The sequence below is a fragment of the Rhyacophila brunnea genome, unplaced genomic scaffold (genome assembly GCF_057557595.1).
Source record: "Rhyacophila brunnea isolate RB1 unplaced genomic scaffold, BYU_Rbru_1.0 scaffold_9, whole genome shotgun sequence".
Lineage (NCBI taxonomy): Eukaryota > Metazoa > Arthropoda > Insecta > Trichoptera > Rhyacophilidae > Rhyacophila > Rhyacophila brunnea.
Genome location: NW_028233361.1, coordinates 40,475,731 through 40,547,819, shown reverse-complemented (window position 1 = coordinate 40,547,819; position 72,089 = coordinate 40,475,731). Strand labels below are relative to the sequence as shown.

Sequence of the window (72,089 nt, the reverse complement as noted above, 5' to 3'; positions counted from 1 at the left end):
CTATTAATTAAATTGTTTTGTACCTATACCCCACCAAATATATCTATTTGAATGGTCATGCCTTATGTTATAGGCCTCTCTGATATTTCTTTGTTTTGTTATGCTTTGAGTAATAAAATACATATATATTTTTAAGATATTACTAAGTATATTTTAATAATTGTGTGACTATTTTAACTGTTTCGAGGTACTCTTTTATATCTTTTGACTAATCGATAGCAACATGTGCGTCAACGAATAATTTCAATGAAAATATGTCACATGAGATTGCTCCTGTTAATTGCCAGCAATAAACTGAAATGCGTTGCATTGTTATGCCCCAGAATACACCGTGCAATAAACGTATGAAACTATATTGGGAATATTGTGAGTATCTTTTTTGTATCTCCTTGAGACGTATATGATGAAAAAAGTACGTATATGAAAAGGCGTTTTCATGAGGATTTCCGATGTTTGCTTTTCTGACAAAATGTCAACAGAGAGTTTACCAAAAAGTTAACAAACACTGAAACGAGACACCGTTTAAACGGCGCCCGTATTTAAATTTCAAATAAAAAAGACAAACTACAGGATAATTGGCGCGAAGTTTGCGCGGGAAATCGGAAACGTAACATAACCTCAAACAAACAGCGAAAACACGATTCAGCCATTTGCGAATGATTTCGGCGAGCAAATAATATATCTCCCCGTCTCTTTCTGCCCGGAAATGCAAAAACGAATTGACGTAAAGGCAAATTATCTGTGACTTAGCACGTACAAAATAAAAATACTGTCACCATATTATTAAAAATATATTTCGGGATAAATTATTATTAAGTTTTTTTTTCTCTTTCCATCATGACTCATCTCGTGTACCTATAAATATCAGAGTGGCGACGACACCTTGCGAAGTAATTACTTAGGCAGGGGCGGCTCTATCTTAAGGGTTCGTAGAGATCATCCCCATATCCATAACATGTCAAAAATTCACGACAGATATTTTTATTATTGGACATAATATACCTACTTCATTACATGATTAAATGAACTACTTGTGTAATTATTTATTTTATCCATCTAAACCCATCGCTATTTTATATAGAGATTTTTTTTTTTCCTTTTATTTTGTTAACTGTCAATTTATGGTGGAACTGCATTGTATTGTTTGATTTAATAAAACGCATTTTTTTAGTACTTATTAATAAATAAATTTGGACCGGTTTCGTCCGCCTCAGTTGAAAATGTCCCTCTGAGGCGGATGAAACCGGTCCAAATTTATTTATTAAAGTGGAATAAGTACTACAAAAAAATGCCTCTTATTAAATCAAACAACAATGTATATCATTCAAAATGGCTGACACGTGGTCTTTTAAACATCATAATTCAGAACTGCCCAAAATCGATATACAGTGTTGTTACAGGGAAGGTATCAATATTTTTTCGTCTCTGAAGTAAATACGCCGTTGACGTCACAAATAATATACCATTTGTATGGGCTAAAGGGAAGCGTTCCTCGAAAAGCCTTTTGCCTGTGTTTGTTTAGTTTATATTTTATTTTTACCGCGTTTTGCAAGGTGTGTGGTAGTTCAGTGGATAAAAAGACAGTCCAAGGAGTTCAGGTTCAATCCCACATTATTTGTTTAGTTTATATTTTATTTTTACCGCGTTTTGCAAGGTGTGTGGTAGTTCAGTGGATAAAAAGACAGTCCAAGGAGTTCAGGTTCAATCCCACATTATTTGTTTTGTAAAATATAATATTTTTATCATCCACATCCGGGGCGATCCACTGCTGGATGATGGTCTCCCCTATACTCCTCCACTATTTTCAATCCCTAGTGCCACGTACATCCACCGAATTTTATAAGTTCATCTATTCAGCGGGTTTTAGGACGTCCCTGTGGGATTTTAGTGCCCGGTATCACAGAGATTATCAATATAATTTTTATCTTAACTATTTCACTATAATAATGTCGATATAAATTATACTGATGGTTTTATAAATGCGTTTAAATTTATGTACTGAAATATGACTATATTCTAAAACGTTAGAGCGAGAGGTTTAAAAGAATACTATTTTATGGAATAAAAATACTTTATGCAGTCAACAAATGTTTAAAATAAATATAAAGGATAATAAAGCTTCAAAATTATTAGATTATCTACAACTGTTAAATGAAAAATAACATCCGACCATCATTTAACACTGTTATCCAAGCTATGTGGATAACAGGCACCGCTAGCTCAGGGTACTGGGTTTCCACACTATCTCTCTGATGAATTCCAATCCTGTTACGGAAAGGACCATCGAAATCAATTGGTATTCGATGGATAATGTCTACCATACCGCTGCAGCGGTTAATTGCGAGCACTGAAAACTTGACTATTGGACGCCAAAGCCTTTTCTATGAAAGAAAAGAACATAAAAGAACATAATATTACGGGATACAATTAAATTAAATGAAACACCGTGATAATTTTAACCTCACTGTATTTAAAGAAAATGCAATTAAAAGTCAATGGTACATAAATGGCGACATGACGCCATAGAAAAATCACCACCGTTCACAAACGACGAGGTTATAATACATAAATATTTACGTTATACAAAAGACACAATATCAGCGTCTGCAAACTAAAATTTTAACACAATAAGTTCTCAGCAACTAACTTAAACTTAAACCAAAATATCCACATGTGAGTGAGGTTATAATTAAAACAAATACTTAAGATTAATTAATAATAAAAATGAAATGTATTTACAGCCGCATAGCGATTCCGCTATGCGGGATATGCTCCTCCCACGTCCACTCGTGTCAAGGGTCAACCAGAAAAGGCGGAAATCCAAACAAAATTCGATCGCCTGACATCGATCCCCCCACCACTCATCCAACCCGGAATGCCAACCGCTGGATTTTAGTGTTGCCCGCGAGAGAAAAACCTCTCCACTAATTATGATTGTTAATTAGCCCAATGGTGACGTCTGCAACGTCACACAACGTTTAAGGTATGTCCAGGATCATGCCTTGAAAATAGAACAAAAGCTCCATTTTGACCTACGCTGAGCATGCCCCCCCTTATGTTCTTGCTTTTTCATACAAGTTGGTTGATAGCAATTTTGAACAATCACAAACACCCAGGCTTGGAGAAAAACACATAAATATTATATCCTCACCGGGAATCGAACCCAGAACTCTCGGCTGGAAGGACAGAGCCTTACGCACTACACCACGAGAGCCGCTCGCCAAAACAAAAATTGGTATGACAAACATTTACCGGAGCTTAACCAAAATCTAAAGGGTGAGATGTTTATGTTTTTTTTTCATACAAACATGCCATTTACGTCAAAGTGTGACGTCCTTAAGTTATTTTTATACGAAAAACATAGACAGTTCCAACTAAAAAGAAATTCTATATATTTGAAATAAATATAATTATTATGAATGTTCCATTAAATATTCACAGAATTAGTGTCATCATACAAATAATGTAGCACAGTACTAACCAAAAAGCTCTGAAAATAATTCCTTTTGAAATCGGAATACTGTCCGTACAGTATCGTCTCATATGACACCGCACTAGTTTTTAAAAGCTTTATGATTTTTTTAATTCGATTTTTAAATTAGTGAGATTTATATTTGCGAGGACATATTGGCAAAGGAAAATTCATTTGATTTGAGTTGAGTGGGTGTCAAAAAAACCACCAAATAGACGTTCAATTTTAGTACTGATGGTAGTTATATATTTAGATGCTTTAAAATAACGTTTTGTCCTTAAAATAAGTATCAAACTCATTTAAAAAAAATGCAATTAACGTTTTACTATAAAAGGTACGCCAAGTGGACAATGACTAATTAATTTTAAGTACATTTTAAATGTTTTATTTTAATAGCAATTGTCAGAATTAGTATACAAAATTGTATAATTATTATTTATTTTGTACTTTATCTTCTTCATCGTGTCGAATGTTTAATTCTTACGAAATATCGCTTCAGAAGTGAACAAATACTACACCATTTTTCTCAGCTTCTAAGATCGCATTGAAAATACATTTCAGTCAGTATGCCTTAGATGAAAATTGTGTGAGGACCAAGTGCTTAATACATGTGCTCCTATGATACATGGCTTCTTTACCAGGGTCTAAAGATCTCGACTTTTGTGCTTTAATAATCAATATCTTTGGCGAATATTAAAGGTACACTGATGCGATTACTTTCCAAACTCTCGAGGTCGTGAGGTGATAATAATGTCAGTCCTCGCTATGACGTTTGGACATTTATTCTGGAAACCGCTACTCCATACCCTTATGACACAACTTCAACGATTCTGTCGCCGTGGCCGATCCTCCCTCGCCCTGCAGTGGTTCCAAACAATCAATCTACGCGCTACACGACGGGAGGCGCGAGACGTGACGATGGACCGAAAAAAGTGGTGCGACGTTTTGCTTGTCTTATTCTCCAATGCTGGAGCGTAATAAGATAAAGTTAGTAAGTTTTCATAAATATGAGTGTTCCATGCATTGCGTTTTGCCGCATTTGCAGGCTTGATCATCAGAGAACCCCTTTTTCACCACATTTACTCGGTTATGCCGTACACTAAATAATTCTCAATTTATTGAGAGCTTTCTATATTCAGTAGTCGAGACTGGTTCCGGACAGAAGATTTTTTGCTAGCTGAGACCCTCAGAGGTGAAGGACCTCTGAGGGACAGTCTGTCCTCTTGGGGTAAAACGGTCATAGGTATGGGGTCACCATAAAACTTCTTTTGGTTTTAAACCTTATTTTGCACATTATTTGATGCCCATGCACGATGTGTCATGTATCCCTTTGAGGAATCGATATCTTCGCCGAAACTTAAGAGTACATTGGCATGACTGCATCATCAATATTACAGTTCGTGAGCTATTGACACATATGATAACGTGGCTGGGACATGCACTACAGACGCCGCAAGAGGGTGCGAGTGTGATGACCTGCGCCTTTGTAGAAAAACTCTACAGATTTAGATTATTTAATTTATTTATTTAAGAATTCAAAACATTGTGGACATAACAAATCTAAATTCAAGACGTACACAACATGAGATTTACATAATTACAAATATCACAATATAGAATATAATAATAATAATAACAGAAAAATAAATTAAATCAAAACATACTTAAGTACAATTTAATACAGAAAAATAAAGTTTCAAAAACAAAACGCAAAGTACATCACTGAAAATGTCTATGTCTTTAGGGAGCGCATTTACTAATCTTGCACCCCTCGCTAATGGTGCCTGATATGCTTGACACGAGGACACGGTTCCGATCCAGAATAAATCATGGCTGCGACCACGTAGGTAATTGGCAGGCGCATGTAAATTCAAATTTATTAAGACACCAGGATTGGAAACCATCCCTCGCGCTAACAAGCAAAAGTGTTTCAAGAGAAGAAGAGACCGACGAGATTCAAGAGAGTGAAAAGTAAGCATGCCTTGTACAAAGGGAGTCGGAAAATAAAACTAACTAAAAATAAAAATAATTTACCTGTTGCACATCTAATGTGGCAAGAGGCAAGGAACGTGGTGCGGATTCGAGGGAATTGGAGTGACCTAATGCATTCTTTATGCTCTGATGCAGGAAGGTGATGAAATAAGTATTTTACATTACATGTTTTAATAATAATCTTATGTAACTACGTCATTGTCTTAGTATAAAATAACATATCTGTCAAGGCCAATTTCACACATTGAGTCTATTCATAACAGAAACCCGAAACACTTAAAACAATAAAGCAGTACAAACATACATAACATTAAGGGCATGAAATATCTTAAATTTCGTTTTCCCGAAAGTGTTTTTTGACATAAGGTAGTCTGGCTCTCTGTTACAGATATAATATATTATAATATAATTATTTTCCTCGTTGTTATATGTATCTCTGTAAATAAAAGAAATTTACCACATTCTTATTTTCATTAACCATGTGGTGAAAACCAGTTTTTTTATATATTATAATAGGTACTTTTATCATGTAATTATTGCAAAAGTCACGTAGTATATTACACGTATCTCCTATTACATAATACAAACGACACACGGGTAAAAGAGATAACATGAAGAATTACAAATTGGAAAAGAATATCTTTTAAAAATGTTGAAACTACACTTTGGCTACAAAGAAAATTGCAAAATTTTACAAATTTAATTTAATCGTTCTTAAATTGTATACGTTTGTATTATTAATCATATTCATTACAAGGTATCGATCTACTACTGTATGAAGGCTTCCCTTATCTCATTCTACTTTTCTTGGTACTCAGTTGTTCACTGCCGCATACATCAATCGAGTCGTGAGATTGTCAATTCATCTGGTTCTAGGGCGACCTTGTAGTCATATAATATCCGTTGTGGACATAATAGTTGAATCTATGCATGCGCCTCTCTTCAAGTTCCTAACCACGACATTCTACGGCTACTATATATACTAGAACCATCATATCTTGGTTAAGATTTTATAGCGCTGTTTGTAGTGTTACGGGCTATAGCGGGGTTCGGGGCATACATTTATACCTAAAGATGCGGGGGGTTTGTAGTTGACGTACATAGTCAAGATATAATGGTAAGGCTATATCTCATAATTTTACATACTTGTGGTAAATTGTTGCAAGTGCGTTATCAAAATGAAAATTTTCTATTTGATATCAACTCTGTATTTTACAAGCTGCACACGGTTCATCAGTGGGTTTTTTTTAATTATATCGGAACAGACAAATAAAATTTAAAAATAAAAAAAAAACTATATTTATAAACAAACTTAACGTGCTTAACTACTGTACGTTGATTAAAATGCAATAATATCTAATAATAAAATCACAGACAGAAACTTATTAATTTTATTATTAATTAAATAAATGATCGTAACAATGGCATTATTCATAAATAATTGTTGAAATTGACCATGTACAAAGAAAATAATTATATTATATTGTGATACTTTTTTATCGTATACTAGCGAGGGGTGCAATACTAGTAAATGCGCTCCCTAAAGACATAAAGATGTACTTTGCATTTTGTTTTTGAAACTTTATTTTATTGTATAAAATTGTTGATGTTTTTTTTATTATTATTATTATTATTTTCTTCTTCTCTCTTGTGAGAGTAATATTTGTTATAATGTAAATCTCATGTTATGAACGTCCTGAAATTTGATTTGTTATGACGATTATTTGGTGCTTATTTGACAATGTTTTTTTTTTCTTAAATAAATAAAAATCAATATCTATCATTGGTAAATGTGCATAGAGTCTGAAAATTATTTAAGCTGAAACTAGGGTCGCAAAAGAACAATTAAAATAGAAAAACAAAACTGAAAAGACTTTATAAGAAGAAAACAATATATTGTGTATATAAAAAGTTATCAATTCAAAACATTTACAACATAATGTTTATATTTAAAAAAAATATATATTAATTAGGTTGTAACAAAAATACAAAACATGGATAAACAACAAAAACATAAAAATTTAACTACCTACCTAGTATAGAAATATGAACTGCTATGTACTAGAGAAAGATTATAACACATTGAATTAGAAACACCCTATGATTTCTTATAAACTTTAAAGACCTTTAATCCTTGTATTAACGGCTGAATAGTTCGAATTTCAAAGTAACGGTTAACATTTAGCTTCCAATCGAATTCTTCATCTATCTTACGGGCTTTCATTTATATAATAAGCTTTTAGCGGTCATTCATTTTATTAAAAAATATTCTCATTTATATATTATATTATATAAAAAAATATTTATAATTACATATTTAACCGTTCACTGATATTAAATTTAATTTTAATTGATTAAGGTTTTGTACTTTTCCCGTTTGAATCATTTTCGTAATCCATTCTTCGCTTTTCGGCATTTTAGGAGCTATTTAACTAACATGAAATACAATTATCTATAGTTTATATACCAAATTATTACGTATAAAGGTCGTAAAATAAATTATTCATAAAGAAATAATTTAGGCGGGCGTTGGAAAGTTTCTACATTAAAATACTCACTGTTAAAACCGAATATATGCTAATTTCATGCGCGCAAGGCCGACCATAGAAAATTAGCGTGTATTCACGCTGCACTTTACACACACTACCAGCTCTTAAAACTATGGTGAAATACTTAACCGAAATACAGGTCTTTTTGATATATCTACTTTTAAAAAGATATGTTCATAAAATTTATTTTTTTGCTAGAAATTTGCGGCCTGCCATAACCGACAGTTAATGCGTACATTGAACAAACATATTAAAATTTGATTAAAGTAAAAAAGAATCAGGACCAGGATCAAATATTAGTTCTGGAAAATACACATATTGTTTTTCAATTTGTGTTTGGAGTCATAGTATGGACCTAATAGGTTGAGCAAGTGGCTAACACCTATTTCTCGTAAAAAACAAAATCTGTCAATACAAACCTCTACTCTGTGGAGGCCCATATTATGATCCTATTAGGATCGGACATGGTCGAAAGAAAGAAAGAAGAAAAATTTTAATCAATAATAATTTTAATTTTAATTACATGGAGGAGTTTCAGCCAATAATATTAGTTTTCTAAATTAAAATTAAACTCTGTAGGTATACAATAAAATAAATCTTGATAATGCTATCAACCAATATAACCGCACGATGGAAATCATCGTATTATATCACTAAGTATGTTTACAATGAGCACATACAATATAATAAGAATTGCTATTATAGAATGATTGTAAATGTTATATTTTGTAATTCATCGATTTAAAAAATAGTAATTTTATTTCGATGTTTCAGTATCTTTGTGGCACTCGTAGTCTAATGCATAAAGCACTGGCTTTTAATCCGAGGGCTCCGTGTTCAATTCTACGTCTACGTCTGCATTATTTTTGCAAAACCTATGATATAATATTAGTTATAATTGTTTCGCTACTATTACTACTACACTACTGCCATTATTAATCATTTTTAAGTAGTATAAAGAAAAATAGAAAAAACTAACCTTATTTCAGATTATCGACAATAATATTCAGAATGGTGTTACAATTAAATTCGCAAAAATAACGTTGACTGATTCAATAATTTCCAATAATGTTACAGAAACCAGCTTACAATTCCATGGAATAGTTTAATTTATTTTATACTACTACCAGAGTCGAAAACAGTGAGTTATATCCTTGAGGGTAAGATAAAATTAACCCCTAATACCTTTTAAATACCTATATCAAATGCAAATAACAACAAAGGTGCTAACTTTTAATAATACCCCAGATCTACATTAACGCATTTACAAATCTTGTAAAATAGGTTTATAAAATTATAAATATTGTGTTGATTTTCTTTATATATGGAAGGAAAGGGGAAAATAAGATACGTGGTTTAATAAAAAAAACATTTAACATCTACACTGAAACGCAACATATTAAATTTGACGTAGCTACGGTCTACGAAAATGGCGTAGCATCTGCGTAGAGGTTTACTAACATTAGCTCGTGCAAGATCATGCATGATTAACGTTTACTGATATTATGTTGAAATTTTCACTTTTAGGCAGAACATATAAATTCAATAACTACTACTAGTATCTTTAAAGTGTTAATGTTTTTACAACTACAAATAAAAGGGTGTAATATCACAAACAGCTGAGACGTAGATCAAGTTTAGTCCCAACTATGCTTCTATTTTTTAAGAGGTCTGCCACGAGGACAATGGCCAGAGAGTTGTAGCAATCATACTATTCAGCATTACATGAATGACACACTTTAATATTATGTAGGTTTTGTTGTTAAAACTAAACATTAGTAAACATACATAATTTTGAAAAACACTTTCTGAGAGAATATATTATAACCAATAGAAAAAATATTTTTTGAAGTAAGCCACCCCGGCAGAGAATCGAACCCTGCATCTCCCGGGTTTACGCCCTATCCGCGCATTACCTCTATGCTACGCGACAAATTTTAACTATTGGCCACTTTTAATACCCACTCATCAGCCCTCTTCCAAATCAAGCTAACCAAATCAAGACTATAATGCCGTGGGTCTCAGGTTCGAATCCTGGGTCTGTCAAGTACACATATTGTTTTTCAATTTGTGTGTGAGTCAGGGTATGGACCTAATAGGTTGAGCAAGTGGCTGACATCCATTTCTCGTAAAATAAAAAATCTGTTAATACAAACCTCTACTCTGTGGAGGCCCATATGATCCTATTAGGATCGGACATCGTCGGAAAAAAAAATAATATTAATAAAACACAATATATTGTATACTTTCATATGTTTTATTCATACACGTATTACAACAATATCAATATAAACACACCTGTCAAACTAGCAAACCAAGCAATGTGTCAGAGACTTTATATACCATTAGAAGATGGCTCAACTTTTGCGATTTATATTTGCAAGTTTGAACTTTTCGTACTCTTGGTGTTTACATTTGAGCCATAGAAGTGAGGCAAGCGTCTGACACATACGATATAAGTGGTAGATACTAGTGTAACTAGAGTTTACATTAGTTGAATTTGGTGTCAGACATAAATATGACGATATAAGTATCCAGGTATAAACGTACCATAACATTAAAAAATATTGTGTATTTAATATTGAATAATTAAAAAATAATATATGAATACAATTACTTTAAATTTGTGATTTTTCGGCACTATTTAAAATGAATTCTCTTATTCCGTTATCAGGTGGTTTTACCGGGTGTTTTAAACAGCCTCTTGTATGTTATAATATAAATTTTCCAAATTAAGTCAACCAAATTAACCCTCTCTCATAACCATTACTAATTGCTATACTGCGTCGCTTGCTATTAATATTCCACGATACAATAGAATCAAGTATCATGAATAATTTACTATCAGATTCATAATTCAAGATTATTATCATAACCCAACATAATAATTCAGTTCTGTGCAGGTAATTATAGACATCGCAATGAAAGGAATAATATCACTCTTGTAATTGAGTTTATTTATTATTTTTGTTTTTCTTATAATATAAACACCAGCGTCTCCTAAAATCCGTATTACTTGTCAGCATTCCGCGCCTTTCCCGAATATACCAGCGTTGTGTAGCTCCACAACATTGGATGGTATTTCGCGGTCTTCCATGATGCCAAATTCGATTAACTTAAAGTAGGACAAGCTTAGACTATCTTGTTGAGAGTACGCAGGCAATCTAGGTTCAACGTCGCAGCATCACCTTGAATTTGATGCAAGAGTCTGCTTTGTATACTCTCTTGTCTTCTCGTTACTGTCAATTATACCATCACAGTCATCACACACCCAGTATCTGCTGTAAGCATTAAATGTCAGCTGAATGCAGAACTATTCTAATTCACATTTGAAATATTTTGCAGAAGAGTTTTTGAAACAGCCTACTTCAGTTATTTATTATTTATATAGACAAGTGTGTGCACCTTTTTTCATCAATAATCCTACTAAAATATGCTGCGTACATTTATCCATAAAGAAAATAAATAATTTCAGTAAGCTGTTTCAAAAAACTCTCTTCTCAAAGCTCAGCTCAGTTTGTCTGAGTAAAGCTCTATAACTCGCTAACGTAAGATTGTCAGAATACATTTAATTATCTCAGAACTCATGAAAATTAAATTTTTAAAAAAAAGGTAACAATTACAGTAGGTGAGAAGTTACGTGTTTGTTTATCTAATTTAGAGTCGCGTTTTGAGATATTTACTTCTTCCTCAATATCAATTCCATCTTTCTCATGAATAAAATTGTATCATTTTATTATGACCTATGACCAATACTATGTTTTTTATTACTTGCTGTATCATGGCACATTCCTCTTCCCCAATGTGCCGTCAAGTTAAAACTTTGGGAGAGACTCCAAGTCATTGGGACCTCACAAGCGGGGGGGACTAACAGGGCTCTAGCCTATGTGGCCCGGCGTGGCGTGTCGACAAGATAAGTGAGATAAGCATACATCAAAAATTTGCTTTAATAGTAAATAAAGTCACCTGCGGTGCTATTTCACTTCAGGAATATTAACGTTTTTAAATTATTTTGTGTTGGTACTTGATATCTCAATCACTAATATTCTGAGGTCAAGAAGGCTCAGATGGGCGGGCCACGTTGTACGATCTGAAAGATCTAGAACTCTCTATAGGATTTACAAAGGCACACCAGCTGGCACTCGACCTCTTGGCCGCCCTCGACGGAGATGGGCGGACAACACTCAAAGGGATGCGGAAAGGCTGGGGATAGTCAACTGGGAAGAGAGAGCGCTGGACAGAGATGCCTGGAGAAACGTTGTGCAGTCGGCCATGGACATGAACGGCCCCTAGCGCCAGTTTAATAATAATAACTTGATATCTCCACAATTCAAGTTGATGTATTAAAAAATACAACTCGTAAATATACACTGAATACGTCATTTTACCTCGAAGACCATTTGGGAAATGCTACTATAGAGAATCACACTGCCTTTAACCTTAGTAATAGGTAGGAGAGCCTGCCAAAGTTCTTGGCCTGGGGACCCGTTTCAAGGTGTATGAGCAAGGGGGGGTATGATCTAGCTAGGACATCTAGGTACTCAAAAAATATTTTAGCACATATTTTTTTACAACGTTTTTCTTAGTTCGTATTCTTATTTGTCCGGTGGTTCTTTGTCCGGTACAAATCTTGCAATCGATTTTTAACTAACTTCCCGACTAGCTACACATTTGAAACTTTTAGAAGTATATCAGAACACGATGCCAATGCATTTTTTTAATAATTTTAGCCATCTTTAAGTAGAATTTAATTAATTATTAGTCAATTCTGTTTTGTATGAAAAGTTATTTCGATACCATTACTGGTTGCGTTGCTTTATCTTTATTTTTATAACAACGTTTTTCTTAGCTCGTATTCTTATTTGCCCGCTGGTTCTTTATCTGGTACAAATCTTGCGATCGATTTTTAACTAACTTCCCGACTAGCTACACATTTGAAACTTTTAGAAGTATATCAGAACACGATGCCAATGCATTTTGTAATACTCTTAGCCATCTTTAAGTATAATTGAATTCATTTTCAGTTAATTCTGTTTTGTATGAAAAGTTATTTCGACACCATTATTGGTTGCTAGGGGTTTGGGGTCCTAGCAACTAAATTATTAATATATACGTGCGTTACTATGGAAATCAATATGACATGTCAAGTACAATTTTTTTTGATCGTCAAGTCAAGTTTATATGGTTCAACAGAAAATTTAAAAACGTTGTATATGAAAAGTTCTTTTTATCTTGTAATTATTTATATAAAATTTACTGCTTAGATTAGTTTACGATGACGAAAAACTATTGTGAACATTGCTTAAAGACGTATAATAGCACGGGTAAAACGTATGCAGCAATTAGTCGTTGTCTCCATTAAAAATATAAGAAGGCGTTGATAATAGAGTTTTTCAATAGGCATTGGAATCACTTAGGAAATTCTACAAATATCCAGAAAAGTGTAAGAATAAAACCCACCAGATTTTTGAGATCTCATATTATAAGTTAGGTATATTGACAAAGCCAAAAATAGATATCTCAGTATTTTTCTCTCGAACGTTTACAAGTGCCTGCTCATATATCTTATGTGTATGTACTATTTTTGTATTAATAATACAGGCAGTGTGTCAATAATGGGATCTGAAATATGAAGCCATTTTTCTAAATATAGCTCCACCATTGTGATTGTTGTGGAAATTACTGTTGTTTTGGAACGATTTGGATATCGTTTATAAAAAAATATTATTAATAAAATATAGGTAGATATTTAACAAATATGTGGGTATATCACAAATCCACGTTGAGGGGATTTATATATCTACGTAAGTCTTCACCAGTGATGTCTTATGGGGTAAGGTAGAATGTGCGTTGCTTAGGAACAGCATAGTCTAAGGCATAAAGCCCATTGACGCAGCGAGTGCGGCGCTCGCGCAAAATTTCTACAAGTGGCGCGTAAATCATCAAAAATACAACGTAATCAAATATGCCAGCGCCCACTGGACTTCATGATGCCTTGCGCCCCGCGTGCCGTATGAGTCACCGTTTTTCGCTTCTCGGCGATACGATTTAATGAAAATACAAAGAAGTCCATTCATTGAGCACGGCTACCAAAATTACGCTGCTTGAGGCCTCGTCGATCGACGGGCGAAAAGCAAATATTTAATTACAGAGAAGTCATTGTTTAATTTTATTGCGTGTTCAGTTTATCGCTGGTTGAATAATGTCGTCGTAAATATTAATGACAAGCCCCGAAATAATATAATATTTTTATTGCTTTGTTATGAGAGGCGCTGTAATAAAAATTATTTTGTGCTGCTTGGGCCGCTTATTACATAGGTGAAGGGTAATGCGCGGGAAGAGACGTGTGATTATGGTTATGAATAAACACTGCATACGCGGACTTCGCCCGCTCGTCGCGTTCTATGGGCACCATCGCTAAGAGGCGGAAAATTAAGGAAGACGTTAATATAAATAAAAAGTTTAACAATATTTTAAGATTTCCACTACATTTTCTATTTAATCTACATAGCTGAGAAAGAATAATACAAATAATACAATGGAATTTCTAATAAATTTAAATAAAATTTGAGATCAACTCTGATCCAGGATGGAATTTTCAATTTGAATTAGGGCGGCATTCAGTCTGGGGATATCACTGGTCTTTACCATGAGTCGTCTGTATTCTTCTCGAAGTAGTTCTCTACAACTCAAAGCAGCAGCAGGAAATGGGGTGGTTAGGGGTGTAAAATACCCAGGCGGTAAGATTCTGGGGATGGCAAAAGTCCGACAATTTTTTTTTAATGAAGTCCAACCAGCTGTTGTGCCCATCCGGCCGTCCACCCTGGTCGTCACAAAGACCAATTTTATTGTATTAAAATGTGGTGTCTTCCTGCGAGCATGAAAATCTCTTAACGTAACATGTTCGTCAGTTTTGAATTATTTTTGTTTACTATTACTTTTTTATATTTTTTTATTTTTGTAAGTTCTCTATAATTTTCTCCCTCAGCCAAGCCAGCAGAGTTTGGCGTTTGGCGAGGCTCATATTTCTTTAAATATCTTGTATTCTTCTGAAATGGCCTGGCTACCCTGTGAAATTATCTTTTATTTGCGAGGTGATAAAGCTAGCATTCTACAACGTACAATATTAATGTGTTACCATCCTTTCGAGGATTAACCAGCTTCGGGTGATCTTATGCTAGTAGTTGGCTTAATTTTATATATTAACAATTGCTTGCGTCAATCCGTACCAATAATTATTTCAAATATGTTTCCTCGGCATTTTTAATCAGTATTTCCAAGACGCCGATATGGTTTATTCAAATTCAATTCTCAAAGATAATCACTAAAATACAAGATAGTTTGAGAACATTAATGCGGTGTGCAAGTGAATCGTATAAAACTGTAAATAAACTGTGCGTACGTATGTGACTTCCTCTGTATACCAAATACAACAATTTAAAATATTAGTCAATGGGGTAGGTGAAATAAGTGAATAGATTTAATACTTTTAGGTTAATTCATTCGCTTCTTGTTCTGAATCAATCACACATAGAAAAAAACATAACTTAAAATAAAATTTATTTTTATATATGTATATAATATATAATTAAAATATATATTGATTTCTGGTGACAAGACTACCAACTGAAAAGTGTAGTAGATATTAATAATAATTGTTAATAGTAGAAACCGTTTTAATAACTTTGTTAGTATGTAAAATGAAACATATTTTCTAAAAATTAATATATTATCATATTATCGTCGCAAAATTTTCTGAATGTAGAACAAATACAACTTAATTACACACTCTTTCTATGGAATGGCCTAGAAATATCATACGAATATATTCTTTAAAAATATTTTTATATAAACTAAAATATTTTATCCATTAATACATTTATTTAATTAAAATGTTGTCATATTTTAGGCCCAAAGATTACGTGAGAGGTTTTATAAACAATACTTTTGATATTTATACAAAATTTCCAACAAATTAGTTTACCAATTGAATGTCAATGAGTTATAAATTCTTCGATTCAAATAAATAAAAAAAGATCCATAATTAGAATTTAAATTCAAAATTTGTCAAGAAAAGATAGTTTTTCTATAATTATTATTTTTGTAGTTTATTACCACTAATTTTCTCTAACATCGCAGTGAATAAATATTATGTCATAACATTTTGAAATAGTTGCTCCAGAACAACAATTTGGTGAAAATGCTTTTCATTCTCACCTTTTCATACTTCTTCATTGTTTATTTATTTCACTGAGCTGTCGAGAATTATTCACCCATAATATAGTACAGAAGATCAGTGACGTTTCTAGACAAAATGCCGCCCCTAGGCAGTGCCAAAATGTAGCCACATTTTTTTTATACTTATATCTGTGCTTCAATAAACAATAATGCGAGTCTACGGCTTCAGATAGGAATATTTAAAAATACACATGACAACTTCCAAAACTCGCAAGTGACTGGCAAACATATTTGGAAAAAAATTAAATTAGGTAAATATGAACGTGTCATTGCTGTTCACCAAGAACGTGCCGTCCAACGACAACGGAAGTAAACTAGACATCGCGAACCCAACAAAAAAAATGAGTTCTGTTAAAACTTTTATAGTAAATAGGTACCTACCTAATTAATATATTTTGTTTCCAACCAGTGGAATGGAAAGTATAATGGAAAGATATTTCCGTTATTACGAAGTTTATGTAGCTTTCTATGTATATCTAATGATTCTCCTCGATTTGCCGCCTTTTGAGTAACTGCCGCCCCCAAGCCACGCTCAATCTGCCTACCCCCACGGGACGTCACTGCAGAAGATTGAGGAACGTGAGCTTTTTATTATTGAGTATACACAAATTTTAAAAGCCTCCAAAAACGTATCTACCTATTTAAAAAAAAAATCCTTGAAAAAAATCGGACCGAATAGAATTTGAACGCACATCTTTATCTGGCCTAGTGAGTGCTTTCATCCTTTAAACTACCAATCAATATATGAGGCATGCTAATTAATTCTAACAACTACGTTATTCAATGTTTATCAAATTCCACTAATAAACTGTAACCAAACGTTATTAATAAATTTGTTGAATAAACGTGACGCTATCGATAATCATGGTCGTAATAACAATACCTTGATTGGCCTGTATTGGCGGAATTTGAAACACCTCTGACAACGTAGTTAAAAAAATCAATTCGCATTAACCATAATAAAAATGCGAATCGATAGCTTTAAAGATAAGAACACTCATCCGAATAGTAAAAGATGTGAGTTTGAATCCCACTCAGTCCAACATTGATTCGAAATTTTCTAATATAAAGTATGTTTCCGAGTCCTTTCAAAATAATTATGTAGGTACCTACATACTCGTACATAATTTTAAAACACCTACTATATTTTTTTAATGCGACACCTATGTCCACTGGATTCGTGCCAATGTGCTTTTGACATGTCGTCCTATCTTATTACGACGAAATTAACTGGTAATTTACTGATAGTACTTACATCTTGAAGCGCTTAACAACAATCTCTATATCGAAGGTGACGCCGACGATGGCCGAGCATCCACGCTTATGATGTCATGGATCTGGCAAAAATTCGTATATTGTTTTCCTTGATCCACATAGGATTGTCGAGCCAATTTAAATGTATATAATATATCTAATGTGTTTTCAAATTATTTATTTTCAATAAAGAATTCTCAAATCTTGTTTCGTCGGATTAAAAAAATAATTTATTAAACATACATGATTTGAAAACACTTATGAGAAAATATATTACCAAAAATACGTCTCTCAGGATTCGCGCCCATCCACATCGACCACAATGCTATAGTCATCTTATCTAATTACGACAAATTTTAACTAATGGCTCTTACAATATCCTCTGAAGCGCTTTCTAAATTAAGTTACTATTGGTATTCGGCTTTTGTATTTGTATTTTAAATCAAAGTAGGTATTAATTACCTTAATTACTAACCGACATCATGGATCACTCCAAGATTTTTTGTTTTAACGTACTTGAACTTGCTAATAATTTAATTAACATTTTTTTATTCAACGAATAATTCACAAGATTTAAGAATGTAACATTCTTTTTATTTTTATGTATGTTCAGAATTATTCGTTGAATAAAAGAAATAGTTACCTAATTAAAATTATTAGCAAGTTCAAGTAAGTTTCAACATAAAATATTGGAGAGATCCGTGACTTCGATTAGTAATTAAAGTAGGTAGTAAATACTTAATTAAATAATTTATTATGTAATAGCTACACCTTTACTAGATTTAGGCCACCCTGCATATAATATTTTCAAGGCATCATACGGATTATATTAACTTTTAATTACATAATGGCAGCCACTAGTAAAGTACTAGCATGCTATGTTGTCTCATACATTATCGTAATTAATTGAATGAAGCCAAATTGGTTTGGCTCAAGCCAGGTCTATACAAGTAGGAATTGCGTCCCTAAAGAAACTCTTCAAACCGACAAAATTACATATTATGTACGCATAAACTAATCAAAACTATTCTTCGATCTATAGCGTCGTGGGGTTCGAATCGGTTCCCACGTTCAAATCCTGGGTCTGACAGGTACACATAATATTGTTTTTCAATTTGTGTATTTGAGTCAGAGTATGAACCTAATATAATATATACATTTTAAGTCCCGCTTACTATCTCGCCGAACTAAAAGCACTCTTTACAAGACACTTGTAAAGCCAGTGCTCACCTACGCATCGGAAACCTGGACATTAACTCTGCGAAATGAACGAGCCCTGAACATCTTTAAAAGAAAAATTCTCCGCCGTATATATGGACCAATCAGGGATGGCACCAATTGTAGGAGAAGATATAATGCTGAGCTCTACGGGCTGTACGAAGATTGCAGCGCAGTTCAATCAATTAAGATTGGGAGACTGCGATGGCTAGGTCGTGTGCACCGTATGAATGACAATGAACCGGCAAAGAGAGTGATGTCCAGCAATCCAATAGGACGTAGAAGAAGAGGGAGGCCAAAGACTCGCTGGTTAGATGGAGCTGCCAGTGACTGCCGTATTCTAGGGGTACCAAATTGGAAAGCGGCCACACTGGATAGGGACAGGTGGAGAGAACTGTTGGAGGAGGCCAGGACCCACACCGGGTTGTCGCGCCCCTGATGATGATGATGATGAACCTAATAGGTTGAGCAAGTGGCTGACATCCGAAATGAAATCCGTTAATACAAACCTTCACTCTGTGGAGGCCCATATGATCTTATTAGGGTCGGAAATTGTCAGAAAAATAATAATACATAAGGTTTAAATGTTATAGGTAGGTATAAGTACTACAGCAGTCTGTGATGACCAAATATCGTTTGTTGAACGCGTGCGTGCTACCTATGCTCCTGCATGGCTGTGAGACATGACATCTTACTAAGCTTCAAAGGTCTCGGCTTTTGAGTCTTGAAAATCGATGTCTCCGCCGAATCTGAGGGGTACATTGTTACGACCGCGTTACAAACACCCGAGATCGAGAGCAGACACCGCAGCCTTCGGTGATTCAGGTAAGACACTTCGTACCCTTGTGGCACAGCCTCGAGGGTTCCGTCATCGTGGCCGGCCCTCCCTCACCCTGCCGCGGTGCTACAAAACGGATCTACGCGCTGCAGATCTGGAATAGCGGGAGGCGCAAGAGTTGGCGATGAATCGAGGAAACTTGTGCTTGCCCTATGCTCCAATGCTAGGTCGCGAGAGTGTGAAATAAAAAGAAGAAGGTACTAGTGACATGAGGTGACTTTTGCTTGTGGGAATTCTGTTGAGAAAATACATACATAATTATTACATAGACACGAATCGTTACAATATTAAGGTTACTAACAATTTCAGTGTCTGTATGCGGGAAATGTATTATTAATGGGGCGAGGTGTGGACGTAGGCCGTTAAGATCCAACATATATAGTGCACACTCATTTTTTAAGTCATACGTATTTGTTTTCATTGAACTCTAAGACTACAAATAATTGCAGATAGTGTTGATTAGTTTTTAAAGCGTTTAGAACCTCTTGGGTACGACTGTATAACGGCATTTGTCCAGCGGTTGTCCACTCGCGCGACAAGTCCAGCCCATTGCCGTGTGTCATATTGTGTTTCATACTTGCATTCGCCGTTTATAAATTAAAAAAATAATCGGCTTACTCTTGTCTGCTTCCTTAGTGATATAAAAAATATATATTGAATACGTACGCTTTGCACAAGTAAACCATTGTTAAAACAAATTTGACAAGACCTGCGCCCACATTTTTCCTTTTAAAAACATACTGCCAACATACTAAAACGAGTTTTGTAAATTTTCAAATTTGATTACTCCGCCATGCCCGTCTCGGGTAATTTTAAAATCCCAATATTAATTATTATCCTTAAAACTTTACGAAGTGTTCTATCCAACCATCCTTTGTATTTTCTTTGAAGAAAAAGTGAAATTCGAGCTTTGAGTGAGTGTGCTGGATTGCTTGCTTTGAGAAAGTTTTTCATTTAATATTTACATTTTAAAGAGTTAAAAATTGTTGAGAAGCTTACAAGTTATTATACTGTTAAACAGATGTTCGACGCAAAAAATCCATGATCTCTCTGAAAAAATAGAAAACTCACTAACTACTAACTGCCTATCAGACATCTTATCGGATTATTTTTAAATGAGTCTAATCTCCTACGCCTATGTAGACAAAATGTTCGTTAAAATAATATTACGATCAGTGACGTCGTATATCTTAATTTACTTATACATGATTTTATTTTAAATCTAAATGTCATGTTGTGGATCCCTTGAATTAATAATTTGTCACAATATGTATGAAGTAAATAAACATGATTTCTATATGATTTGTCGAAGATTTTGGGAATGAGGTTTTTGTAAAACTTAATAAACTTAAACGTAATTTTTTTTTTAAGAAATAGTATGGTTTGATAATAAAAAAAATATTCACTAGTTATTACGCTTTTTATTTACATATTTTTTTATTAATTAACGTATTAAATTGCACAAAATTGCACGTCTATAAATACCTGGTTAATGTTCGAAGGACACACACAAATTCAAAACCCTGCATCAAAATGTAGTGTATTGGGCATAGCCTATCGGAAGTATATTTATTAATCTGTTCTGTGATCATAGCTAAACATTTTGAAGTGTTTATTTTTTTCTAACAATTATATGCGTCCCATTTTCCGCAAAATGCCTTTCGGGAATTAGTAAGTACCTAGGGTGATTTTTATTATTATTATTTTTATAATAAAATATCTCAACAATTTTTGTTTTAAATAGCAAAGGTTGTCTGTATACGAATTTATGAAATTGTAGAGCGATTTTTATTTTTGATGAAACAATATGTTATTAAAGATAACAAATACTTCATAATGTTTGTTTATAATATTATCGTATTAGTATTTATCCCATAACTATTATATTAAACCCATAATCTATTTTATTCGCACGGATATTTCCAATTGGCTATTTTTAGCCATTGACTGATAATTGAAAATATCTGTCGGGATGAAACCTGCCTTGGGCGTATAATAATAATATATGTGGAATAAGTACCAACCTAATAATAATATTTAAATAAACATTTTGAAGTGTTTGTTATTTTTAATAATGGTAGACCTGTTTAAATATAAATACTAGGTATACTGCGTAGGTATCGAGAAGTGGATAATATAGCCTATCGTCACATCCAGGGAATCCAATCCCGAGCCAAAATTTTGATCCCGGGATTTCGGGATTACAATTTGGTGATCCCGGGATCCCAGGACTGGTAGCGGGATTGGCATTTTTTCGATAATTAATATTATTTTTTTATATATACAAATAGCATTGATAAAATTGGTCTAAAATGTGTAGTCTAATTTATACTATTTAAGGAATTTATTGTTAATATTGTGTACGTTCAATCTTGGAAATACACAAGTGTAATGGAGTAAATAATATTAATAAATAATATTGTGGCAGTTAAATGGTTTGGTTATTTATGTAAGTAAAGATAACAAATCACCATCATCATCAGGAGCGCGTCAACCCGGTGTGGGTCCTGGCCTCCTCCAACAGCTCCCTCCGCCTGTCCCTATCCAGTGTGGCCACTTTCCAATTTGGTACCCCCAGAATACGGCAGTCACTGGTAGCTCCATCCAACCAGCGAATCTTTGGCCTCCCTCTTCTTCTACGTCCTATTGGATTTCTGGACATCACTCTTTTTGCCGGTTCATTGTCATTCGTACGGTGCACATGACCTAGCCATCGTAGTCTCCCAATCTTAATTGATTGAACTGCGTTGCAATCTTCGTACAGTCCGTAGAGCTCAGCATTATATCTTCTCCTCCAATTGGTCCCATCCCTGATCGGTCCATATTTACGGCGGAGAATTTTTCTTTCAAAGATGTTCAGGGCTCATTCATTTTGCAGAGTTAATGTCCAGGTTTCCGATGCGTAGGTGAGCACTGGCTTTACAAGTGTCTTGTAAAGAGTGCTTTTAGTTCGGCGAGATAGTATGCGGGATTTAAAATGTCTTAACAGGTCAAAGTTGCATTTATTCGCAGACATGATTCTCTTGTTGATTTCTTCTGTAAAAGATAACAAATACAAATACAAATTCAATTAAAATAAAAAATAACATATTGTGTTGACAATAAATACAATATAATAAAATTCACAAACATTCCGAGATTCTAACAATTGCTATTCATTTGTGGATGTATTTGTATTAAATTCAATATGAAAATTAAAACATACACAATTCGGCGTTGAAATAATTAGCGTGCCAGTATGGTTAACTGGTTAAATAAAAGGATTTATTACTTTTCTGTCTATTACGATTGCGTATGGCAGGAAAACATGACCCCCCCCTGAGACATGTGCAGGTACATACACGACACCAATATAATGATTTTGTAAACATACCAATTGATTGTGATCGCTAAAAAAATGAATCCCTAATGATTCGGGACTATGTTCACTAATCCCGGGATGCATAGATAATGAAAATTGTCCGGGATCCCGGAATTGGATTCCCTAGTCACATTCAATTTGAAAATGCATCGTCGGAGATAATTCAACTACATGCTACGGATGCCAACCGGACTCTGACGTCCTGCAAGGTCCCTAAATACCATACACAGGGTATATATAGCTAGTATAACTTGCGAAAGTGCTAGAAAACGTGTTAGGGACATGGATTCTTATAGGCACCACATGTGGTTTTGAATAATGTGCCATATAGACTTATGATTTCTGTTCATGGAAATATTTTTTTACTAATAATTGTGTAAGCGTCTGGCCGTATACATAATAATATGCAGTGGCGAAGGGTGGGGGTAGGCTGTTAAAATCCGGCATAAATACTTTACACTAAACTTTGTCAGTCAAACGCATTTGCTTTCATTAATAGATAGATACAATGTGTTAATAGTGTTTATTAGTTTTTAAAATTTAATTAAAAATTAAGCCCTGGCTAATCCAAGCCATAGTAGATACAAGTCGAAAAATATTCGTTTGTCTAAAATTATGCCATTAAAACATACACAATCTTAGATATTTTATTTATAGAAGAATAGTTTTTATCTATCATGGTTTGGTAAGGCAGGGTTTAATGAATTTCAAAAAACTAACCAACACCAACTGTACCCAATACCTACGTATTCTTAATTCAACGAAAACAAATAAGTATGAATGAAAAAGTGTGCACTATTTTTTGTCGGATTACCCATAGCATATCTAAACTATTATTGTTTGGTTTAGGCAGGATTTAATTAGTGAATTTTAAAAACTAACCAGCACCGTCTTCAAATTGTATTCTTAATTAAATTAAAATAAATAAATATGACTGACAAAGTTTATTGTCTACTATTAACGGCGGCTTAAGCGTTGGACTATCACACCGTGTGTCTCAGGTTCGAATCCTGGGTCTGGCAAGTACACATATTGTTTTTTTTTAATTTGTGTGTGAGTCAGGGTATGGAGCTAATAGGTTAAGCAAGTGGCTAACATCCATTTCTCGTAAAAAGCAAAATCTGTTAATACATACCTCTACTCAGTGGAGACCCATATGATCCTATTAGGATCGGACATGGTCGAAAAAAAAAATCATGTAATATCTTAACAGCCTACCTCTCACCACTGTATAATATCGTCACCCCAAAAGCAAAAGGGCACTTGTGCATAAATCGAGTTTTGAGAAAAACGCATTTAAGTGTTTTTGGAGTGAAAAAAAATCGTGGAGAGGTTATTACTTAATATTTTGAAATGAAATTTGGAACACATGTGACCTAATTACTCAAGATTGAAATGCAATTTTTATTTTTTTTATATTTTTTTATTTTTAAGAGGTTTTAAATCACATGTTACCTTTTTCCTATATGCATTTATGAATAGCTTTATCTTCATCTTTTGATTTGCGACCGTCCACTTTACGCTTATTGTGATCTTCCAAAATAATTATTTGGGCCTCTTTGTCCGCTGCCATCATGTTTTTAAATTTTTCACAAATTTCACAGGTGCCCTTTTTCTGCAACGTAATTATTTTTGTTTTGTACAAAGGCCCTTACTCACTTTTAAATAATTACACTTGTTACCTTTTTCCTATATTATTTTTGTAAACATTGCACATAGTTCCTAAAATTGTGTACATGTCACCTTTTTCCTATACATTAAATGAAGATCAGTTTACAAATACACAAATAACCTTTATTTTCTTTGGGTTTTCTTTTCTTTTCCTTCACAAATGCTGTTTTTTCCACAATGTAGAGAAAAAAATTACGAAGAAAACTGCATTCATAACTCAAAACCGTCAAAATTGCACATATGCCCTTTTGCTTTTGGGCCGACGATATGTGCCTATGATACTGAAAATATATTTCGATCAACAAAAAACATAAGTTTATGACACACGGTTCAAAACTATATGCGATCTCAATCTATCTATGGATGACCTCTAAGCCGCGAATATGGATACAGTAAAAATAAAAGAATTTAAAAAAGAAAAGATTACACATTTTATTACTAGAGAATTTAGTCACTTGTCATTTTACCATAAATAGGTATATTGTTATATTCTGGTTGATTTTAAAATGGAAACATACGAGAAAATTTAATTTTTGTTGGGAGACTTTTTATGGTAGTAGGTACCTACCTAGTATAAAAAATAATGTAAATTGTAACTTGACCTACGACAGGCTTGAAAGATCTGGAATCAAATTATGGTAATATCACAAGCACCGCCATTTTTTGTGACACTGTTTTACCGACAGTACCTGTGGCGACATCTGTTGTTTTTTTTTTGTTGAATTATCGATTGTCATATTTTGACGTTTTGTATTTTCATTCTCGTCTGCCAAATATTTTTATAGTATAAGCAACCATTTTAGATCTCGGTTTATATGATATACCAAAATATATGTCGTATGATATTAGATTTTTTTTAAAATCAATTACAGACATTCTCAAATCAATGAACTTATACATAGTCACAGGGGTAGATTCGTATGCTTCGGTGACCTTTTTCCTGCGATAAAAACATTTTAACGAAGCATACTGCTCTTTTCTTATTGCAGACGTTACGCAGGCAGATTTAATCAGATATAATTTCACTTCCAAATATAAACCGTTCACCACATCAAAGCAGAAAACAGTATTTTCCATGGCCTGAACAAAAACTAACCATAAGTGTGAATGAGGAAGTATTCGGCACACGTATAATATCTACAACGTTCGAGTATTTCCCCATAGATACCATTGTATGCTGGCATTTGTCGAGCGGTTGCCCACTCGCCGAGCGTCATGTCTAGCCCATTGCTATTTCATCAGCATAATATCAGTTTATTTTTCAATTATTATAAATCAATAGTAAGTAATTGTTGATTATGTCATTTTAATTATTATTATGCAAAATTGAAAGTAGGTAGGATTCTACATCTTAACGAACGAAGTCCTTGTCATAATAAAAAAAATTCCAACCATTTTTTTATTTGTTCCAAATAGTTATGAATTTTGAAAGTGAGGCTCTAAAATTGCTTACCTCAGCTTTACCAACGAAGATTTTCTTGCCTGATCTAGTATTTTTGAGTAGACAATTAGCTTTCGAAATACGTATCTGGAGTACTGCGTTAAATCTAACGTTTTTCGACGACTCAAACAGTTAAAAATATCTCACAAAAAAAGCTGGAATTTACGCCAATTTGCATTAAAATCAAAATGCTGTCCTCTTCTACATATTGTACCTTACTATTAAATAATGTTATATACGATATTGTTAAGTGAAGACCTAATTTTGATTTTGTACATATATAATGTTTATTAGTTACGAAACAATTAGTTCTCCTTCAATAATTACAAGAAAATCTATCGTTGTCTTTTGTAAATTAGCTTCTTCTTATCTCATCTGGCATATTTTTGTCAATGACATCTAGGAATTGCAATACCGAATGAAAATACTAATATCGGTATTTTCTATTGAATACTGGTATTCGTGAAATATATGGAAACACAGAAGTATCTACCAATAAACATATATATATATTATTATCAGGGCTCGAAATGGAACGGAACGCACCGGAGCGCTGTTCCGGCTCGTGAAATTTGTAAAATTATCGCTCCGTCTCGTGGAAAAAATATGTTGAGCGTCTGAGCTAGATAGGTCATAGAATATAAAATCTGACACACTTATTTTCATAAAATACACATACGATTTGATGACTATGTAAATATCTTCCGAAAATTTGTCGAGCGCTCCGGTTCGTAAACTTTTCCATTTCGAGCGCTGATTATTATATTAGTATTTTATAGCACGTACCATTGCTGGTCTCCAAGGGCGTTTAAGGGCAATGTAAGTAAACCAGACATCGCGTAAGCCGACAAAAATACAGTCATATTAAAACTTTTAAGTTAATTAACCTAATCACTGCCAGCCAATTTTTACTAGGTGGACACTTGTAGGCCAGCTATTTTTGGAATAAAATAAATCCTTTAAAAAATATGAAATAGGAACGGAATGATAAATATTTGTGAAAACTTAGCAACACAACTTGTTATATCAAGTTTATCGTGGATATTTTCACACTAATTGTAATAATATTGTTTAGAAAGTATACACAGAATGTTTATTCAGAAGTTATGACGTTTACAAGAACCCGCGAATATATTCGTCCGTCGCCTGACCCGACATACATGCTTTGGCGAGTTAATTCGTCCGTGGCACGGATCAGGCTAATACATTTTGATTCCACTTTCAATATCGAATATATCGGTATTATCTGATTTTTAAAACCGGTATTTCGGTATGGAAAATACTGGAATACCGGTATTGCAATCCCTAATGGCAACACAATAAAATGGCGAAACAATAAATTCTTGTTCAATTTATGTTCACGTGTAAACAATGTTTAAATAAAACTTCTTCGGCGATCTAGCTTTTCCTTAAATACCGTGTTGTAAGATATTTTAAGTCAACAACAGTAAGTTGGTAACATTAATCTACTAAATAAAAGCAATATACTATTCTGAACTCTTAAAATACCAACCTTAAATATATACTTGTAATAACCAGGGCTCGAAATGGAACGGAACGCACCGGAGCGCCGTTCCGGCTCGTGAATTTTGTAAAATTATCGCTCCGTCTCGTGGAAAAAATATGTTGACCGTCTGAGCTAGATAGGCCATAGAATAGAAAATCTGACACACTTATTTTTATAAAATACACATACGATTTGATGACTATGTAAATATCTTCAGAAAATTTGTCGAGTGCTCCGGTTCGTAAACTTTTCCATTTCGAGCGCTGGTAATAACGTAATGTAATAAAAAATAAGATACACATAATTAATTGAATTGCCCTCTGTAAATAATATATCTATACCACGTAATAGAAAATCTCTTTTGATATATTATGTGTACAATAATATCATTAATACAATATTTTTATAATACAAAAAATTGAAATACATAAAATTGGAATAGTATTATAATACTATTGGTGTTACCATGTTACATAATATTAGGATTCATTAAGCATTAAAAAATATGTGATTTTTAATAATACTGTTAGTGAGTTTACATTTGATTATTTTTAATTATTTCATCGTCAAAAAATCTGGACACTAATATTATTTTTCGCTATAGTTTTTGCTGATACTGCCACAAATTCTAAACACCATACACAGTGTATAATATACGGCGGAGCTAGTGTAACCTGCGAAGATGCTAGAAGATGACGTGTTAGCGACATGGATTCTTATAGACACCACATGTGGTTTTAAACCGTGTGCCATATGTAAACTTATGATTTATATTCATGGAAGTATATTATACTAATTATATAAGTTTTTGACCATATACGTTTATATACTGTATACAAATATTAGCAATGGCGAATGGTGTAAATAGGCTGATTGGACACTAAACGTAGTCAGTCAAACGAATTTGTTTTAATTGAACTAAGAAATTTTTTAAAATTCAATTAAACCCTGACTATTCAAAAATATTCATTTATTTATGAAGCCGTGTCTAAAAGTATGCCATTAAACTATACATTGTATAGACATAAGAATTGTTTTAATCTATTATGGGATGGTTGAGGAAGGGCATAATGAATCGCTTTTAATTCCTTAAGACTGAGCAAATTAATTTATCGCAAAAATGACATGTAATAAGCCACTGTACCAACGTCAAAAAAATCCCCATATTTGGGGGAAAAATATTTATAAACTTAATTTTGTATGTTCAATAGTATATATTTTGTAAGTAATGTATCCATACAACACATTTCTTAAATATTGGAGTCATGAAAGGATGATAAAAAATACTGTATAAAAATGGGGCGGCATTTTGGCGCTGTCGGGGCGTGTCCGGAAACTTGTACGTATGCACCTCGCCGTATCGCACTTCACCGTGAAATATTGTATCGGAAATATACGGCCGTATACTAAAGACCGTTCAACCTCTTTGGGTGGTATAGTACTGACATAAAATTCATGTCTAACTAAATAAAACACGGTTCTTGTCATTTTACACTTTACAGGAAGCCAGCAGCAAACAATTTTTCAAAATAACCGATATACTTACTGAATTATTTGTTAGGTTAGGTTAAGTTTTTATTCTTGAATTCATGAATTTTGCCAAAATCAGCTATGACAATTGAATTAATGTTCATATTGAATATAATAAAATTGGAGAATGTATAGTATACGTTCATCTCTTTCATGCCGCAATTTACGTAAATTGTACGTAAAACATTTCACCGTGGCACAGTTCGCCGTGAGCTTTCTTATCGAAGAGATGACCGTATAATATACGTTCTCCAATTTTATTATATTCAATATCCATAGCTGATTTTGGCAAAATTCTTGAATTCAAGAATAAAAACCTAACCTCACAAATAATCCAGTATGTATATCGGTTATTTTCAAAATTTGTTTGCTACTGGTTTCCTGTAAAGTGTAAACTGTCAAGAACCGTATTTTATTTAGACATGAATTTTGATGACCCAAAGAGGTTGGACGGTTTTTAATATACGGCCATAAATTTCCGAGACATCATTTCATGGTGAAGTGTGATACGGTAGACTGCATACGTACAAGTTTCCTGACACGTAATAATACAGGCCCAGCTTGCTCTACGAAAAAATTCACCAAACATGCCCAATCTATAGACACATTTGTAGGCTGTAGTCCAAAACATAATACAAATGAGATTAAAATCTTTTCATCAATCATTTCCATAGACACAGATAATCGTTCTTTCACCCACGACGTCGCTTTCCCGCGTAAAAGAACATCGTGTCTGTGGCCTGTTATTATAAACCGATATATTATTATTATCTTGGTCGCTAGGTACACTGTCAAATAGAAATCCAATCACGCAAATTGATTTAGCTTGCATTCGGATCTTATATGGATGAAGACTCTACATAAAATCTAGTCTGTTCCGTCTCATTTGCGCTCGTTAGCAGACTCTGAATGCGGTCGTTAACAAACGGTACGGGAGCGTTTTTTGTCCACTTTTACACACTTTCACTGAAACAAAAAGTATTGCCATATATAACGGATATAACAATTCTGGAACATTACCATTGATATACTACTGGATGAATCATATGCTTCTAAAATGACGCCCGATTTTCAGCGACTCGGCCAGTGTTAAAGCTTACTGTTTTAATATCAGCGGACTTAACTCGATATAAGCTCACTTAATATTTGTCTCGTAAACGACCTGGCAATAATTATGAGTAAGCCCGATCTAGCTTGCATCTTACTCTAACTAATAGTCAGCGCATGACGACTTGCTCCGTCCGCTCAGACATGAATTTTTGATAGCTTGCAAGCTTTGGGTTGCAGACACCCTTAGGGTCACTATTCCAAGAACGCAAATTTAGTTTTACAGCCAGGGTAATACGGGTGAAATTCGGGAATCCATGTTAACGGTCTTAACGCATTATACCTACAAGGAAATATTATAAGACGATATTCGTAATATCTTCTTTTGTGGTACATTTTTAAAATGACACTTGTATGGGAACTCCTCATCTAGTAGTATATCAATGGACATTACTCACAGCACTAATTTCGCATAAAAAATACATAGTTATTGTAAGAGTGGTCGATATGAGGGTCTGTGGTGTTGTAGATGAAAGACGATCGTGGTTATTTATTTAAGAATACAAAACATTGAGGACATAACAAATCTAAATTCAAGACGTACACAACATGAGATTTACATTATAAGTCAAATATTACCCTCGCAACAGAGAAGATGAGAATATAGAAAAATATAATAACAATAATAATAATAATAACAAAAAATAAAATAAAATCAAAACATACTTAAGTACAATGTAATACAGAAAAATATTTTAAAAACAAAAAACATACAATTTTATACAGAAAAATAAAGTTTCAAAAACAAAATGCAAATTACATCATTGAAAATGTCTATGTCTTTGGGGAGCGCATTTACTAATCTTGCACCGCTCGCTAATGGTGCCTGATAGGCTTGACACGAGGAAACGGTTCCGATCCAGAATAAATCTTGGCAGCGACCACGTAGGTAATTTATTGACAGGCGCATGTAAATTCAAATTCATTAGGACACCAGTGGGTCTATTCTATGCTTATCGACCGCTAAAGTCATAAAGTGATAAATATTATCAAACTTAGGGTAGGTTTGTATCAAAATATTAGCACTTATTGTAACAATTACACGAAGCTGGTTTTTATTGTTGCAATAAGTGCGATACTTTAACAGCAGCAAGATAGGTGCTGTTAAAATATAGCACTTATTGCAACAATAAAAACCAGCTTCGTGTAATTGTTACAATAAGTGCTAATATTTTGATACAAACCTACCCTAAGTTTGATAATATTTATCACTTTATGACTTTAGCGGTCGATAAGCATAGAATAGACCCACAGGATTGGAAATCATCCCTCGCAATAACAGGCAAAAGTTCGTCATGGTGGAGAAATGAGAGTTTACTTATGAGTATATACAAGGGTACAATCGGTACAATAATATAAATAAACTGACAGTACATAATATACTGAGATAGTAACGGGCCAGGTACTTAGGTTCGATTGACATTTTTGATGAATTATTATTCGCTATTTATACATCAAAATAATATCTAAACATTATAATTTAGTAAATAATTTATATTGATCGAGTCAGCGACTAAATGACATTTGCGTCAATGGACATACGAGTAGCTAGGAATTTATTATTGCGATCATATAATTTGATACTATGGAAATGGACATTAAAATAACTTGTCATTGCGATACAGTATTATCGCCGATCAATCTGCTGACACAGGTAATGAGTTGTTTATCGCCATATTAATTATATTTAAACATAATTTAAATTAACCTCAAAATGGCGAAAAACTCTCATTTCATAATTAGTCTTAAATTGAAATGAACATTTCTTAAAAACGACGCAATCAATAAAATTATTAATCAAATACTTTGAGTACGTTCTCGTTTATTTTCATTTTCAATGGTCTCATTTTTCTTCGCCTCGTCAACATTTAATTTTAACAATGAATGACTAAAAATAGCTCCAGTATTGATTTAATTAATTATTTTCTCTTCTCCAAATTCACACTAAAGTCACACAGGTGAAGGCTCTTTGTAGAGAGCTTTATTACAGATTGTATTAATTGTTTCCGCGTACGTTTTCGTTTTATTTTCATAATGGTTTGGTATTGCTAGTTTATGTTATCAATAGTGTTTTTTTGATTATCTAATAAATATCTCTCGTAATAATCGAAAAATCATTTTATAATTCGACAATATTATGTGTTGAGATATAGAGATAATCTATTATTATATAGCTACTAATGCTGATTTGACTTCAATAATTATTTACTTACAGCGATTGTTTCCTGAAATAAACGTTTCCATATTTTTTTAATTACAGCATTTTAAGGTTTTTTAATTAATTGCCAGTAATTTTGGTATTTTTTCTTAACCCAATGCTTACGGGCCGCACAAAATTGTGTTTTTGCTAATTGCTTTTCAAATGCAAATTAACACGTTAATTAAAAAATAATTAAAAGGGCCCGTAAGCATTGGGTTAATATATTTTGAATTGGGATCCTCTGGTCAGTACCTATTCCTGCAAGCCCTCGTAAATTCGCCTTTATCTATTGCTGCAGTTCAGTGCAAGATTCGAATGTGAAAACACATCACAGCCGATATGAGTTTTTGGAACAAGAGCAAATCTTGCTTTATCCTACCAACCTACCTGGTATTTATGTAAAACTTGATTATCTACTTTTCCCCGATTTTCCCTCGCCCAGCTGTCCTGACCTCCATTCAGTGATGCCGAATCGTCCTAGGCCAGTCAGCATAGTATTCCTACGGCAGAAAGCTGTTCAATTGGCGCTTGTAATTCCTATATAAATTGCGGGTATTTGATATCATTGCATCATCGGTGTTGCTACATTTTGAACGGGTCGATTAGGCTTCAAATAAAATATGTTACTGCTAAATTTAAATATGCTTACAAATAAATGTCAATCTCCATTATTTTTAGAATGTAATAAATACATTATATTTGGTGGTTAATAAAAAAATATCGTATTTAAATTATTTATTTACAAGTTAAGTTAATGTTACATAATCGTTTAATATTGAGTGCTTGTCATTTGTATTTTTAAGATAAGCAGTTAATAATCGCTTAAAAAGGACACAAGGAGTCTTCACTGCTTACGATTATATTTTAAAAATTGCTCGTCAAATCCTTTCGATATACCTACATACGCTATAATATTCAGCTGAATGCAGAACTATTCTAACTTACATTTGAAATTTGTGAGGAGAGAGTTTTTTGAAACAACTTACTGAAATTATTTATTATCTTTATGGATAAATGGATGCATCATATGTTAGTAGGATTATTGATGAAAAAAATGGTGCATACACTTGTCCATATAAATACTAAATAACTGAAGTAGGCTGTTTCAAAAAACTCTTCTGCAAAATATTTCAAATCTGAGTTAGAATAGTTCTGCATTCAGCTGACGAATTAATGCAACAATACATTCTCGCGTTTACGCAATGCTAAAGGTACTTAGGTACATCAGAATAAATTGTGTTTTATTCATCAATGTACCGATTAAATACAGTCGGTTTCGAGTATGTACTTACTGTTGCATTCCTGGCAGAACTTTCTGCCACCGAACAACTACTGATGAACAAACTTGATTGAGGCTTTGTCTAAGCGTCTACAATGGGAATTAGTTATACAATTTTCCGGTCGCACTTGTAAAGGGTTGTTAAATTGTTACTATAGATTTTAAAACGTCATAGCAGCCATTTTTTCTCATTCCCACCAAAATTGACATTTGTGTTTATTATTGTTTGGTAAATCATCATGGAAAAAAACACATTTAGTTGTCTAGCGTATACAAATCTATTCGTATTCTATTCTATACGTTTCGAGAAACATTAGATACGTGAAATTGATGATCAAAATAATCGACCAACAGAGCTTACTATTCTTAATTTATTTGGAAAATTCGATTGAAATAATAATTTTTGTGATGTTGAGAACCCAACTCGTCAAAAACGTAAACGTACTGCTGAAAATATCGATGTTGTGAATCAAAGTGTTGATAAAAATCGAGAAGAATCAATTACACGTCGTTTTCAAGAATTTTCTTATGGCACAACATTGAGTATTCTTCATAAAAATTTGTTTTTGAAGGCGTAGGTATAAAAATACAGTTAACGCAAGACCTTAAACTGAATGACCATTTGGCGCATCGAAATTGTGCTAACAAATATATTATAATATTATGTATATCTTATTTGACAACCCTATTTTGTTTCTATACGTACCTAGGTATTATTATTTAATACGCGTGCCGACATACTAGTGTATAAATGCAGCTAACCTCGATAGAATCCTCAGTATTTTCACGGATAATGGTTAGTAGCCATTCACTCACCAGCTTGTGTCTTTGCTCTGGATCAAACACAATATGTTTAAAACAACATGTGTGTCATCTGCAACCTCGCAGATATTGCTTTAAAAACGGGCGCTCTATCACCTATGCCGTATAGTGGGACTAACTCTGAATGCTTTATAATCATGGCCTCCACATCCTGAAGCGGGCCCCCGACCTATCGCTAAGGTTAAACAGTGTGACGCACTACATTAACGTTTTTCAAATTGTGATTCTGGTCAAATTAAGGGTACGTATTCAGTGTACTATTAGCGATTTTTTCTACTTTTAATACATCTACCTTAATCGTGGAGTTGTCGATTATCGACACACAATAATAAAAAATTATATCGCACAATCATATAATTTAAAATGTTAATGGCAAAGATGTATAACAGAGCCGCAAACGACTTTTTTTACTATTAAAGCAAATTTGTGACGTGTGTTTATCTCACTTATCTGGTCAAACCGCCACGCCAGGCCTCCAGGCTAGAGCCCATTCAGTCCCCCCTCCCCCTTATGGGGCCATGTTTATAATATTATAAATAAATATGTGATATATAATAATGTTATGCTAGACTCAGTTGGTATAAATAGTTTTCAGCAGCTGACTAATTTAATATAGCAACTCTACACGAGCAGATCTCAAGAGAGTTATAATTATTGTTATCTCTCTTACCGCAAAACCCCATCGGGACGATTAGACGCCGTTTTATCGCTCGATTTTATCACCACTCCGATACTGGTTGTCTATACTTCAATCTATTCACCCACGCCCGATTTTTTAGATGTCTGTCCACGCACTCTCTTTAGTTTGACTGATCATGTTGATCACACTATTACAATGGCGAAGACTTGTTACTGAACGATTTATTGTTTAAGTACATTAAAAAAATCGGTTTGTGTCAGTGCAGATTGAGCGTCGCTTAGGGGCGGCAGTTACTCGAAGGGCGGCAAATCGAAGAAAATCATTTGGAATATATAGAAATAGCTACCTAAACTTAGTAATAACGAAAATATCTTTCCATTAAAAAAATAGTTCGCTAGTTTTGTCGGGTTCACGATATCTAGTTTACTTCCGTTGCCCTTCGACGTCCTTGGTGACGAGAAACGACCCGTGCAGATTTGCGAATAATTAGTCTGATATTTTGTTAGTAATGTATCCTTAGTCCTTACAACACATTTAATAGATATTGGACTCATGCAAGGATGATAAAAAATGAGGCGGCATTTTGACGTAGCCTAGGGGCGGCATTTTATCTAAGAACGTCACTGGTGTGTGTACTTATGTACGCGCGTTAAAAGTTATAGTTCTTTGGCGTAACAAAACAAAAACAAAACTTGTGATAACCTAGATTCTTCGACTAGCTCTTAATTATTTGTTAAATTACACACTCATGAAAAAGGACCGCTTATTGGAATGCCGTTGGTTTATTTCTATATACTTTAACTTATATTACTAAATTATATAATTATTTATCGTTGTTTTTATTTTTAAAGTAACAACTGGCACTATGACGTTTAATATCTAGTTTGTTTACGTAAGGAATTGCAAATGGCCGACTAGCTCTTAATTATCTTGTTAAATTACACACTCATGAAAAAGGACCGCTTATTGGAATGCCGTTGGTTTATTTCTATACACTTTAACTTATATTACTAAATTATATAATTATTTATCGTTGTTTTTATTTTTAAAGTAACTACTGCCACTATGACGTTTAATATCTAGTTTGTTTCCGTAAGGAATTGCAAATGGCCGACAATAATAAATTCGCTGCCTATGCAACGGAACAATTCTAAACTATAATATTATACTGTATAATCGTCACGATTGGAGTATCATTTTGTGGCGTAATGGTAGTGCGTTCGGCTGATAACCGAACAATCGGTGGTTCGAATCCAATCGAGTGCGTTTATTTTTGTGTGAAAAATAAATTATGTGTTACATGTCACACGCCAAAAATACACTCTGATCTGATTTTCCAAACGCGCCTAAAGAAGTATAACTTCAAAAATATATTTTAATTAATAGAAACCAGAATAATACGGACAATTGAGACTTTGGGGATGTGGCTGTATAGGGAATACGTTTTACAAAGTCATTGTTGTACGGCAAAAGTGGTTCGCATCTGCATTGGTATTGTTTGAGTGTATGCATTGACACTTGTCATAAAACCCTCATTAAACCCCCTGCAAATAATATTACCTAATCACCAATTGATTAGACGTGCAGTAGAAGGGCGTAAAGGGCGGATTTTCTACTGTTATTGAGATTCGATGGTAATAAACCACCGCCATCTTTAGATTAATAAAGCCTGAGCATAACTTTTCGCACAAGCAGCGAGTGGTCCGCTTTTCAGCTGTCAAAATCAGGTCCCTAATTGCTTGACATATTGATTCGCCCTTTCTCGTTTCAAATTGAATTATAAAAAAATCTGAAATCAAATATATTAATAAATAATATACATTCCTGTTATTCATCAGCTATCAAAGTCAGACTAGTCCTTCACACAAAAACCGGTGGTAATATCGATGTCCAAAAAATATGTAACATTCATATATGCCAGGGGGGGGGGGCAAACTGCGGCCCGCCATCATTAATTATTGTACTTCTGATTACGAATAACTTTTTTATAATTTTTTAAAAAAATATTGACAATAGATTAAAATTTGAAGAATTTGTTGTTTCGTAAATGTATTATCTCAGTACGCCTTCCTTGCGTCTCGTCTCAGACTATGTAACCACTATTTTCTAGGTTGAACATCGTGACACATTTAAATACCTTTAACTCCGCGTTGCAAGGAAAAAAATATATGCCCATGATATGGTAAACAGTTTGAATGGATTTCAATTAAAACTCAAGTTATTCCTTCGACAAATATCGAATAACAACGTAGACGTCTTTCCAACTTTGAAGTTGCTGAATATACCAGAATATAAATTTGAAGAATATGGTAAAATTATTATAGCTCTGAATGACGATTTTTCACAAAGATTTGGTGACCGAAAAATTGAGACAAGTTTAGCAATAGTACGCGATCCATTTCAATAGATATTGATAGTGTACCGACAGAGCTACTACAACTTGAGATTATTGATCTGCATCGTCGTGAAGAAATCTCCAAATTTTACAATGCCCTTAATTCAGACAAATTCGACCATCTTAAGGATTATGCAAGAAAAGAGTTCGTTATTTTTGGATCAACCTATATTATGTGAACAAACATTTACGATCATGAACCTCAATAAAAATTCTTCACGATCAAATATCTCCGATGACCATTTACAAGCAGTTTTGAGAATATCAACAACAAAATTATCACCTGAATTTAAAAAAATGTTAAAAAATGTACAACAGTATCATTCTTCTCATTAACTTTTTGTAATGTTTATTTTTCGTTATAATAAATAGTGTATATCTAAAAATGGTATTTTACTTGCGGCCCGCCGCTCATTTTGAAATTCTTGAATTGGGCCCTTCATCCAAAAAGTTTGCCCCCCCCCCCCCCCCCTGATCTATGCATTACATTTTATTTATCATGTAACTTATCTATTCAAATCAAACCACTCCCTGTGTGAACACGACAGACGCGTCAGTATGGGCACTCTATAGAACAATGACAGGCAATGACAGTTCATACATAGACAATAACGGGGGGGCGGGAAAAGTAGGACCAGTCGTTGTTAATGTATTGGCTTTCTACTTGAAATAAACCCGTTATTTGCAGTAACTTTTCATCGTCTACAGTGTGTCCATAATATTACTTATTATTATGGAAACGATGTTGCGTATTGAATTATAATGTCCCGTTTAATTAATCATAATATTACTTAATGCTCAAACGACGGAAGTTATGTATAGTAGGTATATCGCCGTACTAGAACCAGACTGTAGTATCTCGAAAAAATGCAGTTTTTAGTTGATTATACAATATTATTTATAACTATTCAATTCTCTAACCAACGGTAAAACGTTCGTATCTACATTTAACACTATTTTTGAGTCATTCATAAAAATAAGGTCGTATTGCTAGTGAAATTTTTCATCGATATTAGTGTGTAGCATTCTTTAATATGGGTCGATTATCTGGTGTCCTTATGAGGTTTCCTATAAGCTTTTAGAACGCGTCCAGAAGAAATTTATTCGATGTCTTTATTTTAAGACATAATATAACTATTTTCCTTTCGATAATTCATCAAATAATTATTTTCCAACTGCCTCTCTACAAGACATGCTTACTTTTCACTCTCTTAAATCTCGTAGGTCATTAATTTCTGCTCTTGAAACACTTTTGCCTGTTATCGCGAGGGATGGTTTCCAATCCCGGTGTCGCAATGAATTTGAATTTACATGCGCCTGTCAATTATTACCTACGTGGTCGCAGCCATGATTTATTCTGGATCGGAACCGTTTCCTCGTGTCAAGCCTATCACGCACCATTAGCGAGGGGTGCAAGACTAGTCAATGCGCTCCCCAAAAATGTAGATATTTTCAGTGACGTGCTATGTATTTTGTATTCGAAATTTTATTTTCCTGTAAGTATAAAATTGTACTTAAGTATGTTTTTATTTATTATTTTTATATAAACCTATTCTATTCCCTCTCTTGTGAGGGTAATATTTATTTTGTTATACTGTAAATCCAGTCTTGAATTTCGATTTATTATGTCAACAATGTTTTGTTTTCTTAAATGAATAAAATAAAATTATACAATAGTTTTGAAATACCTACTACAGTTTAGTTTGGGCTTTTAAAACTTATTACTTTTAAATTTGATATTTCCATTTTTTTATTTTATTTTATTAACTGTCAATTCATGGTGGAACTCCATTATATTGTTGTTTGATTTAATAAAACGCATTTTTTTTGTAGTACTTATTCCACTTTGACGGCAGACGAAACCGGTCCTAATGTGGAATAAGTACTACAAAAAAAAAGCATTTTATTGATTTTCCTACACAAATATCAAACAGTTCTATCAGTTTCCAGTTTAAGTAAATAATAATGTATTAATCGCCAGACCTTACACTATTGACTTTTTATTATTCTCCTTTATTTAGTTATAATATTGTACCTACCTATTATGACTATTAAAAAATATTCGTAGATCATAGATTTGATTAGGAAGTATTCCGTATGATAAAGTATTCCATAATTATTTATTTTATTGGTAAAAGCTGGCAACACTAACATCGATCTGTCAAAAACTGCAAGTGTCAAAATACTCAAAATTATTTGTCAAATCGAAATACAAGGAATTAAGAATACTGAGATTTTTCTTTATATATTACATAAATAACACGGTCGTATTGAATTCTCAATATGGACTTATCTCGTGTTCCAAACGACCAAAAACTATCTCTGTGCAGAACCTATTTCAGAGGTGAGTCATGTATAATTTACGCAGAGGTTACGCTTACATACAATACCTTCTTTAGAAGCTAATAGGTATTTATTTGAAATAACAAGTTATATGTATATTTTTATTGTTAAAACAATTACTTTAGTATCTACCAAACAAGTATTATTTACAATTGAATCACATGATTAATTCAGTCTGAGGTCTAATCATTATTAAAATATATTTCAGTTGGATTTCTCTTATTACCTTTTGTATGGGCAGTCAACACGGTTTGGTTTTTCGGCGAAGCATTCCGTAAACCTCCATATGATGAACAAAAGCAGATTAAAAAATGTAAGTAAAAAGAATTACAGGGTTTAATTGCTGCTTCTTGATGAGTTCTCTGAACTTAGCAGGTTACTGAGGTTTCACTGCTAAGCAATCCGGTTTTACCTAATAAAATCCCATAAAAAGATGTTGAAAACCTTCTATAGAGATGAAGCCTTAGGCCTGAAAAGATAAGACTGAAACTAAATTTCCAGCCAGTATCTGGCTAATGTATTTCGATGGCGGCTCGCTCACGGCAAGACTGGAATCTCTGTTTCAAAACGTTCACGACTAAACTGAAGAGACACGACATGCTAGTCTCTCAGTTTCCAGTCCCCCATAACACAGTGGTGCCAATATCAGTAGATTCGATGAAAAATCATATTTTCTTAGCAAAATTGGTAGCACTGATCTGAACTTAACAAGTCAAAAACACAAAAGTTAAAGATAGTGAGATCCCCGGGGTTCCAGCGGCTAGCTCAGGAGTCCATCGAACCCCGGATTCACGAAAAAAAGAAAAATATAAACGGTTAGAGTTGAAATAAAACACGGTCTTTCGTGCTCGTAACGTGGTCTTCATATATTTTACATTTTCTTTAAACGTTTACATATTTTGTTTTAACAATAAGTTTCGCAGGTCCTTAGGGCAGGAAAGGGGACGCTTACTAATTTTTTTTTTCTTTTTCAAACTTCGCGTACCCACGCCATTCCACAAAAAGGACTCTCGTGATTGGCCAAATTTTATCGCGTGATGTTTTTTTTGATTTCACGAATCACGAGGACCACCCTGGCGCAGGCGCGTCGAAATTTGGACGTTGCCGACAAGCGCGGCAAAATTTATTATTTTGAATCCTTATATTTAGTCTTAAAATTATCTCTTTCATCCATCATCATTTACACTTTTTAAATTAAAAAAAAATACTTACGTGGTTGAGCAAGGAATCAGATTAGATGTTTTATGAAGCCGTTTCTAGAGGTCAGGGTTACGTTTCGACTTGAGCTACTAAATGATTATTTTACACCGGGAGAAGCCCGCCTGTAACAGGGGTGTATCAATAGGCGAACCGACTTTTAATTTTAAATTTGGGACAGAAGTTGAGAAATAACTAGCTGCCAGAATATTCTCGTAAAGAAAAAGCTTGGAATGAATGAAAGGGTTTGACATGATGTTATGAGATTATTATTTCAAGTGGGTCTCAGTAGCGCCATGTGCGAAGCATCAGTCATTGGCCAGTTTATGAGATCCCATCAGCAACCAGTTCGTCGGATTTTAGTTTCTCCATGAGCGAAAGGCCTGAATGTATGAAATTGAAGGAAAAAAACAACACCATATAATAAACATTAAATAAGAATGCTAACTTTGCGACCTTAATATATTTTGTTGAGATTACTAACTTAATCATACTTCCACGCGCTTGCAAAATAACTTTAAATGTTATAACAGAAATAACACATAATATAAGACTCCTTTTATTTATAGTTCAAATTCTTTTATCCCATATATGCTTGTGTAGAGTTTCCACAATTCTTCGTTCAACTCTGAACACTCAGCCAGCTTGAAAGGTGTCTGTTAAAATTGAAAATAAAAGCCCACTTACGTCTAAAGCGTCAATGACATTGAGCTACTTTACAAACTGTTTGTTGGCGATTCAGCTACTGCGATTGTGATGATGACACACAAAACTTTCTATTCGCTGAGAAGCCACAAGTCAGTGACTATTGGTAAATGTCAAAATGAGTAGTTCGTTTTTTTACCGGGAGGTCGCTACCATCGCTCTACTGCGCAAACGCAGTAGGCCCATACGCGCCAGCGTGTAAGCGTGTAAAGTTAACCGGCTGTCAACTTTTTTCGGTAGATTGTTTATAATCTGCTTGTTAGCTTGTTCGATGATGACACTGGGCGAGTTTACGAGTAGATTGTGAATTCGCCAACAAGCAGCGTGTAAAGTAGCTCAATGTCATCGAGCCTTAAGTTATGGTTTTTCATAATGGGCACTCAAGGAACTTGGGGACATTCCTCCTATTAGTGACGTTGAGGAGGAAGTGCGCAATAAGACATGTAGACCCAATATAGACAAATTGGTAGAACAACACCTTCTCATTCGAAAGTTATTATTTTAAATTTTACTACTTAATGGTGTGTTTGTGTAATTTCATCTTTATGTTATTTTAATAAATGATTTTAAGTATAACATACCCAATCCTCTTTTTGCATGGTTTCGAAATAACACAGTTTAAAAAAAGTACCTATTATTTTTTATTTACATTGATATTTTTGCTTTACCACAGCCTAAAAAACTAAAAAGAATAAAAATACGTATGTATGTACATATTTATCAAAAAATTGCGTTGCAATGGACTGCACGCCACTGGTGCATACATATTATGTTGTCACCGGATGCCGCCCAGACATACATACGTACATACATGGCGTCACTATTGAGTCACTTCGGGTTCTATACGAGACGCGGCGCGTGCTTCGGCGTCAGCGACATTAAATATTTCCAGCGATGAGAGTATTGATCTTTCGCCAGCGAAAAACAGCAGTAAACGGGCACGTTTATTGTCTTAGCAACACTGAATGAATATATTTCTCTATGCTAAATTTAATTTAAATCGAAAATGTATTTTTATGTATAAATAATAAATAAATTCGATTTATTTTTGAGTTCAAAAATTTCGTATTCGGAGTTGATTTTAAGTAATGAAACCTATCTACCATTTTTGTATGGGCACCTTACCTTTTTTTACACAGTTTTGTTTTGTACGATAGTCTTTGGTACGTATCCTCATGCAAAAAGAGAATCAGGTGTATACAATTTCAATTCCAAATTACTTGAAAATTGTGCCATTTGGGACAAATTCACCCTCGATAGACGATTTAGCTCCAATGTACATCTATGATGAACGCTTTAAAATGTAACTTATCAGTATATTATATTAAATTGCATGCTTCATATTCTGTCGTCAGATGTCCCTAGTAGCACTACACTCACTCTTTAGATTATAAAAACTATTTTTTTATTTTTATTATTACTTATTAAGATGTTCATTATTTGTAGAATTTTAATTCAGAAAAACTGATTTAATAACATTCTTTATATTTCCAGATGTGATATGGTCCGGAGTCGGTACAATTATATGGACAGCTATTATTGTATCATGGGTCACCGTATTCCAACTGAACAGAGCTCAGTGGGGCAGTATGGGTGATATTATAACTTTTATAATACCCATAGGAAGACCATAGATACTAAAATACCTAGATTCCTATATTTTATACCTAATTTATTTATAAGAACAATAATTCCGTTTGTATCGTCCCCAATTTATTAATTGATTACCTATTGCCAATAAGTATTTTGATAAAAAAACATGAATAAAGTGTTACATATTATTAACAATACTCGTTTGTTGTTGTTCTTTGGCTATGAGATTGCAATCTAAATACACCTAACTCCCGTTTTATGGAAATTTTTGTTCCTCGGAAATGTGGTCATTCCTGTTGATGCATACCGAGATCATATTGGCTGAGAAAAGGCTCAAGAATGGAAAGAGAGATCCTGAATTCCTCAAATACAGTGTGAGCAATCCTGTACCAAATGATTCTGAAAAGTAATCCGTAAATCGAAATTTCTTTTAACGAATTGTAAACAGATTCGCCATTGTCTCGCCAACTACCTAATCTTTATATTAAAACAAACCTTTCTTTTACTGTGCTAATAAATTCTGTTCCATCCTGTGCTGTCACATTATGTAACTATATTAGTTTCACATTGTGACCGTATTTGAAAATGGAAATACCGGTTTTGGCAACATTTTATATAGAATTACATATATGGATTTCTTCATTGTTATTTGACATTTATTTTGTCAATGATTCTTGGAATAACAATAGCATGAGTTAGGGCAAATGCTTAATAACTGAAAAATGAAAAACTTAGGAACCCGTGTAACAGGACTTGACATCACAAATTAGGCATGGTTAAACACAGATTAAAAACAGCATATGAATTGAGGCGAATACCCGCCACTACTCCACCTTGGGTAATATGGTAAAATGAGTATGAATAGAGTAATAATATGACTTCTGGATGAAAAATGTAACTAGTCTTCAAAATTGTAACACATTTCCTCAATCGTACAATATTAACATAACTATAATATAAAAGTGACAATATTCTTAAAAATCAATACATTATGATTTAAATTATACATGTTTCAGATTACAGGGCACAGTAATTGAATAAATGACATCATTTTTAAATCACAGGTTACAATAATTGATAATACAATGCATTTCCACCATGAATTGACAGTTAACACTCGTTAATTCTCCATGCTTCTCTCTCCCATGGGCACTTTGATTAAATTATGTCTCAGTAAACTCGGTCGAAGCACACTTGAGTGCGTGGAGACCTCATTCTTGGGCATCTGCTCCTGAGATATTCCCAGGCATAAACAACTGCCTCACATCCAAATATAGGGGCTTATGATAAGCTCGATTAAGACCAAGTGTGGTGCGGGGCGGGTTGGTTTGGAGGGAAATATTAGGTAGTTAACCATAAAAAAAATTAATTAACATAATAATTAGACATTTTTATTCCTAACATTGTGATTGATATCTACAGAAATTATTTGAATAGGTATCTACATCAGTGTTTCATAAACTTAAAACATTCTAGTATGCCTTCAAGGTAAAGCGCCCTACACTACTATTATAGTAGTATGCAGTATGTAATTATTTAAATAAGTCAGCTTATGCACTAGTCAACTGATTTTCAGATACATAAGCCGGCTTGCACATCTAAACTCATCTCGTCTGCAATATGTCGAATACGTCGACGTAACATAATCGTTATTCAAAAAACACACTTTATCTTAAGAACCTTCGCACACTGCTGGAATGAAACATTTTAGTTTGAAAAGAACATTGGTTATCCATGCGCACACGCTACGAGTTGACAAATAGGACCATTCGTATGCAGACATCAACCTCAGCGTATCTCATACATATCCACATCCAAAATGGCAGATGAGCACAACAACATTTATTTCGTTCAAGAAAATGAGAAGTATCCACGTATATATGACTATACTAGGAGATGTGCCTAATCGACAGATGAACCCAATATTTTCGACTACTACTTTAATTTCTGCGGTACCAATACATAATAATCTCTGTGTCGGCGTTTGATACTCTGATGGCATTTGACTACTTTGACATTTCGAGAGGTTACGCGTGTCGCTGTCGCTAGACTCCTATGTGTGCGGTCAAACATGCAACATGCTTGTGACATTCCTACAAGCTTTGATTTATGACTGTGCCGCAGACAAGACGAGTTTAGATGTGCGAGCCGGCTAATTACAAACTACATAATATGAACATAATGTAACTTAATTTCAGTAAAACTTAGACATCTGTGCATTAACCCATCGACATATATTAACAATATTTTCAACTAAGCGTTTCATTTCTGGTGAACAACTTTACGAAACATAAACGTCACATTGTCAACTGCTTTCGTAAGACCCAAATCCTGAAAAACAATATATACATATTATATTAGTACAAGAAAAAAAGTTCTTGGATCTATTTTTAACTTCATGAGAAAAGGGATAGTATTCTTGCGTTTAGCATTTAATTAATTCATTCATTGCAGCAAACAGTAAACAAAGTAATATCCACTGAAACAAAAACGACATTCGCCGACACAAAATTACACTGTTACAAGATAGTTATCATTACGAAGACAATCCATACCATTGCATTTCCATCAGCTTGGTGGATAGCAGAAATGCCCCCAGGGAAAGCATACAAGACACAGTTCTCGACAACATGCTCTCTACTTTGGATTTCTCTGCACTCACAAAAATAGGAATTTACTCTCCACTTATACAAACTATATGCACATCGGATATGTTCGTAGCGTGTGCAATTTAGATTACAATTTATTTTACGGGGAGTCCACCGTTTGTGACCTCTACTATAGAGTCTATCACCAATAGAAGTTTCTCATCATGCCTGTCATTCACTTAAGACTGTACTTCGGTGAAACGGCAAACAATTTTCAACTATATGTGGGATGAAATTTCGGACTGGCTGGCAATCGGAGAGCGAAAGTCGAGCTGTGAACACGTCAATTTGTTTTGTGATGGCGACGGGGGAATTAATTCTTAAATCGTGTAAAGATGACTAAAAAACGTTACCCATTGACTTGAAAAAGAAAACATGTCAACGAATATATTATTATTATTACTAATAGAACAATAAACATACCATTAAATGGATGCATGTTGACTTTTTATGACAAATTATGTTTTGTTCTGCACGCGTCATTTGCACAATCTTCGCATCGCTTAGTCACGATCGTTTTAGACCGTGCCCCAGCTGAAGTATAGCCTTAGCAATTCCATTAAATAATAAATATGTATGTACATACCTCTATTAAATGTGTATTTAACGATGGCTTTAGATGCTCCCACGACATTAACTGATTGATGCTGAAGGCAAGTTGCGAGGAGTCGGAAGCTTTCCCCAGTTGACCAAACACCTCATCTGTGTTTTCTTCCTGCGGAGTCACCATGTCCTGTAGAAAATTAATAATGAATATAAAAAAAAAGATCTGGATAGGGAAGACAAATTTGCAAAAATGTCCGAACCCTGGAGACCAATTAAACAAGACCATGCATATAATATAATGATTTAAATATCAAAACACTTGATAGTGATTCCAGAATGATTTTATAAATGTACAACGTTGAATGGTGAAGGCTGTTAATATGAAAGAACGAGAGGTAGGTGGGAATTACACAAACTGATTTTAGAGACGCGATATAAACACTGTCAGTAACAGCGACCACAGGCAATACACTACTTGCGCACAGGAAAAATGATTTCTGTGTACATTCAGTGTTACCAACTGTCATTCACAAATTTATGTCAAATAGGGTAAGAAAATAAGCCAAGCGGTAGTCAAAGATTGAATTAAAAACAGTTTTAAAACATAACTTAAGTGTTGATTTTAGCTTGGATAGATTAGTTACCTTTAATAAATTACTGTGGACAATAGATTCAGATGGAATACTAAGTTTTAAGTTAACCTTTTATCGGTTTCATTTTCACATTAAAGGCTGCCATCTCAATGGAAGAAGGTTTTTCTGCAATATCTTTGCTTCAGCTACCTAATAAAAATACTTACTGGAATCACTCCATCTCCGGGGCAATCACATAGAAGAAGGTCATGTGTACTGCTTTCTGAGTCCATGTTGGCCGTGAATAAGTCTTTGAGCTCCTCGGATGAAAACTTTAATGTGGATTTCACTTTTTTAGGATCGGAGACTGCGTCAGACAGACCGGTCTTGTACATTTGCCGCTGGTATATTTTTTCTTCGATGGTTCCTGAAAATAAAATATTATATGTAGTCCATAGTTTCCCAAGCTTTTTGGCCCACTGTCCACACATTTCAATGATATATTTTTTCGTTTGTATCCCTGCCAAAGTCACTGTGTTGAAATGTAGCAGGCATCTGCAATACTAACCGCTGAACATTAAAACATATAGTACAGTGGAACCCCGATCTACCGTTCTCACATAAATCGTTTTCCCGCACGGATCGCATTTTTGAAATTCCCGCCAAACACCCATAAGAACAATGTTAAATAATCCCGCATTAACCGTTTCTCGATCGATCGTCTAATTATTATGGTCCCGTCACAAATATTATCCCGATTGACCGTTTCTCTTGAATATTTTTGATTTCGCTTTCGTAGAATTGTTTATTTTATTTACCTACATACAGACAGACCTTTCAGTCGCGTCGCTTTGTTTGCACAGGTCGGTCGGCGCTCAGGCTTGCCTCGCATCTCGTCTCATGAATTTTTATAAGTCGCAACTAAAATACCCCCCATGAAGAAAACTAGAACTCTAGCTGAGATTAAAGAATTAAAGACTTCGAAAAAAATCCAGAAGTCTTTTTTAAAAATATTAATTTATGTCCGCATTTATCGTATTTTTCAGGGTCCCTTGAAACCCGTAGAATCAGGGTTTCACTATAGCACATGCATTCAATGCTGGGAGAGCTGAGCTTTCCATCATTTTACCATTATTCTGTCCGAGGTAAAGTATCATACCACTGTGTTATAGACAAATTGTTAGGCATTCACTCAGTCATCTTTCCGGCAGCCAGTAATGGTAAAAACTGTCAGTTATATAACAATGAATAATCAATCCACGTTAAAATAAATCACAAATACAATTCGTTTCTGAACTTCAATAAAATTGGATAGAAAGATTTTAAGCAGGGACATCTATTACGATACATCTAAATCCAGGTCCATGCGATGTGAACACTATTGTGGACATTCACAGGAAATCCAGAGGTGACAAGCATTATCATGGTAGCCAAAATTACATTTGGATCATTTATGTAGGTATTCAAACAACAATCCATTGTTATACATATATACCTTGTCTTTATTTTTTTTAAGTGTAAATACCAACCTGTCGTTAAAAGACGATAAATGTAAACAGGTCTTTTTTGTCCATCCCTCCAAACTCTCGCCATGGCCTGCATGTCTACAGCCGGATTCCAATCGGCATCATGCAGAATCAAACGAGATGCAGATGGAATGGAAAGACCTGCTCCGCCAGCCCGGGAACTCAGTAGAAGAACAGAGGAAATTCCACCTCTGTCCATAGACGCCACTGCTGATTGGCGCTGAGGGATTGGAGTGCTGCCATCTAGTCTTTAAATAGAGAAATACATAAAAATTAATAATTTTAGAATTAGAGAGAGTCTTATGAGTTTTTAGAATTGTAAGACTAGTATAGTAGTCTATAAATGCACAAAATGTGTTGATTTAAGAGTCTGAAAAAAGGTATGTAAAATTCTATTCAGTGTGCTGCGAAAAATTTATACAGTACTCTCTCACTAATCCGCCGCTCGATTATCGGGACAACTACTATAATCAGCCGTTATTTTTACTACATAGTTGAAAGCACAAAATCAAGCTCTATAATTCATCGGTATTCGTATGTCAAATTCAGTAGTCCGCCGCGTGCCATGTCAGCTGGAATTTTGATGGATAAGTAGAGAAGGGGACATTTCCAAAACTTTAAAGGAAATTAACATAAAAAAGGTCGTATTTAACGTAGTTGAGGCCTGAAACAACCTACCGGGACTTTGCTAGTACAAAATTCCCAATAAACATTATTTTTACGAAATACCTGTTTTAATTTTGACTATATTTTGTATGTATGCACTATAATCCGCTGCTTTTACTAATTGGACACTTGTCTGGTTTTTGGGGTGGCGGATTACTGAGAGAGTACTGTAATTGAAATAATGTACCATAACGCTGAAAAGGTTGGAAAGCACTGTTCTAGACTGCCTTCAAATTGTTTAATCATAACAGTAAAATATTTCATTAATACCTGGAAAATTTGATACCGATCTTATTGCAAACGTCCCCTAAGACATCCAGCATCTGCGTAGAGCAGGACACAACCACCATCTTTTCCTTCTTCTCCAAAACTACATCCTTCAAGAGAGCCACGGTCACCAGGAGCTTGCCAGAATGAAGCTCCACCACTTCATCAGTATTCGGTAGCATCTGACACAGCGTATTAACCAATGAGAGATTATCATCCGAACATTCCTCGCTCTTATTTTTAACCAGGTGCGGAAAGTTACAAATCTTTTTCAATAGAACGATCAGACCTAGAGGTGAAGAACGGGCGAATTCTGTGCTCCACCAATCGTCTAACGCTGCCATGTACATTTTCTCTTGAAGCTGCGACATCTTGCAGCAGATAACGCATTCAGTTTTCGACGGTAGAAACTCTTCTAATAATTGTTGCGTTCGTCGAAGAATGAAACTGGAAGTCATCAATTGGAGACGGGCAGAGCTGTCTTCTCCTAATCGACGGTGAACATTTGAACAGTTTGGTTTCTGCGATATTAAAATAGGGTCTTCGAATTCTTGCTTGAAATCATTATAATTGCCCAATATTCCCGGATTTGCCAAATCAACCAAAACGAAATACTCCTGCAAATCATTTTGTATGGGAGTGCCTGTTAGAAGTATTCTTTTATTGCAAGCTATCTTCTGCAGGATTTGAGCAGGCTTAATGTTAGCATTTTTTAGTCTATGTGCCTCGTCACAAACGATAATATCAAAATCGATTCCTTCAATTTCTTCTGAATGCTTCACTAGGCGTTCGTACGATATGATCATGACCGTGTTTTTAGAATCCATAAGAAAGTTTTTAGGCTTGTTATTATTGTCTATGAGATATGGTAATAGTCTCTCTCTACCGAGCCATTTTAAGAATTCATTCTTCCACGTTACTGATAGTGTGGTAGGTGTTACTACGAGTGCTTTCCGTATAACTGGCGATCCATACGGGCCTTGTTTCAACAAAGTCCTGAAATTAGAAACACAACAAAATATATAAACATTAGTAATTTTCCAAACCAACAGAAAAATAATAACGATCAGGCCATTCGATATAATTAGCATGCTATTTTTAAATGTGGTAATTAATTAGTAATTATCTAGTCAGCAGTCAATGTGAAAGACAATCGACAAGTTGCATGTTTTATGCAACAGCACCTGTCCTGATCCAGATTTCTCTGATTAGCGAGGGGCAAAACATCAAGAGCATCAACAGCTTCAAATACCTGGGGTACACATCACGGGAGATGGCATTTTGCAGAGAGAGCTCGCTATCCGAATGAGAATGGCTGGAGAAACATTCAACACAATGCGGAGTGTCTGAGACTCATGATTGTACTCTACTATTTTTACTAACTAGCATGGACGCAAACAAAAATATTTGTAATAAAAGTAAAAACGTATTCTACCCATGTTTACATGAAAATTTTTTTTTTTTAATTATTATGTGACTTAACGGATTATGTGCGCCACGCCACGTAGGTCAAAATGGAGGTTTTATGGTATTTTCAGAGCATAAGCCTGGACATTCCTTAAACGTTGTAGATCCACTGCGATTGTAGATAATCTATTTATATAATTTTGAAGTCTTATTATCCTTTATATTTATTTTAAACATTAAATTTGATGACTGCATAAAGGACGTATATTTATTACATAAAATGGTATTCTTTTAAACCTCTCGATCTAATATTTTAGAATATAGTCATATTTCAGTACATCCATGTGCAGTGGATCTACAACGTTTAAGTAATGTCCAGGCTTATGCTCTGAAAATACCATAAAACTCCATTTTGACCTACGTGGCGCATGTGGGCCCTTAATCCCCATTTCATAATACATAAAACGTAATATTAATCAAATACAAACCAGATCAAGGCAATGCACTGGAGTGTCTTCCCAAGGCCCATCTCATCAGCCAATATGGCCCCCGTGTGGCTGTGAGTGTATCCCATGACGCAGCGGTAGAGGAAGATGATTCCCTCTCGTTGATGTGGCCTCAGTCGGATGTTGAGGAAGGGATCCACCGCCACGCTCGTCACAGGCCGCTTGTTTGTATTAAACTTCCACTAATGAAGAAGAAGCAATTCAAACAAGTGTACTATGCGGAATGAAATAAGTCATAGAGTTAGGAAGCCTAGTCTTTGTATAAATATGAAGCCATGGGTCGCGGGTCAAAACCTGTTGTCTTTTCAATGTGTATTTGATCCAGTGCAAGAACCCAATGGCTGGGCGAATGGCAAACAACTATTCCTAGTAACAAAGGTCTGTTAACACAACCTTCACTGTGTGGAGGCCCGTATGCTCCGATTAGGATCGAACATGATAATGGCTAGTTGTATCTAGTTCAATTTCAAGATTCAAGATATTTGAGAAGAGCATGTTTACCCATTCCGCTAATTGTTATCTTTAGGACACTGTGACGATACACAGGCCACCGCAACATGAATAAAAATGCCACTATATTAAGTACGGCATAGGAGAAGAGTGATGAATCTTTTCGATACTATATATCGTCACCGTTCAGGCAAAAGTCACCAACCCTAAAAACATAGTTTTGAGATATCGCAATTTGAAAGTTTGAAAATGCAGGAAAAATCAGATTTAAATGTTTTTAAGATTTTATCTACATTACATTATTTTCTCATGTGTTCTTAATAATTTCTTTAAGGTACTTTTACTTTTTGATGCTAATTAAAACATCTAGAAGATTTTGAAGGAGGTAAGGTAGCTCAATTATGGTTTGGTGACTTTTGCTTGTTAATAATCTGACCAAAGCGATCTTATTATAACAAGCTTAGGTAAACTATTCCTGTTTGGTTATTTTTGCGTATTTCAGACAAGTGTTAGAAGTTTTCAAATGACAAATCAGTAAAACTCACCATCCATAGTATAGTGACTTTTGCTTGTATATTTATAACGAAGGATTTATTTTTTTAGAGTCAATAATGTCTATTCACCTATAATGACTTTTGCTTGTTAAGATTTTATCGAAAGTTATTTAGTGGAAAACAAATAATTCGGATTTAAGCAATATTTTACTAACTAATGTACCGTGGTGACTTTTGCATCTTAAAGAACATAATTTTACGCTTCGTGTGACATACTCAACTCAAAACTGCCATTTTCAGGGTTGGTGACTTTTGCCTGAACGGTGACGATATTATATCCATTATTTTACCACAAATAATAATAGGTAAATGAAACAATATTTTTACAAATTTCAATATTTTATTTTTATAAAATGAGATATTTACCTACTATCGTAATGAATATTTCTATCATTCTAAACTAAATCATATGTGTATCGTTTCATTATTTCCAGAGCAATAGGGCAAAATATTTACAGATTGGCAAAACTAAATTGGACATGACATTAGCAGCATAAGTCAAAAAATATGTGAATTTTCATTAATCACCCTTATTGCAATGTAGGTAGTGTTCATTTTTCAACTATGTTCGTCTGTAATATCTATATATTATAGAATATTATATTACCTACTATATATTATCTGTTTACTGAAGAATGAAATTTGTTCTGAGATGTCTATGAATAGGATCTTTTACGATGACCCTTAATTCTCTATGCTGTATACCAGGGGTAGTCAACCTGGTCCCTACTACCCACTAGTGGGCATTCCAGCTTTCATGGTGGGCGGTAGGGGTTTTAAAAACGTTTTCATTATGTTTTCATAAAATTCCCCGTGACAATTAAAATTTTAGAAAATATACTACTTGTAAAAAAAAATTGAGCCAGATATCCAGTATTTAGTTTCACAGCATCAGCCTCAGGGATCTTAAAGTGCAGAACAAAACATAATTTGTCATAAAAATTCAACATATGTCCATTTAATGTTATGTTTATTGTTCTATTAGTAATAATAATAATAATATATTCATTAACATGTTTTCTTTTTCAAGTAAATGGGTAACGTTTTTTAGTCATCTTTACACGATTTAAGAATTAATTCCCCCGTCGCCATCACAAAACAAATTGACGTGTTCACAGCTCGACTTTCGCTCTCCGATTGCCAGCGAATCTGAAATTTCGTCGCACCTATAGTTGAAAATTATTTGCCGTTTCACTGAAGTGTGCTCTTAATAATTTAATTAATGAAATGTAATTTCATCAGACTTCATACTTCTATGTATGCAAAGTATAAATAAAAAGATAGATTTAACTACAGTAAGTTGTTTTATAAAGATTTATTCTGCCAAACTTAGCGAAAGTCTGATATAAAGTATTTAATATTATATGCTTTAACTTGCTGTAACTCTGCTTTATAAATTTTATAAAGTGGGCGGTTAGAAAATTTTACTACTAACAGAGATACAAAAGTGGGCGGTAGATACAAAAGGGTTGACTACCCCTGCAGTGTATATAATAGTAATTCATACCTGGTGGTAAGAACATATCGTCGGTATAGTGGCAGAAGACGATAAGTCAAAAATTGGCTGATTTGAGTTATGAATGCAGAATGATAAAGTTTAACACGCTCTATCGTCTGAAAAAACAAGCTCTGCCAAAGTCCATGTAGTTGTGACATAATTTAAAGAATTCAATACGTATTAAGTCACTTTCTTTCATACTTCATAGTGGCAAATAACAATAAGATGACTTAACGTTATTTGGCTTCAAGCTTCTAGTCACTTGTCCGTTATTTATATTGACTTATTGTCTATGCCACACACAGCTTGCAACCATTTGACAGTTGGTTCTGAATGTTGACGTTTCGCGCGTATTTATATATCTCATATTTTCTACAATTGTGCTTGTAATCTACTGTACAATCGTTTTTATCGGCGTGTATAATTTAAGATTGGAAAATATTATGTTTCTATATTGGCAACAGAATAAAATAAGGGAGCATGTAAAAGGTAAGCAACTTAATTCAACATAACCTAAAAATGAAGTTTGCTCTACAATTATTGATTATTTGTGTACTGATATCACGTTTCTATGGCGTATGTTTATGTAATCGGAAAGACATCCTTACTAACGCATATGTTTTATTTATATTTTAGATGACAAAGTGATATTCTGGATGGAGACAATATTAATAATGTCTGGGACTCACGATTGTACTCGGTCAAAACCAAATGTCGCCTATTTGACGCTTGCATTCTGACGGTGCTACTTTACGGTAGCGAATCATGGCACCTTACGAAGGCTCAGAGCAACCGTATACTGAGCTTCGAAAACAGATGTTTGCAGTGAATACTGGGTGTGCGGTGGTATGACTTAAGGATCGAGGAGATAAGAGAATGCACCAAACAGCTTCTCATCACGCTGAGAGTGAAGAGGCGACGTTGGACCTGGCTCGGCCACGTGCTGCGGATGCCAGAAGAGAAACTCAACTTGGCTTGCCTGTTCTTCAAGCCGACCTGACTCCGGCGTCCTGGAAGGCCGCTAAATACTATCTGTAGAGTGTTTACGGCGGAGCTACTGGATGCTGGTTTGACCTGGAACGGAGCAAAAAAACTGGCGAGCGACAAGGATTCTTGGACGCGCCGCGTGGTGTCCATATGCTCCAATTAAGGAGCGGATATGGCCAAAGAAGACGAAGAAAGAGCTTCGAGCGCAAAGGGGATTTTATTTTAAGGCATGCAGACAGTGCTACTCCAAAAACCCAAAGGATGCGAATTGCTGACGGCAAACTGCGCAAGGACTCAAAATCATACCACTTTTATCAAAATGAATTAAAAGAAAGTATTTGCCAAATTTCTTTCTTAAATCTCCATACCGTTTATCCACCTGTTATCCGATGTTTCTAATAAATAAATTAAATACTGTTCTCGAACCCTTCGACGTTGGCTATGATGAAGCGGAAATGATCTCTTAATTATATTTTAAGTTTTGTTAATTAATTTTATAGGGTGATTGTTAATTTTAATTGTTTTCATAAATTATTTTTATGTAATCATCATCCCCATACCGTTTATCCACCTCTAATCCAATGTTCTGATAAATAAATTAAATAAAAATGTATTCTTTTTATTATTTTTACCTAGTACTTAGCTAGACAAATTTATGTTTAATAATTTAATAAAGATGAAAAATATCATAATTTGAAACAAGATTATTACTAATCTTACATACAAAAATATCAAATTACTTCTATACCTACCTAATATTATTACCCAATAGTATCCACCTACCTAATATTATTTCTGTTTTAATTTTAATTTTATTTTAAATTGGCCAGTTTCTATTATTATTAGAGTCCAATGTATTACTACTCAACTACAACATTAATTTATGTTTGACTATTCTATTAACTCAAAAATCGTTGTGGCAAAAAACGTTAATTCACCTTTTTGTAAATAAACTCAAAAAACTAATTATTATTACTATAAAAAAGACTTGACAGTACTCAAATCGAATTCATACATGATTACCGAATATCATAAAGTAGCAAGTTTAGGTAAAAATGTTTAAACTATTTAAATAGAGAGGTTTCAATTTCATGAATTTAGAAAAATACGATTATCTCAAAACAAGGTTTTTTGACTTAACGCCTTTTGCCACTATACCGACGATATTTTGAGCTACTTCAATTCATGGATCACACTATTGATTCTTAATTCATAAGTCAAAAGATTTATTGACCTGATGTTCACTTGTTGGTGGAGGTAGCACAAATGCTTGAAGATTCTGGACTTCCAATGGGTTACACATGGTAGAAAAAGATGAACTGACTTCTATATTGCTGGTCAGAGTAGTCTTTTTCAACTTCTTCGAGCGAAAAACAGGAGAATCATTCTCGGGGGCTCTCTTCATGGACTCCTGTACGACTGCACCGAAATCCACCTCGATTATTTCAACGACTTTTGAGCCAATGCTGAAAAAATTTAACCAAAGTTTTACTATATATAGAAGAACTACATGAGATCACCTTGGTCTTAAACTCAACGTTCTCAAGCAGACAACTTAAAATGGATGGGTTTGTATGGTGAACTGAAGGACCCCGGGCACTCACCTTATGTTGTTGGTAGGCACTTTTTAGACCAAACCAAACCTAACATACCCCAACCTAATATTACCTCATATAATCTTAGTTTGTGATAATGGTGCATCAAAATGTATGAAAATTTAAAATTTTCAATTAACGATTATTGGATCGAAAAGCCGATGCGCCGACAGAAAAATGTATTTATTATAATAATCGTCTACATGGAATAAACTGTTTTCGTAAAAAAAAATTATAAAAGCTCATGGCTACCTCTGCGGCACAATTACTCCTATTTTATGTGGATTCTCTTTAAGGGATATTTTTTCGGTACCAATTACCCTCGGATAATGAGGACTCCCTGTATTATATAACCCAGCAGTTGTGGTTAGCCATACAATAAACGTCAAAGTGAACACGTAACTGTTGACAGTATCAAAGTTAAATCATTAGTGGCTATGCGACAAGGAAAGATAGGAAAGGAAGTTAAATTGGGAATTGGCGCAAACAATTATGATTGAAATAACTCCAACATATTATGGACCGCGTGTAATGGTAGGATTTCAACTATATAATATGCACTGCACTAAAATTTTGTTATATGATAATTAGTGCACTAGTACAACCATTATTACCAGAGATTTTTGAAGATTTATTTCAATTCACTAAAATTTCATGAAGCGTCAGCTGCGTTGATTTTGTAAAGCAAGTCTTAAATTCAATATAATGTTTCAGGTCTCATATTTTATAATTCCGAAGTACTACATCTATGTCATGAAAATAGGTAAGTATCTGGAAGATTTGCTACATCTATGTTTGGAAGTTTATTTATTTGATTTTATTAGAATATTCAAGGGTCAAAAACATACGTTAACACTTGGCCGATTTCTATTTGAAGTGGATTCAGTAAATTCTTGGTGGCCAGCACCAATTTATCTTCACCCCTCAATATGGCCGTTTTGCTGGAAACCTCGAGAAATCCATCGCCTTCCCACGATTTGTGTTTCTTCGTCGATGGTTTACCCCATACAACTTTATAAATCGTGGTTCCCGATGTTGTTGAAGACTGAACGTTAGAAACAGGCAAATCTGCCGAGGATGACACAGAACCGTGCAGAATATTTTCTTTCTGGACATCTTGAAAAGTCGAGCTTCCGACGGCTTTTGAAATATTTTGATTAGATGTTTCCGTGTTAACTTCTGAGTTGCCGGCTGTTTCCATCAATGCCAATACCTCCGCAATACTTCGTTTGTTTCCATTTCTAGCAGTAAGTGATCTTGAATTAATTACAGCAGATTTACGCATTATTAGAATTATTTATTCATTTGTTTCCCAAAATTTTAAATTTATAACTTTATGTCACTTCTGAAACATTTTCATAGACAAAATGTCAAAAATATTGAAAATAAGCGGGAGTTTTCTTTTTATAGTATTTTTAAGCTAATGAAAAAAAAATATATTTTAAAGTCTACTAAATTTTAATAAGATCTTGAATAAAATTAAAAACATTTCACTTTACTCGCCTTATTTTATTGAAGTTAAGCTGTATAATCAAGATGATGGATTTATGAAGAGCTAGGTACCTACCTACCTAGTAATTACTGAAACAATATACCCACCTAACCACATTAGATTTAACGAACATTATTTTTCGCTTGAATATCATGAAAAAAATCTAATCATTTGTCGAAATACACGTTATGCATGCAAGCACCTAAATGAATAAAATAAATAATTTTATTTTTGCCATTTTGGCATTGTCGATGAATGGATAACTTTATGATTATTGTCTATGGTTGCGTCATTTCTGTTTTTCGTGTTTGTGATTACGTTTTGGCCGATAAGCCACGGCGAGTGAAATGCCAGCGAATTTATTTTAACAATATCTTTAATCTTTTATAGGTAAGGATTACAAATCTTCGCTTTCAACCGTTAATCAAATTCACGCGTGCGTGTCATCATATTGCCATGTAAATATTGTTTATATTCTATACGGTCGCCTCTTGTTTGTTTTACTTTTACACGAATAGACATGGCACAGGTCCCCTGTGTTTAAACCGATTTTAATCTCTTAACCCCTTGTATTCAATTCATTGATAGTGTACTTAACGTCGCAGAACTATTCTTTGTTACATGTACTGTTGTTTTTCTTTCAGAAAAGTAATCGGGTGTTGGCATTTTACGTCAATGATGGAGGAAGCCATAAATAATGAACATGTTGATGAAAACGTTGATAGCAAACAATCCAGCTCAACAATGGAGCACGCGACGCTCGAAACGAATCAAGCGGACCATACCGACAATTCACAAGAAAGTTCAGCGCAAGTGATCAATTCTAATTACAACTTATCAGTGCCTAATGATACCATACCAAAAACAATGGAAAGTGTAGATACTAATAATGATTTAAATAAAAGTATAGAAGAAGACGTCGAATTTAAGGCAAGCGAAGGTATTTTGAATAATACAAGTCTACATGAGATGAATAATTCCGTGAAGTCCAGTAACAGTGAACGTAGGGTTCATAAAAACTCACTGGAACAACTTTGTGCAGAGATTGTCGGCGATACAGACTTAGAGGAAGATTTAGAATATCACGAAAATACTACTGAAGTATACCCAAAGACTTCTGAATCTAATTGTAGCAATATTGAACTAGGTTCTAATGCAACCCCGATTATTATTGACAATCATACCATGGGAGAACCAGTGGTTATTTCCCAAAAAGAATCGTCAGAAGTTGCAGCGCCATCGTTATTTATAAACGAAGGAAACGGTACCGATATTGCTGACGATAGGTCAGGAGATAATCTTAAACCTGACGATGCTTCGAATCAATCAGATTTAATAACCGAAATGAACAAAATGATCAATTCAGAATTGGTTGAAGTTCCTAATATACCTTTACCGAATGAAACCGAACCTCCAATGGTTTCAGTGATACCTGCCGAACAAACGGAAGCTAATAATGTTCATAATGATTCAGATAAAGCTATACCGACGGATGTGGAAATATCCTTAATACATGGCGAGCCTATTGAGGAAGATAATTCAGTCATTGATATTTTAACTTCCAAAAATTTAAAATATATTTCAAGAGTATCTACTCAGGACATAATTGATGTGTATGATGAAAACAATTCTCTACGAAAAATCCAAGATTCGTCTTCGTCTCTTTTGAATAATTCCATTGATTGTTTAAGAGGCAGTTTAAATTCTGATGCAAACGGAGGATGTCTGATAAACTTGGGGCAAGACACAGCGGTGATGAATAATTCACAGCTGTTGGCCATTTTAGAAGAAGGAAATGAACAGGTGCCACCGACCAGTCAGCAAACTGCAGGGGAAGATGTTGATAAGAGTAATAAAGGCAACGCTGTACTCAAACGACGACCGAAAGCTGTTGTTTTGGATCCCGCGATAGAAGGCCAACTTGCTTTAAAACAGCTTAAAGAATTACCGCTATTAAAACGGAAGAGTCCTCAGAAAATTAGTCAAATCGTTGACGTAAAAATTCCAAAAACGACAAAGAAATTTATTATCATTAAAAAAGCAAATGTCGCGGGAACGCCCCCTATTCCGCAGACTTCCGAAAACTGTGATCCTTTAAAGACTACTCCTGCCGTTAAAACATATTGTAAAAAAGCTGCAAAGAGTGATATATCTGACTTAATGGCGGAATGGGATGATGACAAACCCGAAGATCAACCGGACGAATCTGTATGCTCCGCAAATGACAGCGCCGTGTTAGAGACTTCCGTCGATGTATCCAAGACACCCGCTGTTAAAAAACCTGACGTTTTACTTCCTCAGAGAGTCGGGAGAATTATTAAGAAAAAAATCATTTTTGATCCGGATAATCCTGATACGTTCAAATTTGCCGCAGCCATAATTAAAAAAGACAAAGTACAAGAGGCTACTATTACGGATACGCCTAAATCGGCAACGCATACACCAGACGTAAATAAGTCTGCAAGCGAGACAGAACCCAAAAAATCTGTCACTAAAGTCGGGTCTAAATTATTAAATAAGTCTGATGTAACGTCTGCAGATAAATCTGATAAAATAGCATCCGTCGAAGAAGTAACAATTGTTAAACCCAAAGTGGGTAGACCAAGACTGGTGAAGACGGCTCCTAACAAAATTAACCTTCTCAACGCGCAGTTAGATAAACCGAGGAAGCAAACGAGTCCGATGTTGACACCAAATAAAAAGAAAAAAATGACTGAAGTCGACCGACTATTGATGGATGAAGGGGCGGTTAATATGCTCTACGAAATGAGCAATAATAACTCAGATGCGGCCGAGAACGATGAAACGCGTTCAAATAAAAAATCTACAGTATCCGTTGGGAAGGAAAAAAGGAGTATGATATCTAAAGCGAAGATAATAAAAAAGGCGGTGTTCAGTTTGACGAAGAGTGATGATCCGTCGAAAGTGTTGAAAGTATTCCGTTCGCGAAAAGATGGCATACAAAAATCCAACAGATTACGCAGCGGCATGCAATCGCCGACGATCAGCGAGGTTTCCGTATCGGGATCCGTCGCCGACGAATCTAGGATCATTCGAAGACATTCTTCATCGTCTTTCTCCAGTGGATGCCTCTCCCCCCGACCGTCATCACCGGAAAATGGCTCTAGACTTAACTCTACACAATCTGACGAGTCGTACCTGTTGACCAACGATTCCGGAATACAGAGCCTAACTCCGCTGAATTCGAAAAGGTCGTTTGAAAATATCATTCCTGTGCCGATGTCGGTTAGCAAAATCAAACGTCGTGGCAGGCCGCCTAATTTGATTTCAGGGAAGCAGAAGAAAATGGCTGACGACGAGGAGTCATCGTATCAGAGGAAGGCCGTGCTGCCCATGTCAGGGCTGTCCGTTTTTGATTCGTTCACGCAGCTACGTTTGGCAATCGGTGATGATCGTGTGGCCCGCATTGTTGTCCAGCCCACGGGGAATGCGGAGGAGCTCTATGATGTTCAGGTGATTATTACATGAGGTGATATCCATTAATAGTTGCATATATACAAAGTGAAGCAAACTGTAAAAAATTGCCATTTTTGTTTTATACTGGCTCTACAACTAATTGTCTGGGATCTTGGGTATTTTTTTATTAGGAATGTTTATTAGCCACTTGCTAAATCTATTGGGTCCAAACACATTAAAACTTCATATCTATGTATAAAACGATTAATTGAATGCTCTTTTTCAAGGTTTTAAAAGAATTGGCGACCGCTATAAGAGTATCGAATCAAGCGGGTGCACTTCTTCTCACTTCGGAACATGGAAACCTCTGCTCAGGCTTGGATCTTCGCTGCGTCATTCAGCCGACAGTTCATCAACAGAGAGAAAATGCAGAAAACATTCTATCAGCGTTTAGGTACTAGATTTTTCTGAATCACATACATTCAATGCTTTGAATTGATTAACCTTCTGTTTAGTATATGTACTAATCCGTCCATTTAAACATAATAATATATCCATCTAAGTCACATAAACAGTACTGGGGGTTGATGTATGTATGCCACAAGCGCATATGCATACCTCCCGGCATTTAATACAAATTTAAGATGGTGTTGGTTAGTTTTTATAATTCAAATAACCCCTGCCTAAATCAAATACGCATCTGAGGTATATTATTTTTCATTCTATCAATATTGGTAACGCCCGGATTAAAAAACACTATTGGCCGAATTGCGTTGGATGTGAATTCTGCAGATAACGAACAAGTCCCATTCGGTCCCAATTTTTTTTTTCGCATGAAAAGGTGTGTTTTTACTGCTCTTTCAAGTTATTGTGTCTATTGATGCCTAATTTAAAAAAATGTACATCCAATTACCCCATCTCTATATTATGCCACTGACCTAGTCACTCGGCGATGTAATCTGTAGATGGCTGACAAGTACCTACCCATTCACTATGACCCCCATTGCCCATCAACTTCCAAAAGACACTCTTCGCCACTTGTGTATGGAGAAGTTATCCAAGTTGTATTTTTAAATTTGACTATATTGTGTCTTCAGCCAGTTGCGGAGTTGTATTATAATATCCATGTGTGTATTTTCTGTTATCAGGGAGTTAGCAGTGGCAATGTGCGAATGTGAATGCGGCATCGTGAGTGGCGTGGATGGCGCTTGCTGCGGAGTGGGCGTTCCGCTGCTCACCCTCTCCGACTTGTCACTGGCTTCAGACCGAGCCACCTTCTGTGCGGCCCCCCGGACCAGGAGACCGATGCCTCCGGAGGGCACCTCTCTGCTCATCAGACCTCACTCTTTGCCCCCGCAACTTGTTAGTATTTTTATTCGTATATCTATAATATAATTATCATAGTAAACAAAAGAAATCTATGATCTTTGTTTATAACAGGGTGACTGATCCATAAAAATGGTTGTTTGAAATATGCTCACGTTATATGAAGAAGCTCAAGTCAGAAGTCTGCCCTGATCGAAATATATCACTTTGAATTCTTTCGTCAAGTCTTGACCAAAATAAAACCATTTCTATTATAGTCCGATCCGACTCGACGATTGGGCCCTTGAAAGACATTGGGTACTGCTTCCGACAACCTTAATTAAAACATTAGATCAATTGTAAATGTATAACATCGCCCAGTTGTGATTGTGTATATTTTTTTTCCGACCATGTCCGATCCTGATAGGATCATATGGGCCTCCACAGAGTGGAGGTTTGTATTGACAGATACCCACGGTGGCCGCGCGGCATAAGCGTTGGACTATAAAGCCGTGGGTCCCAGGTTCCAATCCTGGGTCTGGCAAGTACACATATTGTTTTTCAATTTGTGTGTCAGGGTATGGACTTAATAGGTTGAGCAAGTGGCTGACATCCATTTCTCGTAAAAAACAAAAATCTGTCAAAAAAAAAATCTGTATATAATATACACTATATACATACCAAGGACATATTTTGTTCTACACAAGATGCAAGAAACTTATTCAAATAATATCTTTTATTGTTTCGCTTTCAGAGCCGTGAGTTAGTGTTGTGCGGCCGCAAGCTGACAGCCTCGGAAGCGCTCCAGCGAGGTTTGGTGTCCCGTACCCTATGGCCAGATAGATTCCTCGAAGAAATCAAATCGATTGCAGTCGATCTCACTAGTCATCCGCCAGAGGTAAGACACGACTGCATCTTGCATCATTAGACAAAATTCAACAAGAATTTCATGTTTTACTGCTGTGATCCTTGGTAATAAAAATATCTCCTGGGATTTTAGAAAATATTTATATAAATATATTATATTGTTTTAATTCCCCTTCAGTTGGTGAAGGTCATTAGCTGACTTCTTCAAGAAATTTGGTTGAACACAATTATTGCCCTCCTAATTGGCATCACCGATTGCGTGTTAGTTCCACAACTTCGAGACAACTGATGCTAATTAACTATCTCTTTTATTCAATGAATAATTCACAAGATTTAAGATTGTACCATTCTAATTATTGAACATACATAATTTTGAAAAACACTTCTGAGAATATATATTATAACCAATAGAGAAAAAAAAATTTGAAAAATGTAAGACTATTGTACTAAGTACTATTGGCGATCGGTTTTTGTTTATTAAATCAAAGTAGGTACCTACTACTTCAATTACTAACCGACGTAGCTGACCGAGTAGCTTGATTTGGAAGAACGCTAATGAGCAGGTATTAAAAGGCCAATAGTTAAAGTTTGTCGTCATTAGTATGTCACTTCGTAACATAGTGGATAATGCGCGGTTTGGGGCGTAAACCCAAGAGATGCAGGTTCGATCCTGCCGGGTGTCTTACATTTTTCAAAAAGATTTTTTCTATTGGTTACAATATATTTTCTCAGAAGTGGTTTTCAAAATTATGTATGTACAACTGATACTCTCGATTACTTATATTATTATGTGGTTAAGGCGATTGCGCTGCATTTACGCCAAGCATAAATCATAAAATGGTTTCATTCAGTGACCACTTTCACATCCATACAAAACCACTTGCTTTTGCACTTAGGTTAGTGCACAAATATTGTATATTTAACCGATTCACTGCGGAGCATTTAATTATTTTTTAATTATTAATTACCACATTTAAATAACATGCTAGTTATATCTAATGGCCCTCTAATCAGGACACAACAGCTGTGGCGTTCGCGATGTAAGGATTAAAAATTGAGAAGATAAGAATAAGTCCATTTTGCCCACAATCGATTTAAATCTTACGAGGTTCAGAAAACTGCATTCTTATATTATTTTATGTATAGTCAAGCTTGCAGTCTTGAATAAAATGAAAAAGTTTCTTATTGTATTGAATGATAAGAGAGAGAAAAGATTTTGTTATTTCATATCAATTTTTTACATTATTTCAGTCGTTCAAAATAATGAAAGGTGTTCTGCGGCGTGGCGAGTCAGAAGCCATTGTAGCAGCTTTGCGGCACGAGGGGAAGATGCTGAAAGACTTCTGGTGCTCCCCCGAGGGTCAGGAGTCCATTCAGAAGACTCACTCGCATCTCTGACAGCAGCACCAGGCCTCCTCCCTCAGTACAACCACAAACAATAGTGATCAGCAAAGCTGCACCGTTAAATTGACTGTTGACATTACACGGCTGATTTAAAAACAAAATCGTTCGAGCTCGTTTTACGCATTTTATTGTTCAAATCTTGTGGCGTTTACTGTGAATATTTAAGACTAGGTTCTTCTGTTTCTAACACTTCATAAAAACTATAATCTCTGGCAGTATTTTCGATGGTATTAAAGATTAAGGGTCAAATGCGTAGTCATAGTTGAGTTACGCTGCCTTAGTGACTGTGAGAAAAACAAGTAAGAACGTCTTGACAGTGTCATCTCATCTCTGCATTTGGCCATAAGAACAAAAGTTATGTTGATCTATCTTATCAAAATCTATTAAAAAAGCAATTTGAATATTGCTTGCATGCCTCAAGTTTGGGAAGAGATGTTTTCACTAAATTTAATTAAAATGCGTTGTCTCAAATTAACACATCAGCCATGGATTTATATATAGTAATAATTATAGATAATCCAGACTAATTTCGATTATCAGTAATTATTTATCCCTAATAAAATGTTATGTAAATAATTTTTTAAATGTTTAGTCACGTATGTGTTTCTAGAAGGTGATGGATGCACTATGTTTTTTTTTTTTTTAATATTCGCATGTGTTTTTTTCTATATTTTTTTTTATTATATAACGGAGGGCATTATTATAATTATTGCAGTATTTTGTCACGTACTATTAATGATTCTTACGCAATAAAGATGTCGTCTTGGTTGTTTGATGTAGGATAAGCGTTATTCCTAAGTTTCATAATATATTTGAGTTGTTAGTGAAAATTTGAATGGAAATTTCATTCTCCGAATATCGGTTAGGGGGGCTGCAATCCCGGCCTTAATTTTCAATCCTTGTATTCGAAGAAAGATTTCTTACGAGCAGAATCAGGCGTAAGACTTTTTCCTCCGTGTCATATTTATTCACAGTATTTTTTATGCATATAAAAACGTACCACAGATTGAGAAGCACTGTATTAAAACAACCGACTTGATTAGCTCATATTTAAGTCTTTCACCGCTGATGACGCGCTAGGTGCGTGGCCATTAATTACTATTAGCATAATATTTAAATGTGGTAATCAATTAGTAATTAATTGGTCAGCAGTGAATGTGTTAAGCATAAATATGAATTTATTACTGATTCTCTGGATTGCAAACCCTAACATATTATATGCATTGCCAACAGAATATATTTGGAGAACAGTAAATAAATTTTACTCATGTGTACCTATTTATAATTTTTTCTTTTATATATTCACTTTTAAAAAGATACGCAATTGCAAATTTGTAATCTGATTTTAACGCATGATAATATATGTCTGTATGATTTTCAAATGCAAGAAATTTTTTCGAATTAGTATTTTTTCAATATCTATAAAAATATATATTTGATGTTTATTGAAATATATATTTGTAACATTGCGACATGGATGATTGATTAATGAAAGATTATTGTATTAGCTATATGTAATATATAACAATAAGCGCCAGATATTTCAAAAATATATATATAAACATTTTTATTTCGCAGTTTCATTTTATAAATCAAGCGACTGAACAAATTAACTACAATTTTTGTATTTTCTTAACCTTTCCTGTTCTGTGTCATGTATGTTCTGTCTCAGTCGTGTAACACAGCGTTTAAAATATTTTATAATGTAGTTTACTCTGCTTGACCTGCCAGCAATATATTGGTTTACTTTTGTTTTGAAAGATTTTACACCCATGATTCCTGGCATGTGGCACATGTCAAAACGGGTGCAAGACGAAAAATATCACGAATTGATCGCAATATAATAAATTCGCACTCTTAGAAATATTTATATTCTATATATCGATCGTGACAAAACAATACCTCGTATGCCACATGAAATTATACATGAGATGAAATAAATAAATCTCTGATTCCATCAAATTTCTTACATATATTTCAAATACAAAAAATTAAGAATTTTTATGCATTCACATTCGCGGACACGTCATGTTAGTAATATGACACATACTAAAAATTTTATTATTTAAATTTTCAATTTAGATATATAGAAATGAGTTAAGTCTTATGATACAACACTATCTAATGGAAATACGTTCACACCTTGACACACGTAGCAGGGAACATATTGTTTTAATCCAAAATACGACTTCTATAATCGTCGTGTCGTATTCCGTTCCACCCACAGTACAAGACGTCGATGTACGTCCTGTCATATCACATCTCACAAATTACGACGTTTATAGACGTGACGTCCGCGAATGTGTTAGTAGTGATTATACAGAGTTTTTTCATCTCGTATTTTGTGGTACACTAGGTATTGTTTTCTCATGAGCGATGTTGCCATACGATTTTAAAATACTGCCTTATCAGAAAACCAGTATGGTAATTCTATGTTACTGAATGGAATTTATTTGCACGCTAAGATAAAGCCTAAGTTAATTAGAGTAATCTGGATGAATATTCAAATCAAATAATATATTATTGTCATGACTGTGATCTGGAACTAAAAATTGACGTCCCCGTCTCTTTTCTGTACATACATTAACCCCGGCCGCTGCCTCTATCAATTACACCACATATGTAATATAGTGCTATGAAATCACAGACATTACTTTTTTTTAATTGAAATTGTTCCATTTATATTTTTTCTTATACATATGTAATACGTCGCTTGATTCGCGCTTACACATGATTCGCACAGTCCATGTAATCTTTAGATATACGTCGTTTTGTTATTTCACATTTCTTGTAAATATCTTCCATATGGGTTGTATGCTTCGATAGTTTTAAACATGTCAAGACTGAGGGATCATTGAAATTTGTACCTTATAAATTTTTAGGTGTGCCAATCATACAGTTTGAGAACGGTGAAATAATTTAAAAGTTTGGTGTGTGTCAAAGAGTCGCAGGCAAAATTATAAGGCTCAGATAATTATCCAAATCTTGGACGGATTTTTTATTAACCCTTTACTGCATAGTGTCGCAAATTTGCGACATTTCAAACTATTTCGATATAGCCAATGCCATCTGTGTAAATTATCAAATAATATCCTTTTTCGATGCCTAGAAAACTGTTTTACCATAAACATCCTACTTTACCGATTTTGTTTGGACATTTCAAGAAATAAAGCATTTCTGCATTATAGTCTCTGCATTTCTGCTTTGACAGTTGACGAATTCGTATGTACGCGAAAATCCTCATTTGTAAATAAATAAAAAAAAATATACAGAAGATTGAAATTGGTTGAATAAAAATATCTACACATCAAATAAGGTGTGTACATTAGTTTTTTATAATTGTTTTCATTTGGTTTTGTATTTTGTCATACTAAAATGTAAGATTTCCAAATGTCGTAAATCTGCGACACCACGCAGTAACACACAAAATTTAATGAAATTTTCGAAAAATATTTTTTTTATTATTTTTCCTTCATTCACAAGTCATTTTGACACCAAGAAAAAATAAAAATTTTCAAAAAAAAAAATTATGCAGTAAAGGGTTAAATTACAAATAAATTTGTGTTATTATTCCCTACGAATTTGAGTTTTATCTTTTAAAATTTAATTTTTGCAAAATATTTACTTCAATATTTTTTATGTATGTATAGAAGAATAATATGTATTGCAGTGGCGAAGGGTGGAGGTAGGCTGTTAAGATCTGACATAAATAGTACATACTAAACTTTGTCAGTCAAACGTATGTATTTGTTTTCATTGAACTAAGACTACAGTGTGTAAATATTGTTTGTTAGTTTTAAAAATTCAATCAAAACCTAAAAATATTCGTTTATCTATAAATTATCTCAAATTCTGCCATTAAACCATACATAATGTTGTTTATCGATTATGGTTTGAGACAGGGCTTCATGAATTTTAAAAAACTAACCAACACCATCCGTAATATGTATTTTTAATTCAAGGAAAACAAATAAGTATGACTGAAAAAGTGTGCACTATTTTTGTCGGATCACCTATAACATACCTAAACACTATTATGGTTCAGTTACGCAGGGTTTCATTGAATTTCAAAAACTAACCAGAACCATCTGCAAATTGTGTTCTTAGTTCAATGAAAACAAATACGTATGACTGACAAAGTTTAGTGTGCACTATTAATGTCGAATCTTAACAGACTACCTCCACCCTTCGCCACTGATATCTATTGTGTAGTTTGTTATGGAGAAATAACCATGTTTTAGCGTACTTGGTGCCTTCACTAAATCAAAGCATATTTTTTTCTTAATTAATACAATGTTCATAATATACGCAAATAAATTAAATTAATGCTAAATCTACTTTTAAATGGATTTTCTTCGTGAAGTTATTCATTTACGCCGCAGTGTTTTCCAAATTGTGGTAAATATGTGAATGATTTGAAGGGTTGAACTGTCATAATAGGAATAGTGTATAAGACTCCATCTATAGTCCAAAGTCTTTCGTATGTTTATATTTTGACCACTAGTGACACCAGCGAGGCTATTCTAACATATCACTTAACACCCATTAACATACAACATCACATTTATCATTTTATGTATTCAGACAGTTAATAATCACAAGAAGTTAACTGACAATAGTGCTACCTTTTAACAAATCTCTCTTGGCTGTGTCGACTTTTACGAGCGAGATAGAGTATGTCATTTACAGGGAATACAAAATTAATGGGAACTAGTTTACCCTAGTGGGTGTGGTATAACGAGCTAAATATCTCGGGTGTGGAAAAATATGGGATAAACTTAAACATGTGTTAGAGAATATGCTATTTTCAATGGTTAAATATATGCATTTTAGTTAGTCACGTTAATGTAACGTCCTTTCAATCTTTGGGAACAATCAATGTGTTTTTTTAACTTGGATTTTATGGTGGTCAGACCATTACCCTGCTTCAGAACTGTGGTCCATTATGATGGCTTTTAAATTTCTAATTATTAATTTGTTCTGTGGGCAATTACATATTGAAAATTGAGATTGGTCACGGCCGCCGCCTCAATTTGTAGTTAACTGTCAAACATCAGGTCGCGAGTACTAACATAATACATACTGCAATGACGTGACTAATAAAATTGTAGGTTGTTGATGTTCAATTCTTATTTGACGTTTCGATACAAAACTTCGAGGTTCAGGTGGAAAAACCATAGATACGCCTACGCGAGCATACCCGAATTTAACCGAGCTTCGCAAGCAAGAGACGTATTTCACTCGACAGGCGTACCAACTTAAATTTTCGCCATGTTATGAATTACTAATTATGGTAAATAACCGCCTTGTGTATGGAAATGCCTGTTAATTTGGACCAATGAAAATAATGGAAAAGTGTTGCCGTGTAACAGTTAAGAATAGTTCTGCTGAGTAGTCATTAGTACGAAATAATTTTTTATGACAATGTAAAGAAAAAATTAAGAATTCTAAACACACTTGTCAGAGCAGAGGCCCCAATTTTATTTCGCGTTTTCTATCCTCTAACTCAATTACCTGTCAAATGTATTTTCATACACTCTGTAAACATTATGAAAAACTACTTTTATGTTACTGTTTAAAAAGAAATCAAATAATATATTTTGTCACTTCAAAATGGTGTTCAATATTTTTGTTGATATTTATAATTTTATTACATCTGTAGGTACAATACAATCTCGATATAACGAACGAAATATTCGGTCAAATGTGAAGATTGTCAAAAACATGTCAATGCTATACATGTTTAAATCCAAGTGTCACCGCTTGTAAACAATGTTCTGCGCATGATAATCATCTCATACTTCTTAACCTGGAATACGAGTCATAATGCCGTCGTTCTCATAGACTGAATATAGCACTGACGTTTGCAACGCTGGCCGCTAATTAATACAGCTGCACACCAGTTTAATTTGTTTACTCAAAGTGAATGGATGCATTTATTACTCACTGAATAAGTTTGCATTGGTTTGAAGTAGATGAAGGTATCACCTCATGACTGGAAAGTGGAAGAGTTGATTATAAAAAAACAGTAGACTTCTAAAGTGCAAACAAAACTTAATTCTTTTTGAAGTTATACTTCTTTAGGCGCGTTTGGAAAATCAGATCAAGAGTGTATTTTTGGCGTGTGACATGTAACACATAATTTATTTTTTCACACGAAAAAAATCGCACTCGATTAGATTCGAACCATGATTTTTCGGTTATCAGCCGAACGCACTGCCTTTATGCCACAGTATAATAATGCAATTGTGACGATTATAAAGTATAATATTATAGTTTATTCATAATTGCCTAGGCAACGAATTTATTATACAGTGTAATATTAAAGTTTAGAATTGTTCCGTAGCCAAGGCAGCGAATTTATTATTGTCAGAGTTGCTAGGCGATTGATATATTTATTTTAATTTTCATAATGCCTTCAACAAATGCGGAGATGTAAAAAATATCGCGAGCGTAATCAAGCAGAGAAAGGAAAAACAACAGCATTCTAAGAGCGAAGCCACACGGGCGCTGCGTTGCGAGACCGCTGTATTCCGACTGCGAGCGGAAGTGAGAACACACCGTTGTTGCGTACTCACTCCCACTCGCAGTCGGAATACAGCGGTGTCGCAACGCAGTTCCCGGTGGTTTCGCTCTAACGTGTTCAAGCACACAGGCTACGTCAAAAAATAATTGCAGAAAATAAAATTACCCATAAAAGTGAAACATCGGCAAGTGGTCCTTTCAGTTTTATTTCAAATCAAGACATGTGTAGTGACTCCCGGACTATCACGTCAGCAAGCTCATATTAGTCCAACACAGAATAATCGCAATATTATTACTGTACAAGCTGAGGTACATATACAAACTTCTCCTCGGCGTTGTAACGGCCGGATAACCAAAATAACATCAGCGGAGGAGCGTACGCGACTATGGCGACCAAAAAAAAGAAACAATTAGCTAAAGCCTCACTCTTACAAACCCTCTCTAATCAAGACATAGTGATGGATGAGGAAATTATTTTGTTTTGTTACACCAAAGATGTATAACT

At 34.4% G+C, this 72,089-nt stretch overlaps 3 protein-coding genes across 4 annotated transcripts; 2 read left to right on the top strand and 1 right to left on the bottom strand.

The window, feature by feature from the left end:
* Nucleotides 1-39,641: 39,641 nt before the first annotated feature.
* pen-2 (presenilin enhancer, gamma-secretase subunit) lies at nt 39,642-43,552 on the top strand. The gene is made up of 3 exons (XM_085959623.1): nt 39,642-39,858; nt 40,066-40,170; nt 43,254-43,552. Exons 1-3 carry the CDS (start codon nt 39,798-39,800, stop codon nt 43,391-43,393), a joined length of 306 nt encoding a protein of 101 aa, XP_085815749.1. The 5' UTR covers nt 39,642-39,797; the 3' UTR covers nt 43,394-43,552.
* A 440-nt stretch (nt 43,553-43,992) lies between these two features.
* LOC147063627 (DNA repair and recombination protein RAD54B-like) lies at nt 43,993-57,946 on the bottom strand. The gene is made up of 8 exons (XM_085959920.1): nt 57,423-57,946; nt 56,214-56,445; nt 51,473-51,672; nt 49,581-50,573; nt 48,648-48,892; nt 47,346-47,545; nt 46,587-46,733; nt 43,993-45,683 (listed from the first exon to the last, which is right to left on the bottom strand). The coding sequence occupies exons 1-8, from the start codon at nt 57,857-57,859 to the stop codon at nt 45,615-45,617; spliced, it is 2,523 nt and encodes an 840-aa protein (XP_085816046.1). The 5' UTR covers nt 57,860-57,946; the 3' UTR covers nt 43,993-45,614.
* Nucleotides 57,947-58,370: 424 nt separating this feature from the next.
* LOC147063626 (uncharacterized) lies at nt 58,371-65,197 on the top strand. Of its 2 annotated transcripts, none has more exons than XM_085959544.1 (6): nt 58,371-58,456; nt 58,711-61,540; nt 61,771-61,937; nt 62,632-62,845; nt 63,543-63,686; nt 64,907-65,197. In XM_085959544.1, exons 2-6 carry the CDS (start codon nt 58,742-58,744, stop codon nt 65,051-65,053), a joined length of 3,471 nt encoding a protein of 1,156 aa, XP_085815670.1. In that variant the 5' UTR covers nt 58,371-58,456; nt 58,711-58,741; the 3' UTR covers nt 65,054-65,197. The 2 variants fall into 2 exon arrangements, with proteins under 2 accessions (XP_085815670.1, XP_085815672.1); XM_085959546.1 differs by having other exon boundaries at nt 58,371-58,524.
* The last annotated feature ends 6,892 nt before the right edge of the window (nt 65,198-72,089 follow it).

Excerpts from the sequence above, each read along its gene's own strand:
- pen-2 (XM_085959623.1), top strand. The coding sequence starts at position 39,798 with ATGGACTTATCTCGTGTTCCAAACGACCAAAAACTATCTCTGTGCAGA. Across the intron at positions 39,859-40,065 it reads GTGCAGAACCTATTTCAGAG|TTGGATTTCTCTTATTACCT; the intron begins GTGAGTCATGTA and ends AATATATTTCAG. Across the intron at positions 40,171-43,253 it reads ACAAAAGCAGATTAAAAAAT|ATGTGATATGGTCCGGAGTC; the intron begins GTAAGTAAAAAG and ends TTATATTTCCAG.
- LOC147063627 (XM_085959920.1), bottom strand. The coding sequence starts at position 57,859 with ATGCGTAAATCTGCTGTAATTAATTCAAGATCACTTACTGCTAGAAAT. Across the intron at positions 47,546-48,647 it reads TTATCGTCTTTTAACGACAG|GAACCATCGAAGAAAAAATA; the intron begins GTTGGTATTTAC and ends TTTTATTTTCAG. Across the intron at positions 46,734-47,345 it reads CCGGAGATGGAGTGATTCCA|GACATGGTGACTCCGCAGGA; the intron begins GTAAGTATTTTT and ends AATTTTCTACAG.
- LOC147063626 (XM_085959544.1), top strand. The coding sequence starts at position 58,742 with ATGATGGAGGAAGCCATAAATAATGAACATGTTGATGAAAACGTTGAT. Across the intron at positions 61,541-61,770 it reads AGGAGCTCTATGATGTTCAG|GTTTTAAAAGAATTGGCGAC; the intron begins GTGATTATTACA and ends CTCTTTTTCAAG. Across the intron at positions 62,846-63,542 it reads ACTCTTTGCCCCCGCAACTT|AGCCGTGAGTTAGTGTTGTG; the intron begins GTTAGTATTTTT and ends TTTCGCTTTCAG.